General features: G+C 38.2%; 5 protein-coding genes across 6 annotated transcripts in view; 3 read left to right on the top strand and 2 right to left on the bottom strand.

Moving 5' to 3' along the window:
* poc1a (POC1 centriolar protein A) overlaps positions 1 to 26,167 on the bottom strand; it is a 40,614-nt gene extending 14,447 nt beyond the window's left edge. The window contains exons 1-9 of one of the 2 annotated variants that reach the window (XM_044171650.1): positions 25,938 to 26,167; positions 21,325 to 21,409; positions 20,992 to 21,163; positions 20,561 to 20,740; positions 20,192 to 20,299; positions 19,784 to 19,899; positions 17,851 to 17,984; positions 13,209 to 13,277; positions 12,808 to 12,957 (exon numbers count right to left, since the gene is read on the bottom strand). In XM_044171650.1, the coding sequence (XP_044027585.1) occupies positions 12,808 to 12,957; positions 13,209 to 13,277; positions 17,851 to 17,984; positions 19,784 to 19,899; positions 20,192 to 20,299; positions 20,561 to 20,740; positions 20,992 to 21,163; positions 21,325 to 21,409; positions 25,938 to 25,952 (1,029 nt within the window). In that variant the 5' untranslated portion in view covers positions 25,953 to 26,167. The remainder of the gene's footprint in view (positions 1 to 12,807; positions 12,958 to 13,208; positions 13,278 to 17,850; positions 17,985 to 19,783; positions 19,900 to 20,191; positions 20,300 to 20,560; positions 20,741 to 20,991; positions 21,164 to 21,324; positions 21,410 to 25,937) is intronic. The other variant, XM_044171641.1, reaches the window with a different exon arrangement.
* On the top strand, positions 21,938 to 24,753 carry b9d2 (B9 domain containing 2). Its single transcript, XM_044171663.1, has one exon. It carries the CDS (start codon positions 24,061 to 24,063, stop codon positions 24,586 to 24,588), a length of 528 nt encoding a protein of 175 aa, XP_044027598.1. The 5' UTR covers positions 21,938 to 24,060; the 3' UTR covers positions 24,589 to 24,753.
* Positions 26,168 to 41,023: 14,856 nt separating the features above from the next.
* On the bottom strand, positions 41,024 to 47,933 carry alas1 (aminolevulinate, delta-, synthase 1). Its single transcript, XM_044171735.1, has 11 exons — positions 47,731 to 47,933; positions 45,869 to 46,124; positions 45,549 to 45,731; positions 45,277 to 45,423; positions 44,794 to 45,013; positions 44,066 to 44,250; positions 43,723 to 43,902; positions 43,370 to 43,534; positions 42,497 to 42,765; positions 41,740 to 41,902; positions 41,024 to 41,355 (listed from the first exon to the last, which is right to left on the bottom strand). Exons 2-11 carry the CDS (start codon positions 46,089 to 46,091, stop codon positions 41,195 to 41,197), a joined length of 1,896 nt encoding a protein of 631 aa, XP_044027670.1. The 5' UTR covers positions 46,092 to 46,124; positions 47,731 to 47,933; the 3' UTR covers positions 41,024 to 41,194.
* Positions 47,934 to 52,318: 4,385 nt separating this feature from the next.
* Positions 52,319 to 64,899, top strand: LOC122883232 (protein shisa-5-like). Its single transcript, XM_044211612.1, has 5 exons — positions 52,319 to 52,504; positions 53,712 to 53,865; positions 54,453 to 54,595; positions 61,044 to 61,298; positions 62,858 to 64,899. The coding sequence occupies exons 1-5, from the start codon at positions 52,438 to 52,440 to the stop codon at positions 63,037 to 63,039; spliced, it is 801 nt and encodes a 266-aa protein (XP_044067547.1). The 5' UTR covers positions 52,319 to 52,437; the 3' UTR covers positions 63,040 to 64,899.
* Positions 64,900 to 67,473: 2,574 nt separating this feature from the next.
* LOC122883228 (protein shisa-5-like) lies at positions 67,474 to 71,530 on the top strand. The gene is made up of 5 exons (XM_044211602.1): positions 67,474 to 67,595; positions 67,910 to 68,060; positions 68,190 to 68,350; positions 69,237 to 69,395; positions 70,753 to 71,530. Exons 1-5 carry the CDS (start codon positions 67,529 to 67,531, stop codon positions 70,890 to 70,892), a joined length of 678 nt encoding a protein of 225 aa, XP_044067537.1. The 5' UTR covers positions 67,474 to 67,528; the 3' UTR covers positions 70,893 to 71,530.
* Positions 71,531 to 72,089: the final 559 nt, after the last annotated feature.

Below are 72,089 nucleotides of genomic sequence, written 5' to 3'. Positions count from 1 at the left end.
CATCACGCTACACGCATGCACACACGCATTCACATACAGAGTAGGTTGCCCACCTGAATTTGAAGTGAATACAGGTAAAACATGCATTTGAAGAGACAGACAGTGTTCTGTGTAAAACTCACAACTCACAAATGAATGTCTTCTGTCTTCTGCCTCAGCAGCTGGTTCCTTAATCAATTGTAGTCTTAATTAGGAGTGGGCTATATGGCCCTAAAATAATATCACAATATTTCAGGGTATTTCTGCCATGATATTCTTGACGTTATGACAAAATACTGAAAAATATTTTTGGTTTAGAACTCACAGTAGCTGTTGAGCTCTCCTCGCAGGATTTTTGGCTCTCCTCGTACTCAACGGGGTGCTTCTGCTTGAGGTGGTGAAATTTGTTGTATTGTCCTCTTTTGTCTTCTTGCACTTCTTACATATTACCGTGGTTTGTAGTACACCTGATTTTTTGTAACCAAACCACTTCCACACTACTGAAGTCGCGCCACTTTTTGGGACTAATTCCTCCACCGTGGAGACAGTAGGAATGTTACTTTCGCTTTCAGCCATGCTTGTTGTTGCAGTGTGTAACGTTATGACGTCATTACGTCAACAAATTGGAATACAGCTAATCACTAGGTAGCTACAATTTTTTCACTTTCTGTTGGCACAAAATTAATAAAATTAAGCTTGGTTGGTTTTGGAGCAGTGACAGCAGAGAGACAGTTTTAACAGTTAACAGTCAGACTGTTAAATGTCTTTAGGGTGTCAATTAAGACTGATCTTCGCTGAGGACACTGAAACTTACCTGAAAATACCTGAACGCTAAACTCTCACAATACAGGGGCAGCAGGGTGATGTACTGACAAATGGGCCAAGTTTATTACCATGCTTACATTTAAAGTCGTAGAGGGTCAGATATGCAACAGCATCCCTTGTTGCATATCTGACCCTCTACGACTTTAGACTTGTATTCAGCTGGGTTTCATGTGTGAACAACAGCGATGACTACAATAGTAACAGTAAGAGTTTCCATTTGAGAAAGAGAACGAGTCATGGCGTTTACTCAACATGTACTATGTATTCAGCTGGATTACGGATCACAGACCTTTCTCAGAGTGGACAATTTGACTTGTCAAACACAGTTGTAACTAATAACACTAATCATGGCTACATTTCATGTACTTGCACCAGTGCCAGAGCTCTGGTATTATGCACGCTGGCTCACTGGCACGTCTTACAGGCACGTCGAACAGAACCATCATTAATGTTATTAGTTACACCTGTGCTTGACAAGTCAAAACGTCATTAGAAATGTCTATTGAGGATAGTGAAATTACAATCTCCTACACTTTTACAGGATTTTCTCTTGTGATTTCAACATTGGTACAAAACGCTAGGAAGAGGAACTTACACTAAACACCGAAAAGTGATTTTATGTGTGTTTTATTATTAGTGACAATGTTCCCCTTAGAGCTGAACAGTTAATCATTTTTATATAGAAATTCCAATTTGAAAGAGTGTGCTTTTGGAACTGCATGAGCAGTGCTTTTGATTACAACTTACATAAAAGTGCCTTAAGCTAAAGCAAGTGAAAGTTTAAGCTAGCGACTGTTGATTTCACTGGCTATAATGACAATCGTCACCGGTATATTTACTCATTGTAAACTTCAGACAGGTAGTTTGGCAGTTGTCAAATGTAAAAGATAGACAGCTGGTGAACAGAGTTGTTGGAAACTCCCAGTAAACTTCTAGTCACACAGCATCAGCATCACTGGAAATGTTTCATCAGCATCACTGGAAATGTTTCAATGTAATGTCGCACCCACTTATCTATAGGAAAAAGACAAATACCACAAGTAACAACTCAGGAGTGCAATGTGTATTGGCACCAGTTGTTGCTATTTTTTAATTGACTGTTCATGGATAATGTCTGTGTTTTACTTTAAATTCATGCCGATCACCCAGGCCCGCCCTTTTCCTTTACATTATTCCCAGCACAGATGGTATAGCTGGCAATAAGAGATCTGGTTCTGCAACAGAAGAAGTCTTCTTCTGATGTACATTTTTGTACAGTGTGAAAACCATCCTCCACAGACCTAAATATTTTGAAAGCAAAGACAGTCCATCATACTTGCCTTCTGAGGTAATTATAAATTAAACATAAAATAAACAATATCTCTCTCTTTGATTGAATAGATAAGGCTGGAGGGTGTGTGTGTCATAATTTAACCATAAGATGTAGACAAATCTTTTCACCAACTGACATCTCAGTTAATTACAGTGGAGCAAACATTTTATGACAAACTGCTAGTGATGTTTTTTGATGAATGAAGCCAGTGATGTGACTCAGCTCTGACTTATGCCTCTGGACTTCTAGCTTACAGAGCAGACAAGGGAGGGTGTTTCTCACTAAATCCTTTTATTAATGCTACTTAGTCAACTTCTCATTTTCCATTTCCCTCTGACTGCTTCTCTCACGCTTTCTTCCTCCACTGTTTTTTCCTAACCTCTTTCTCTCTCTGCTACTCTTTTGTCTTCCTCCATTTTTCTCTCTTTCTTCCCATTATCTCTTTTAATCTCTCTCTCTCTGTCTTTAGTGGAACAAGGATGAACAGGTGTCTAATGGCACACAAATTTTCATTTTTCTCATCCTTCTGCTTTCCATCTCAACCTTGTTTCTTTGTCTCCAGTGCGCTAATATTGTCTAGCTCGCTCACATGCTCGCCCGGTTTTCCTACCTTTCCCTCTCCCTCTCCCTCTCCGATGTTCTCTCGCTCCACTAGACCATTAGACTCTCTTTAACTCCATTGCTATCTTGTCTTCTACACTCCCTTGTCACACCCCTGCTTTTCCCTCTCTTGCTTGCTCTCTATCCCCTGCTGTCAAATGCATTCAACTCCCGCTGTCAGAACAATACCACCTGTCTTTCCTTACCAGCAACTTAAAGATGCACACACGCAATCACAAACACTGTATCAGAAACTGCAGTCTACAGTGCAATGCTCTGAGGTTTTAAATATATCTGTGCCTCATGGATTCTTTCATTGTTGTTGAGTCTTTAATTAAGGAGAGTGGCAGTAAAGTTTGGTCTGCTATTGCATAGTTATAGCAGCCTATTAGCTCTTGTAAATTAATAAAATAATGGTGAAGGAGATAGAAGTTCATACAGTTACTGCAGTCTCAGAACCCCCTCCCTGCTCTCTAATCCACATCCTAAAGCTGAGCCGAGCGATGCAGTGGTGTGTGTGTGTGTGTGTGTTGAGCTGGGAAGCCTGCTGTGAGTGTGCAGCTCGTCTGTCTGCACACGTGAGTGGGAGAAAGACCCAGATGTGAAGCTAGAGACAGGAAGGGGGGAGGGCGTGAGGGGGGATGGATGGAGGGATTAGGGCGGATGTGATCAGAGAGAGATGATCTGCCTGTCAGCAGTGGTTGGCACTCACGCACACACACATGCACACACTGATGCATCTATTCTCACACACTGAAACAGCAGCACAAAGATTTGCTCAGCTGTGTTTAGCTGGAGAGACCTCATTTTAAAGCTGGCTTACTGTGTTTAACAAATAGGCCTACATGTTCCTGGTATAGTGCTTCACATCCAAGTACATTAAAGGATCAGCATATCAAATTAGCTACTTAAGAAATTCCTGTGGATTTGATTCTAAGAGGGCAGCGGCCATGGGTGGCCTTTGTCTCTGTATGAATAAACACAGCATTACTGTCTCATTAGTCAATTTCTTCTTTGTGAAATAAATTTTAGCAAAAGGCAGCTGTGTTTAATACTGGATGTTCGGCATAGTAAGTACGGTTTTAACACCTAGGTTACATTAGACACTAGATTTAAACACAGACTAGAGGGCTGTAGTCCTGCCCACTTTCCAAGCCAGCCTCTGTACCACCAGCCTCAGCCGACAATTATCTCATAGAGAGATTCTTTGATTTGTCTTTCTGAAAATCTTGACCTGTGGTTTTCTATTAATATTATAAATGTGTCATTTTAATGATAAAACAATCATTTTTTTCATACAAATACAATATATCCCATGAGTCTTAGACACAATTGCACTGCTAAAGCCTCGTGGGCACTGTAGTTGTTAAATGCAGTTCTAGATAAATGGGAAAATATTTTTTCAATGTTGAAGGTTGCCAGTTTAGGTACAAACTAAGCTTCAACAAAACTCAGCTGCAGGACTGTTGCATTAGTTTTAGCTAGGTGGAGCTAATAAACTGCCAACTGTGTGTATAATAACGTGCAACTTACTGCTTAGTGCTTGATTGAGTTCATGTCCTACAAAACTCTTTATCAATTTTGTTTTGATCAGCTTTCTAAAAACATAAGACACACTAGTCATTTAATCTGAAATGCCTAAATCCCATTGGTCAAATATGCATAGACAAGCTCTACTGATACTGATGTACTGCATGGTTATTCATGCTTAATTAGTTTCTAGTAATTCCTTTCTGCTTTTGTGCCTACCATTTTGAGGAATGTTCCCTTACAGTGCACATGCTGCCGACTGGTTATAAAAGTTATTACAAACAAGTGAACATATGTTACTATGATGACAGTGACTTTGGTGGTGCTAGTGACACACAGCTGTGCCTTCCATCTAGCCTAAACACTGTTATTGTACCCATAACAGCCATACAAAATATGAGTATATTACTGCGAAACTTGCAGGTACTGTACAATATTAGCTATTTTGGTTGCTACTTCCATAAAAGCCCGCACTTTATTTGTTTTGCTTAGAGTGGTTAGTCTTAGTTTTACTTCATTAACATTTGTCATAAAAAGAATAATATTTTATACATTTCTGGAATCTAATGCATTTTGGCAGGGTTTTTTCCATGGTATATGGGGTTTTGGACATACAACCCTCAATTTCTAATTATAAGATTCCAATTTTTGCAAATGAAGTGTAATCTTGACAGGCTAATATTCACAATTTGTGCTTCTCTTTAATTAGTTTTCAGTCTGACTTTTGGACGTATGAGTGGCAGTAGTGTTTCACAACTCCTTTCATGGCTGCTTTCAAAAAGAACATCCTGTTTACTATATTCTGCCTCTCTGAAAATAAGCCAATTTAAAACAGCACATTAGATCCACTTTTCCTACATTAGAGTACCTCTCTCTGTTTTATACTCTCCTTTTCAACTCATAAAGCCTTTGAATAGTCTTTCCAAGAGAGAAGAAAACGAAAACATTTGCGAGCTGGTGACATTTTTCTCCTCTCTGCTTCCTCTTAGGCAACATGTGTCTGAGACTTGCAGCAGTTTATGAGAGATGAAAGGGCCTGTATTAATAATAAATTATGAATGGGTAAATTAAGAAGAAGAAAGAAAGGGAAGATCTAGGAAGCTGGCACTTCCAGGTGCTACCATTACTTTAACTGGCAAGATGACAATTAATACAGGAAATGTCATTGCCAGGAACTAACTCAGGTTAATGTAGATAGGGAGGGCTAAGCTAGCTAGCAAGAGTTAAGTGTATGTGTAACTGTAAATAAATATTATCAGAACATGATTTGAATAATAATAGTAGCAGTCAAAATATGTATTTGGTATTAGCATTATTAACTAGTGTGTGAAGTCAAATACCAAAGCAGCACCTATTATTATTGTTTCATTATTTTTTCATGCATTTTGTTATGACTTTATGTTTCAGTTAAAGCTAAGGGATCCCTGTGACTGCCATTGAATAAGAAGCTTTCATTGTAACAGCAACATTACTAACATGTTAAACACACAGCTGTCAACAAAAGCCAAAAAACTAAAAGGTCAAACTCCACCAGGGCTGGTTCTGACATATTTCACTCCATCAGTCAAATGTAATATGTAGCTAATCATTACAACAAGCCACACTTGTTGCCTTTGCAGAAAGTTGATGAATCTCAGTTGGAAATGCTGGGTTTTGCATTAATTCTCATTCTACATCATGCATTCATAGCTCTGTATTTTGAATCTACCCAGCCATTGAACTACTTTGCTTGCACTTTATCCACATGTTAAAAAACGGCATCATTACCATCATAGGCATGAGATTGATTTTCATGTAGCTATTGTAATTACAGGTTTTGAAATGTCAATCAAGATTATGTAATTATGAAATGCCAGTGACTGTGCATATGCATGGTTTACAGTGCAATAAACATTACACTGCATACTACACTATACTCCCATGTTTAACCCTCACAGTGAAAGCAATATCCACAAAACAACTGTGCTCAAACACTGGGGTAGCTCGGTAGCTTAAACACTGCAAAAAGAATCCATCTTAACAAGTAATTTTATCTAAGATTCAGCTAAACTTAATTTACTTAAAAAGAAGAAAAAAATTCTGCCAATGGAGTTTAAAAAAAGGAGTGAAAAACTGGTATTTTTCAAACTGAGTCTTATTCTCATAATTGTCCAATTGGCCATTCGGACTCTGTCAGTTAAATGTACCAATATCGAATTTTAATACCAATATATCATATAATTTGCTACTTTGTGTGTTTTCTTTTGGCTGGACTCAGGGACAACCATCTGAAATGATTTATCTAAAATTTAAGTTGATTTGGAAGCCGGTGCTGCTTGACCCCAATATATGTTGTTTTGTGGGTGTCCTCGTTTCTGAAATGGCCACAATTATGTGAATAACACCCAGGTTCAAACATACCAGAATTTTGCTTTAATTTAAATTAATTAAAATTTTCCTTTTTACCTTTCCAGCTATGTTCTTGTTGATAGAGATTAGTAAAATGTTTAGTGGTTAGTGGACTTTTATAAAATACAGTACAAATACATGTACCATCATTTACAAATGTGTCGTGTCAATGCATGTTATTTAGATGATAAAGAGCCAAAAACAACAAAAAAACAAAACAGATTTGAACCGTCTTGCACCTCATTTCTTCAGTCAAGCAGATGTGAAACCTTTCTTTTCCAATGAATGGTTCAGTGGGGTTTTACAAGAACAGTAGTTCTCAGAAGAAGAGAATACATTTCATACATTGCACTAATCATCTCTCTCTACGTGGTCCAACTGCCCATTTTCTAATCACCCTTTGAGGCATGTCTGTAATAATGGCTGTCCAGTGAAAGAGCTATTAAAATCCATTTACAATCCTGTATCACAACAGTGAGAGAGAAAGACAGAGTCAGACAGAGAAGAAGAAAAACAGCCCTGAAGTGTCCATGGATGGCATGAAGAAAACTGGTGTTTAAAAGGACATTAAAAGCTTTGAACTTACACTGTAAGATCTGCTTAAACACTTGCTTCAAAATGCTATTCGCCAAAACTGGGCATAAGTTGACTGTTGAAGCTTTCTGATAAATAAGATTTTGGTTTAACTACTAGTTTGACTAAGGTAAACAAAAAAATAATCTATAGAGAAACATCTGATTCTGTTGTTTACTGAGCTGCTGAGGGAACATTTTTTGGAAATTTTCCCAGATCTTTTGGAATTAAGTTTCAATGTAACATATTATTGCTGGCACACAGCTTCAACAAAAACAAAAACTGAAAAAGTCCATGTGTTTGCCATTCAAGGTAGACAACACACTTAACTTAACAGTAGATTATAAGTTTATACATTTGTTCTTTGCCATTGTATTTTATCCATATCAATCAATTAATCAATCAAAGTATTCTATGCTGTATGTGCTATGGTCTTTAAGATTTGCAAGTTAGTCATAAGTTTTGCCTTTCAAAACATTAACTAACTTAGTATTTATACTACTGATTTAATATTACACCATGTCTATTTGTTTTACCCGTTACATACATCATTAATTATGGTATTCTGGATTTCCAATAAAGTGTAAAGGCAGGGCAACATCACTGTGGGTGGATCTAAACTTCTAGCAGAGCAAACAATAGGAGAAAGCAAAGAAAGGGTGTGTGTGTGTGTGTGTGTGTGTGTGTGTGTGTGTGTGTGTGTGTGTGTGTGTGTGTGTGTGTGTGTGTGTGAGTGAGTGAGTGAGTGAGTGAGTGAGAGAGAGAGAGAGAGAGAATGTGAGTGAGTGAGTGAGTGAGTGAGTGAGAGAGGACCTTGGCTGTGCCCTTGTTGATGTGTAAGTAACACTGTAGCAGTTAAAGGGGTTGAAATCCAAACCATTCCCTGAGGTTCCCCAGCCAGCCTGTGCCACACTGTCCCCTTTGAGTGTGTGTGTGTGTGTCTGTGTGTGTGTGTGTGTGTGTGTGTGTGTGTGAGTGACATCTGACAACGTCTTTTAATATTTAAACATTGCTAATGGCTGCACAACTCTCTCACTTTATTTGTTCTAATCATTTATCTTTTGATTTATTGTTTGATCTTTTCTGTCACCTCCATGTTTTTTTTAAACTTTTTTTGCACACAGACACAAAACTATTTTAATAAAAGAGTAATCGTTTAAGTCATTATCAAGTGAACATGCAAAAGATTTTCTGGTTCCAGACTGTCTAATGTGTGGATTTGCTGCTTTTTTCTGTTTTATCTCATTGTAAACTGAATATTTTGTTGTTTTGGACTAATGGTCGGAAAAAATTGACAATGTCACCTTGGGCTCATGGGAACTGTGTTTGAGTAAATTTTTTAATCAGAATCAAAATCAGAATGAGAAATACTTTATTGATCCCCGAGGGGAACCTGAAGCTCACTATCACGTCAGTGCACACAGGAATATAAGTACTAAGCAAACAATATAATACACTATAATACAGGTCATAAAATAAATTAAGTACCAAGTGGGTATAAGTATACAATAAAATAAGTGTGAAGTACAAAGTGGGTTTACCGGTTGACGATAATAATACGGTATAAGGTAATAGTGCATGAACTGTCAAGTTAAATGTAGCTTATTAAGAATATAATGAAGGAGGATATTGCACAGCAGTAATAGAGGTATGAATAAATATCAATATCAATAAATAGGGAATTTTAAACTGAAAAGAGTAGATTGCAGTAATGAATAAATCACTAAATGATTAATTGAAAAAAAAAAATCAACAAATTAACTGATAATGAAAACAGCTGTTAGTTGCAGCTATAGTTTGAACTGTGAACAGCACAGATTTAGTATCATTACCATATGGACCATATGGAGCACGCTCCTCATGTGCTGTGACAGCAATGAGTTTAAAACAACTAAGTTCAGACGACTTGTTGATAAAACCAAGTGTCCCTCTTTTTCTGTGACCAAGCAAGCAACAAACATATCAGATGCAGATTTTAACACTACTCAAAGAAAAAAAAATGCATCATGCCTTTAATAATAATAATAATAATAATAATAATAATAATAATAATAATGTACTGTAAGTTTTAAAGATAGGTGAGCTTATACAGTACACCTCTAACAGGCTGTCCCATAGAACTATAGAAAGTCACTAGATTCAACTTTATTGTCATTACACATGTACAAGCACAAGGCAACGAAATGCAGTTTAGGTCTAACCAGAAGTGCAATAAGCAAGTGCAGGATATAAAGTGTGTGCATAAATGCAGGATAGAGCAGTATAATGAAAATATTGGTACTATGGACATTATATACAGATGGCATTACTATAAACAGAAGTATACTGATGGATATGTACAATAATGAATTGGACTGGGCAGAACATTATTGTACATATCCATCAGTATACTTCTGTTTATATAACCAGATACTTCAACTAAGTAAAGCACTTTAATAATCAGTTTTAATACAGACAAGGAAGAAACTGAAAGTCTCATCACTAATCTATCTGCTCCCATTGTTTGTGTTTATCGTTAATACATCAGCCTGAACTCTCACAACAGCTAACTAGCTACCTACCGTAGCTAGAGCCTGTAATAACCTTGCACCCCAAATCAGTCTGAAGATACCTCAAGTAAACCCACACTTAAAACTGAATACTAGGTTTCATGAAGTGTTCAAGCTTTGAGTAGGCAAAAAAGTTTGCTACCCACGTTTTTGAAACTGTAGGATCGCTCTTAACTACACTTTCTTCTTGGACAGATTTATACCACAGTCAGAAAGGGTGTGGTGGAATCAGTGCAAGTACAGACTCCTACTGACACACAGAGAGCGATGTTCTATTAAATTACTGTCATGAAAATGGAGGAGATGCTGCCACAAAATGGGCTTTGGAGTCTGGAAGGCTTGATTTCCATCTGAATGTTTTTTATAGTATAACTGACTTTGGCATTTATTGACTCATAATATTGTCCAAACCTGTTAGTGTCAATTAAAATAAAAACGGTATGAATCAGGATTGTGTCACATGTACTGCAATGAAATTAAGAATAAAAGCATTAATGTGTTCTTAAGTTACAAATGTCTAATATAAAAATACACTAAAATGACTGTATAGGACAGGAAATAACAAACATAACCACAAGCCATTTTGAGGAGCCAAATAAGGAGTAACTTAGCATAACATGCACTTGAAGGAATAACATTTTCATTGACATCTGTCCTTTTAGTTTGTCAGTGCCTCATTTCAGCACTTACACACAGTAAGTTGTTGCAAGGACATTAATAATATCTGAACACAATCATACTTCATTACTTCTTTTTGCTGTTTTCAATTTTGATAATTTGTCATCCACATTTTCAAAACTCACCTGTAGTATAGTAAAATATCTCTATATTCTTTGCATTAGACAATGTAGTCATAAGCTAAGCACAGATCTATTTCATGTGGTCAGAAATGTCTAATATACACACACATGCAAAAACAGCTGAGCTAGCAGCGGTGAAGCTAACATCTGCTATGGAAAGCATCACACGGTGGCTTGATCAATCATGTCTTAGCTTGAACATTGGCAAGACAAAAGGTATGTTCTTTTCCCAAACCAATGTACAGTCTCCTAATGTTGACATTCTCATTAAGGGTGAAAAGATTGATGTAGTTACTGAGTTTAGATATTCTGGCGTAATAATGGATCTATCTCGTAGTTTTAAGAAACATGTCATTAAAAATGACAAAAACCATTAAATACAATTTGGCAAATTTTAGACACATTAGAAACTGTCTTTCCATGCATGCAGCCAAGATATTTATGCATGCTATGATCCTGTCCCACATCTTATTGTATTACATGTTTGGGGCAAACTGGAGAAACAGTCATTAAACCACTAACGTCCTTGTACAAACAAGCCTTAAAAATCAGTATCAAATCAGCCAAATCAGTATCATCACTATAGAATATTGGAGAAACATCATCTTCTGAGCTTTGAGAATTTTAGAATATTTTCAAATTTGTGACTTGTGTATACAATTAAATGGCTTGGATCCTCTTCCACTACATGACTCTGTTTACTTTCGTCCTGAGAACTCTATAAAATCCACAAGAAAATCTTCCATAAGAGTTTGTACTGCACCCTTTCGACACACTGCCTTTGGGTAGTCGGCTTTCTTTGTGAAAGCCACAACTCAGTGGAAAGTCCTACCAAACAACATAAAGAGTTGCAGTTCTATCAGTAGCTTTAAAGTCAAATTGAAAAATCTGCAAAGAAAATTGCTAAAATGTGTCTGTGTGTGTGTGATGTACTACTCTGTGTAACTTTATATTATGTGCCTTGGATTTGGATGTTTTAATTGTGACCTGCCAAGATTGCAGATGCAGATGAAAATTAGCTTTAAGCTAGCTCTGGTACAATATATCAAATGGTAACATTTACGTTTAATATTGTAGTTTTCCAAAAAATTTATAAATAAATAAAAATAAAGATGGAAAAAAAACTTCCTCTGTATCAAAGTGTATTTGCGGGAATGAGTAGGTATTTCTTGCCCTGCATGTGAGATATGAATGTAGCTTTGGGCCACACTGCAGACTTCAAAGGAAGGATATGCAGAGAGGAAATAAGTGAGCCGCACTGGCAGCATGAAATACTGAAGGGCATCTGTGCATGTGCATGTGTTTCTTTATGTATATTTTTGAGCCAGTCAGCAAACATGCATGTAAATGTGTGTGCAAACTTGTTTCAATTAGTCTTTTTTGTGCTAATGTGAGCACTTATGTACATAGACATACCTGTGTGTACATTTGTGTGTACATACCCTATTGACCAAACTATAAGATGACCCCGCTTTTACATCATTTTGAAGTCGTCGTGAGAGTTTTGCTTGAGCAAGCCTTAGGACATATTTGATATATTAGCTGCACACACTGGTAAAGCTCTAAGAATATCAAAATCATCAGTATCTTGTTCAATACTTCCAAACCTTTTCTTACTTGTAGACATATACTGTAGCCTCTGGCGCCAACAAGTTTTGGAATTGATATGGTTATGGAAATCCTTAAAATCAGAAAGTTCCAGATGATCACATAGTGCTATAAAAAACATTTTGAAACAGCAAAATCAACTGAAATATGGGGCATAGCCTGGTGGCTTAGGAGGTTGTTGCAGTTATTTGTTATGCATCTTAACTTTCTGTCTGTATCTTCACTGTCAAAGTATCCAATAAAACAGAAAATGCCAAATATAAATAAATAAATAAATAAAAATCTATTGAAATACGAGCAATGCTGCTCTACAAAAGTTTAACCGGACAAAACTAATTTTTACATAGCTTCACAATCAAAACCGAGCTTGCCGAAAATCTGCCACATGATGTAAAAAATTTCATGGTGAAGTCTAAACAGTGTGCAGGTGCTTATTCATTAACTGAGGACAACAGTAATGTGTGTATGTAAGGGTTAGGTGTGTTAGGCAAAGGAGAGGATATGTGGTATGTGACTGCCGTGTCTAGGATAAGTCATTTGTGTAAAGGAGCAGAGGGGATGCATAAACTGCTGGATTTAAACAGGACATCAAAGCAGATTTGCAGTCAGTTCGCTGTGGTTGTCTCCAGCTGTCTGAACTTACCTGGCTATGGAGCACAGATGGATGCGAGTTAAAGGGCGGGTGAGCCGTGGAGTTGGCTGGTGATGCCTGCAAGCTGGAAGTAGTTTTATGCTGCAGCCTGACACCATCGCTGTATTCAGCACAGTCAAAGTTGCTCTTCCACACCATTACCTGTAAGGTGAATATGAACTGTTGCTTATTCTAAAATAATACACAAAAGACAAATTACCAAGAATCTTTTCTATAAAGATTGAAATGCGCTGCATAAATACAGTTTTGCTTTCTCTTTTACAAGTTTGTTGTCTCAGTATTATGAGGAAGGAAAATGATATGGACCTTTGGCTACCAAGACACCAGCAAGAGAATCAACATGCTATATCTGGTTCAATGTTTTAGGACCAGTTAGAAGAACAAGTCATCACCTGTTCATCAGAACCTCCAGAGGCAAAGTACTCTCCTGTCCTGGAGAAGGCCACACAGGTCACTGGACCCTGGAGTGAGGGAAAGAGTAACAGAGATGGAGAATGGATGTGATAATACAGTAAAATCATATAGAGAAGCTTCCTGAAACTCTTAGCTGCAAATTGTTTGCTCAAGTCGACAAATCCTGATGAATAGATATATACAACAAGCATAGGCAGATCTATGCTTTGCAACTCTAGTTCAAATCTCATGAAGCGGGCTAAAACAAGTGGCCAAATAACTGATTGATCTCATGTGATAATAAACTGAATATCTGTACGTTGGTCAGAAAAAACAAGTAATTTAAAGACGTAACCTAGAGCTGTAGAATTTATAGACATAACGATTAATTGAGAAGTTAGTTGCAGCCTTTAAAAAAAAAGAAATAATCCCTGTGAAAATAGTGCAGCTATAGTCTATGTGTTGTATTCAGCCCATTCATTAATTTTCAAACTGTACACATAGTAACTTTGAATAATATGAATGATTAAATATTCTTCTTCTACCACGCAATATAGCTGCAGTGAAAGTGTAGGTGTTAATGTACACTGTAATAATAATAATAATAATAATAAACACTACATAATTTAACAAAATACAGAATACAAAAATAGAAATATGTATTCTAAACACACTTGCTTCAAAAGTTATATATAACTTATGTAGGTGGGGGGTTTTGTGTCTATAGATCATCAGCATTTAGGAAACTCTTCTTTAAACCATCGGAGGAAACAAAATTCTGCTCAGAACAGAAGCGCCTGCATGTGTGTGTGTTTGGGTGTGTGGAGGAGGGAGTGGGCAAGGGGGGGCCGTAGCAGAGCAATCAATAACAGAAAGCAGAGATTCAGGTGGGGTGAGGTCACACATGGTCAGAGCCAAAAAGGATCACCTGGGGATGTCAGGACTGTGGCATGCCGTGTGTGTGTGTTTGTATATGAACCTGGAGCGCAGACTCCAGCTTCAAAAACCGAGGAGTCAGACTCTCTCTTGGTTTATTCTTTTCTCTACCTCACAACACAAAAAGAACGGGGTCAACAATTACCGCCTGAGCCCTCTGACTGTGTTCAAAGAGAGGAAAAAGGGAAAAGAAACAGACAGTGAGGCTGCTGGGAGGAAAAAAAAAGAGCTGTGTCCTGTGGCTGGCACCCAGACAGGCTGGTTTGGGTGAGGAATGGTTTCCCAGAAGCACCTGAGAGAAGCAGACAATGTTGCTATGGCAACGCGACGGCCTGACAGACAGCATGTTCTGTCTCTGCTCTGACTAATGCCTGCTGCCAGGCTGGCACTTGCCATGGCCAGACACACACACACACACACACACACACACACACACACACACACACACACACACACACACACACACACACACACACACACACACACACACACACACACACACACACAGAATCTGAAGGGGCAATGAACCTGGCACATTTTATGTACTGATAAATGAACAGGGGTTGCAGAAACCAGACAGGCCCCACATGGTGCTCTCCATAAAGTTATGACTAACAAAAACAATTACATGCTTGTACTGGCTATATTTTGCACACTGTTATTTCTTTAAAATGCAATGTAAATTCACTACATTTATGTATCACTCATCTACACGAGATACTGTAACTGTTTCTTAGTGTTGCTATAAAACTGTAAAGATTGCAATGCTTCTAAAAGAATAATTAAAATTTCCACAAGCGTAAAAAAAAAAAAAGAATATCAGGAGTATGAATGTCTCCAATTACAATTAGGAAAGGAGATATACAGACATTTAATTGAAAAAGATCAAAGAGCACTAGTATCAGATCAGTATTCAGTATCAACTAATATGTTAAATAGCAGAATTGATATTGGGGGGAAAATGGGATAAGTGCATCACTACACATCTGGTCTTAGGACATCTAAATATGCATTTCGGTTAAAAATTCTGCCCTTTCCTCCTCCTGTAAACTGAATTATGTACTGAAAGTACAGTGTGGCTAATTAACCCCAGCAGGAGTTTGCTAACTTAAGATTAGAAATCATCAAACTCCAGGATTTCTTGCATTGTAATGAGAAGGAATCCATCATTCAACAAAAAACCTAAACACATGATACTGTAAAAGTTGAATTTACATAATACCAAGCAACAGAGATCGGCGGTGTAGTGGCTCATCATCAACCATGTAGGCAGACCACTCTGTATTTAGTCCCTGGTTGGTCCTCTGTCCGCAAGCTGCACAAAATTTAATCGAAACATGCAGTTTTATTAATAATGGAGATTTGGTAAGTAGATTTCACGGAGCACAGGCTTGTGGCTTTTACTTTCTCTTTTTTTCGAAGTCTTAGTTTGTTGTAGGAGCAGCTCTGCATACATGACAGCACAGAACAGAAAAGACGTCTAGCCCTCTGTTAAACGACTCGACTAAATTCAGTTGAAAAGTTTTTGTAGATTATAACCGTTGTTTTAATGTCATCTGATGGGTATAATTTCAACATAAAACCAGTTTTACAGGATCTCCTGGACAAATCTCTTGGCAAACGCGCTTAAACAGCAAAATCATGTTTATCCTCTCTTCACCCTCCTCCAACTCCTCTTTAATAGGGGCGATTGAGGTGATTAACTAGTGGCCACAGTTGAAATCACAGGTCAAGAGATGCGTTCTGGCCAAGGACTATTTCCCCATACTCAACCATTACAAAATAAACAGCTGTTAAAAACAACAAACAACAACAAAGTTATGTCTACACCACAACACACTGTGTGTATCATTACGGCCAAATAAATATGTTGAATGCATTCCCTTCCTAATAAAATATTGAATGTCATCTCCTCTCTCTCTCCTGCCTTTCCTGTCTATCTCTGCAGCTCTCAACATCAAATAAAGGAAAAAATGCCCCAAAAAAATCTTAAAAAAGAAAAAGATGATTTTTGGAAAAATACAAAACCTACATTGTTAACAACCATGTTTGCTTGCTAGCAGTCTACTTCTTTCTTGCCTTTGTTGGTGCATTGCTACATTTCTTACCACGTTACCACCACCACCTGTTGATCAGTGGAATAGCATGAAACCATCGGCAGGACTGTGTATCACATCGCTCGTATGCATACATGTGCGTCCTAGGGCACGTGCACGAGATACAAACAAAACAGGGACCCACTCTTAAAAACATTGCTCCATAGCACTCCTATTGGCCAAAAACTTCACAGGGTACCTTTAATAGAACAGCATGTCTATTTTTTGTCTTTGCCATACCTACTTTTCAAACTCTAAAATCAAGTCTCACCTGACCCACCCTATAACCAGCAGGAAAAACACTAGCATTTCAACTCTTTCATGGGGTCTTTAAAAGCTAAAGTGTACTTATGTTGAAGACTTTCTTCATAAAAAGTGGTGGATCACACTGTGAAAGTCAGTTGTCAGACAGAGGAGCAGAAAGACAAATGAACCTAAATTAGGCTGATTCAACCCAGCCAGGTAAGGTTCCCCTGAGGCGAGGTAAACAACACGTTTGTCAGATCCAACAGGAAAAAAAACACTCCCTCAGAGCCCTCATGTGTTTTCACATACAGTACATGCACATAGGTCTACACACATACGCAGAAGAACACATGTAAGCAGACACATAAACCTACACACCCACACCGAACAGGTGGGGTCTCTCCCATCTCAAGCTATTCGACTGGAGAGACAATTAACACCTTGAGCGCTCCCAGCACCAACAGATTGGCGGAGTCACCACTGAGCCAAACAGAAGAACAACAGAAACAGAGACAGAGTGCAGGAGATGACAAATTTGGAGGTGTGAAGAGAGAAGGGGAAAAAGTGCTTTTTTTATCTTGACAAAGAGAAGAGTCTTGGCAAGCGGTTGAGGAGAAGCACAGGTGACACAGACCGAATGAGAGACAGGCAACGTGGACAGAGGGATGGATAAACAGATGGACCACATGTGGTACTGGCAAGTCACTAATTTCCACAACTAGCCAGCAAGCCAGTCCATCAGCTGTTCAAACAAACAGATACAGTCAGTGAGCCGTCCGGCCAACTAGTCCAGCCAGCCAAAATGTGAGTACATGAGAGGAGAAAGGGAGGAGGTAGGAGCAAATAGAGAAGGACAAGGAGGAAAATGAGGATGCTAATGATGGTGGCAATGCTAAAACATCCACAGAACACACGGGAGAGGAGTGTTACATTCGGAGAAAAAGGACGGGATGGAAACAGAGAGGAGGAGGAAGAGAAGAAGATGAGAGGAGGAGAGGATCCAGAGGAACGGAGGCAGAAACACAGTTCTGTTTCCTTCCAACAACCATGAGATGAGTCATCATGAGTGGGCTGCCCGCTCGCCTGGCAAGTACTAAAATACACCAAATATAAAAAAGGAATAATACGCACACACATACACGCTTCAGACAATCAAACATGCACAGAGGAGATGTCAAACACACTCACACATAACTGTCCACACCAAACCACACACACAGTGGTACTCACACTCAGGAACAGCAGAGCAGATTAAAGACATGACCTATCATGATCATGACTGGGTAAACTGCACAGTTAGGCCTGTAGGATATTTAAACAGTATACGTGTGTCAAAAGTGTGTGTGTGCGCGTGTGTATCTACCTGGTGTCCGTGCAGTGTATACAGTAGCTTGCCCTCTACAAGGTCCAGTATCTTCATTGTGGAATCGCTGGACGCAGTAATGAGGAAATTACCACCCGGGTGGAAAGACAAGCTGTTCACCACACCACTATGGACTGGAAAACACACACACACACACACACACACACACACACACACACACACACACACACACACACTTTATAAAAGGACTAGAACAGACATTTTGTTACTCTAATTCAAACTGAAGTGTATCCTTGAGCAATTGGTTGTTCATCAGGCTTGTATTTTGCAGCTTTACATATTCACCTTTTCTGCCTGTTAAATAACATTGAATGATCATGAAAATCATGATGACAATAACAATGACTATGGCACAATTTAAAGACATTCTTATCAAGGCGATACTGCCACAAGTTTTTGAGACAGAGACAAAATACTATACATTATAAATATCAAATAAAAAGAAAATCAACAATATTGCTGGTTAATCCTAAGAAATTCCATACATTATTGATACTCTCAGAATGAGTCAGAGATGCCATGGGATCAGGTCAGTTATATACCAGCACATAAACGGTGGTTAGAAGTTCAGTGTCTTGCTCAAGGACACTTCAGCAGGCCAGATGCTTGCTAACATGGTTGCCTGGAGTCCACTGAAGTGCACTGCTGCTGTACATCACAATGCCTCAGTTGCTGTGTAACTTGAGAATGGCTTAACATCAGGTTTACATTAGTATAGTAGCCTATAGCTACTAATCAAAACTTCCACAGACCTGAATTATTCTACCATGTGATGACTGGGTTCTCGACTGAAACAAAATGAGGACAGCAGACATTTGACGAGCAACATGGTCCCTCTGCTGGCTGCAAGATGCTATGACACATAGAAGGTATATTGATACCATAGCTGCAAAGAGATGCTGAAAAGCTGCATCCAACTATACTGAGAGCAAAAGGAATGTATTCTTTGGATATGACTTAGGTTCAGATAGTGAGAAAGATAAAAAAATCCAATAAACACAAAAACAGGTGAATTAACAACCCAACTGCAAGCTAAGATGACTAAAAGACAACTAAACATACTACCAATTACAAATAATTCCCATGGGTATCTAACAGTAACCACACCACATTTTAACCACCATTTTACACTTTAGCTGGCACAATTGGTAATTAACTGCATTAAGTAAATGAAACACAGTGGAAAGGAGAAGAAACGAGAGAAGAGGAAAAGCTTTTATCTTCATGCCCCATCTCCTCAGACAGATGTGATTATCCATTATTAGATCTCACAACTCAAATCCATTTAAGAGAGCTGATTAGAACAATCAGACTCACTGGCAGACTGATAAGGGGCATCTACATTTGGTTTATTGAATATGCAAGAAATCATGAATCTTGATTACCACTTTAATCGTGATGCTTTTAAAGCTTAATTTTATCTTGGTGTTATTTCAGTAATTTCTCATAACCTCAGCTGTATTTTTCACTGTGTTTAAATGTGAGGCTTTACTTTAACTGTATTGCAGAGTCTTTGCCATATAAGCCTAAAACATTTTTCTCCCAAACACAAATATTGGGCTGTGGTCTTGCCTTTATTGTGTTAGGGATCCAGCATATTATAAAAGCCTGTAAAAGTCACCTGTGTTGTTTAAGCATAAAACTTCCAATAATGTAACAGCTATAAGGCATCATGAGTGGCTAAACTGAGAGTCTTGCAGCATGTAGTAAATGCTTCTATGAATGCTGAAGTATGTCTTTAGGGTTGATGCGGTTGTCATTTATTCATGCAAATAACAGCTTTGCATTAAAGCTACGAATATGCAGTGATTGAATGCAATTTGTGGTTTTGCTGTAGCAACTGACCGTGCTCTTCAAATGACTTCATTGTTAAATAAATACTTCCTTTATACTGTTTTTGAGGTGTCTTTACCTTGGTAGTGCTGTAGCATCTTATGGGATCTGGTGTCCCACACCTTGACAGAGTTGTCAGTACTGGCCGCAGCGATGCATGTTCCACTGGGATGGAAATCCACATGGTTTGCATAACTTGGGAAAAAGAAAACATGACATTTAATGAAATTAGGTCTTTGGACAAGCTTTTACAGTACTTAAAATTCATTACTCGCAGGTTAATACAACTAACACAAAACCTTTGTTCTAAAATATTACTTGGAAACACCCACCAGAGAAAATGTTTGACTTGGAATATTTTTACACGACACACACAGTAGATAATGCTCTAAATCCTCAACATTTACAAAAATACCATAGGAAACACTGACAAAAAAATATGGATTCTGCTTGTTGTCTCACTGCAATTCTGGTTTCAAGTGCTCACCCAGCATGTTCATAGAAAGAATGAATACACTCTCTGCTATTCTTGTCCCATAGCTTTATAGTCTTATCATCACTGGACGACAAAATCAAACGATCGTCTGGAGAAAACCTGCAAGAAATGTATAAATGTATTTATATGAAATTCTACATCAAAAACTGGCCATAATCTGAGTCTTCAGCTTCAGTTTTACTATTGACATGTATTCATTAAAGTTGTAAAACAATTCAGAAAGAGAAGTAGTATAGAATCTTTGTATATATAAATATAAATAACACAAATAACACAAATGCAACTAACAATAGAAGTAGAAATATCTGAAGCAGCTAATGATATAAATCTGCGAAAACTGTATGTGTGTGTGCATCGTACTTGGCACAGCGGACCCAGTTGATGTGCTGGTTGAGAGAGAAGAGAAACTTTTGCCTGTGGATAGTCCAGACTTTGATAGTCTTGTCGTCAGAGGCTGTGACCAGAGTCTGTCCGTCACCAGAAAAGTTAACGCTGCGCACGGTGGCAGTGTGAGCCCTGAAAGCTGTTGACTCAGCCTTCCTGTACACACACAAACACCAAGACAACACTAAAGTTTAAAACAAACAATCAAAAACCAGTGGGTGTTCAGAAATGCGTGCCTTCTTCTGTGCTGGCAGAACTGTCTTGTTTTGCTGCTTTTATGAGTCAGCGTCATTGTCCTTTGTGGTAGCTTTCTAGTGGAATACAATAATAATAACAATAATAATAATAATGATGAGAGATGATAAGAGATGTACTAAAAAACAAAGGTGAAATACTTCAAAACTCACATGCTGGGCACCCAAAGACGTACAGTCTTGTCTCTGGAGGCGGAGGCCACCAGGTGGCCAGAGGGAGAAAACTGAACAGAAATGACAGCATCTTTGTGTCCATCAAAACGATACGCTCGCATCTGAGGTTTCATGTTCCAGATCATCACACAGGAGTCCATAGAGCCTGTGGCTGGGAGAGGAGGGAGCACAGGTGAGTGAACTGAACACATTGTGTATGACTGCAGAAAACATACCACACAGAACATAAAATAAAAAGACAACAGCAAACAGCTGCAGCAAATTATCTGGCCACAGACAGACAAACACAGAGAAAAAAGAAGTAGCAGTTACCAATCTGCTTCGTGTTGCAGCTGAAGTCCACACTTGTCACAGTGTCCCTGTGACCCTTGAAATGTCTCTCTAGAATTGGATCACACTGTATGGAGAAAGTAAGTAAGTAAGTAAGTAGGTGGAGGCGGCTAAGCAATCATAGAGGGAGGACAGTTGATTCAGGTTATTGGGTTTGGCAGAGAAACTGATCTGTATATCATTGGCATAACAGTGATATGACATGACATGAAAGCGGCTGAACAAATGACCCAGAGGAAGCATGTACAATGAGAAGAGTATTGATCCAAGGGCCGACCCCTGAGGGACTCCACACAGCAGGGGAGCTGAGGACGACACATGATTATTAATACAAACATTAAAATATCTATTAGTCAAATAAGAATTAAACTAGTTTAGAGCTGTACCAGAAATGCCAACCCAGTGATGTAACCTATCAAGTAAAATGGCATGATCGATAATATCAAAGGCAGCAGTCAAATCCAGTAGAATGAGGATTGAGTATTCACTTTTGTCTTCATGCATAAGAATGTCATTTGTCACCCTTAGTAATGCGGTTTCAGTACTATGATTGTGACCTTCAATCAATTTCAGGAGTTGGTCTGTAATGATTTTTTTAAATTTGATTTTGGATATGAAGGGTAGCTTGGAAATCGGTCTATAGTTTTATAACTGGGATGGGTCGAAAGAAGGTTCTTTAAGAAGTAGCTGGACACTGGTAATTTTAAAATAGTCAGGTACAGACCCGGATGTGAGAGAGTTGTGGATGATAGCGAGCAGGCTGGGACCTAAGACAGGAAGGATGGATTTTAGGAATTTCGTGGGAACTTTATCACAGGGACTGGAGGAGGGACGCATATGCGCTACAGTGTCAAAAAGGATCTGCAGGGAGATAGGGGCAAATTCAGACAGTAAAATAGGACAGCTGAATGGTGCGGAGGGTAAAACAGTAAAATTGGACCTCAGATCTTGCCAATAAAAAATGATAAGAAGTTTTCACAGTCCATAGAAGATGAGGCAGGAATGACAGGAAGAAAAGGATTTACAAACTGATTAATAGTACTAAACAGAAATCTTGGATTGTGTTTGTTGCTAGTAATCAAGTCAGAGAAGTAGCCAGCTCGCGCATCTTTTCTGGTTCAGTGTTAACAAAAGCTCTGTCATATGGAGGTGGTGAACTTCGAGTTTGGATTTTTTCCATCTACGTTCAGCTTTTCTATATTCCCTTCTTTGTTGTCTGATGTTATCATTGATCCAAGGGGTTGTATTAATAACTGGGACAGCCCTGGAGGTGAATGGAGCGGAAGAGTCAAGGGCAGATGTACACAAGTCATTAAACCAACTTACTTGGTCATTAAGATTAGCAAAGTGAGGAGGGCAATTAACCAGACCAGAAAAGTAGCTGGAAAAGTTGGCAACATGAGCAAACAACCCCATAATTGTCATATTTGCTAAAAACTGGTGACATTCTCTGAAATGAGTTAAAGCGTTTGTGCAGCTACCTGTATTCTGTTTTCAAGACAGCTTGTAGGCAAGTAAAGCAAGGTAAACTTTTTGCCTGTAAAATACAACAATTGTCATAAAAATGCTACTGAGAATCCAGCTACATACATTATGTAGCCAGAAGCATTAGGACAGCAGAACAAGGTGTGTGTTCACTAAAACACAGGTCTTTTTCACTCTAGAAGACATGTTACGGTAGGAAAAGCACAGGTGTTAATAATAACATTAATGATGGCTGAATTCCATTTAGCTGCTTCAGTTTCAGGGTCCTGGTGTTGCGCATGCTGGCTCACTGTCATGGCTTACTGGGACACTTGAATAGAACAGAGCCATCATTAATGTTATTAGTAACACCTGTGCCTTCCCTACTATGACAAGTAAAAATGTCTGCTGTGAAAAAGGCCTATTATATGCATATATGATTGTTAAAAATCTCCTTCCTAAACCATGGGGATTAATGTACAACCATAACAGCCTCCACTCGTCTGGGAAAACAGTCCACAAGACTTTGAACTAATTCATGAAAAACAACCACACACCAAAACGTACATAAAAAATGTGGACCAGTTTTGACCACATAGTGCATTTTCTACTACAAAAAAAATATTGGTTTGAGTAGTTGGAAGCACTGCTGCCATGGAGTGGCGCTGTTTCACAGTGTACTTGTTCCTAGACTCTGAAGCCTGTTTAAATCCAGACAGACCAACCAATTAACACTCGTTTTGAGGATAGAAGTAATGCTGAATTCAGTCGTCGTCACTGGCTGATCATGAGAAACTAACATTTGGTGGTGTCTTATTTTGTCTCCAGTCCACAGATGTTATCTTATAAACGATGCCAAACAAGGTAACACGTCAAAAGCAGCGATACCGTAGGTCTATTCCCCTGTGCTTAGCCTGCCAGGTAGCAGTTCCTAATTTGTGCCACCACCAACAATCTCTACCAGTCAAATTACCTATTTTTCAAGTATTGTGTTGTAAAAACTAACACGAATTTTGCCGTTGTCATGCTTTTGGTCTCTAAATCCTATTCAAGAATGCATGATCAGTACGCATCGTGACCGGAAGTGCTGCCTGGAAAACTCTTTTCAGGGTGCAATGCTGCCGTTAGAACGGCAGGCTGAGTTACCAAGGAGACGCGAGCTGTGGTGCTAGTCACTGCTAGCCGTTAAACTCGGAGGGAGAGTAGAGAGGACTTTCGGTGCCGCATGTTTTTGTGTAAGGGGGCATTTGTAACATGGCAGAGCTGCACATTATAGGCCAGATCGTTGGGGCCAGTGGTTTCCCGCAAAACAGCCTATTTTGCAAATGGGGAATTCATACGGGAGGAGCATGGCGTCTTCTGGCTGGGCTAAAGGAGGGTCAGACCCAGGTGGATATCCCCCAAACAGGAGACATGGCGTACTGGAGTCACCCGATTGATCTGCACTACGCGACTAAGGGACTCCAAGGCTGGCCAAAGCTTCACCTCCAAGTGTGGCACCATGACTCTTTCGGACGCTGCCAGCTGTACGGTTACGGGTACTGCCATGTCCCCTCTAGCCCCGGACATCACCGGATAAGCTGTGCAACCTGGAGGCCGCTCGGCACCTGGCAAGAGCAGTTGGCGCAAATGTTTGTCGGCGGAGGTCCCCAGCTCCGCACCCCGGACCTCGTATACAGTGGGGCGGACAGATACAGACTGCACACTGAAGCCATGGGAACAGTGGAGCTGGAGCTAGGCATTATCGTGAGACACTTCGACAAATATGGCGTCGAGAGTTAACACGGTGAAATGAAAAGGACTTTAGGATATTGTGATGGATTATATATTATACAGGCGGAGGTCTGACTTGTTTTTAGTAAAGTTTTGTACTTTTTTTCTAAATTGCGTTTGTGTTTGTATGTATCACTTAGTAAGTGTATGTAAATAAACTATCGTCCTAACGAAGTTGGTTCCATGTTGATATGCGCCCCCCACCCAGATCCCTGCAACACATTACACTGCCCATAAGTCATATTTTACTAGCTTTTTTTTTAAATACATAGAATTGTATTTTGTGTATTTTTCTGAACTTGGATGACATTCATAATATTTGCTTATGAGACAAAGTTGGTGTAGCAGCAGGTTGAGTATTTTTCCAAAGTATTTTTCCAAATCTAAAACACTCATAAACATGTGAATAGATGAAGTAAATTGTGGCCAGCTATGGAGATACAAGCAAGATACGAATCAGTGTGCTATAAGAAAAAAAAACTGCACTATAGTTGTTTAATTGGTCCAAAGCTTGATAAACTGATTCAAACTGCTGAAAGTATTTAAAAAGTTCTACAAAGACCATCTACACAAAACAACTATGCTTTCAGGATATAACAACTCCCACTCCTACTTTATTCAGCACCATGCCAGTTTTCAATGATTTCACTCCATCCTCCATACACAACCTAACTACAACCTAAATATGACACTTAAGCAGCGTACACGAAATTATACAATACAAACTCTTAATAGCACAATTTACTGCAGTGAGACAATGTAGTTACTTTTAAACTATTTAACATACAGACAACATCAATTTCATGACTACATCGCCTATGTTTATTACACAAGTGTAAATGTAGACAGATTGCAGTAAAAGCATGGCAGACAGAATAGTAATCCACTTTGACATTGTGTGACCCCCCATACACACACACAAAAGTATAGTTTTTTTATTCATTTTATAGCGGGTTGATTTCTATTTCTGAGGTTTTAGTTGCTCATAAGCTTTGAAATTAGTTGTGCTGTATACTTAGCCTGTACTGACTTAAAACGTACTGTAGACATTTCCTGACATACACTTCCATTTTGTGACATGATTACCAATTTGTCCCAATCTGGCACTTTCCGTCATAGACACCTGTTTCAATTACAGATCCTCCCTTCTAACTCAAAAACATGCCTGAAATAACTTTACGCGACATTTAGCCTCGAAGATTAAGCCTTGGGTAAATTGAGACAGTTCCCATATCATTTAAAAGTAATTCTGTGTTGCTACTATCTAGCTACTTTTACTTGTAGGTAGCGACAGTGAAGCTACAAACGAGGAACGAACTTCAGGCTCAAGTGCCACCCAGCTGCTAACGTACACTCACCAGTGCAGAAGTCATCTTTCTTGATATCGGAGACAAACGGCCGGTGAGAGCGACTGTTTTAACCGTTACAACCGTTACTGTACTCCAATTCTTTATTAGCTTGAATGAGACAAGCGATATTGTGCTGTTAGCTCACCGGCTAGCACTAGCTTACAACTAGCTGTTAGTTGCTGACAACAACAAAGTTCAGTTTACGCGCCGCGATTGGGCGCTGAGCGTCTGGTCAGACTTCTTAAAGGGAAAGTTGCACCGTTAATAACGTTTCTGTGTAAACCGCGATGTCACAGAAATACTATTGTACACGTGTGATAAAATAAAATGCGACACAGCTGATTAATCAAGACTAAATGTATGATATGATATTCTAGATATTCAAGTGAATTTTTTCATTTTAAAGAGTAGTGACGCAGCGTTACCGCCAGGTGTCAGCAGTGTACCACCGCTAAAAGTCTCTGCCATTATGGCTGTACTGTAGTGGTTTTATCAAGGATTTTTATACCAAACTGATGCACTAAGTCCTTGAGAAATATAGAAGGCTTTTAAACGTGGCATTTTCTGTAGTAGCCTACATCTATAAACATAGTCTTCACTGTAAACAGGGGTCATTTTTCATAATAAGCATAAGAATAAGCAAGAAGAAAATATGTGATGGGTTTTGCTTTCAGCCAGTGGTGGAAAAAAGTGCATTTTTACTCAAGGACCTATAAGTACAAATCTGAGGTACTTGTACTTTGCTTGAGTATTTCCATTTTATGCTACAGCTGTTGCTAGTTGTTTATAACATATGATGCATTGTTATAGATTCCTTACAAAGCATTTATAATTTGGATCCACCTGGCCAAGCTACAGCATTAAGATACAGCTTACGTGTCAATGCATCATTGATAACAATCAAATAACATAATAATATAACACTGACCTCCGTGCTTCATAATGTGTACTATTTTGATACTATTAGTACATGTTGCTAATCTGTATTTTTACTCTAAAATTGGGTCTTTTACTTGTAGTGGAATAATTTAAAGTCCTATGTAAATGATGAGTAAATAATCTGACTCCTTCTTCCACCACTGCTTTTAGCACATGCTACACTGAACTATTTTACTAATAGTTTGCATGACAATGGCTGCATTTCCCTGAGGGTCCCTGGGGCAAAAATGAGCTGCTGGGCCCCTTTTAAAATCCTGCTCCTCACACTCTCTGTGCAGTATGTAGTTTTCCTAGGGGAGAATACTACTAGGTCCATATGTGCTGTGTTGTAATTTCATTAAACACATACATTTAGGAATATGGAACATATACTGTAAGTAAAAAAGTGAAATAATGAAGATCTTAAAACTATTTTTCGCACAGGTTCTGTCCTCAAGACAGTGATTCAAGATCAGGTAGTAAAGCAGGACCCACCTTAAGGCCCTTATCATGCCAGTTAATATTGTGTTTTAGTGGTACATATTCCCAAATTTTCAGTAAACTAGCACAAACCACTTGAAACACCTTTTAAGTCTGGAGCTTTCAGGCCTCGAGGCACTTCTCTGGTAGGTAATCCAGCTTTGTGTATCACCTATGCAAATGTTCAGTATGTTGTCACCATATTAAACACATAGGTCACCTAACTGAATAAACTGTTTATTAAATTAAATATTGTTTGTTTTACACAATATCACCTGGCATACTGCCAATAAGAGAAGTCTAAAAAAACATTTATTCAGAACACAATATGTATGCCGTTCGCTTGGCTACGAAAATGTAAACAGGTGTAAAGAGTAAACAGAAACTAAATACACAAATGCTGATTTAAGTATTCAAGTGTGGTATTTCAAGGGCAATTCACTCAAGAAATAACCCATTGTGCTGACCTATTCAGTGTCAACAAAAACCCTTTCTTTAACCAAATCCCCTGTGGCCGTTTCAGCTGGAAGGTTGCTATGTCACATAGCCAGCAATTCACACCACAAATACTATCATAAGTTCCCTTCCTTACCCCATACTTAGTATGACAGGCTGTAATTATATTGTTTTCACATCATTTTCACACCATGTAGTCATGTTTTGGTTTTAGGATGTATTCGCAAAAAGAAAGAAGTTAAGAAAATACTCAAAGAAGTTCAATATTTGCTTGTAAGGCCTTTTGCAGAGTATTCAAAGTCATTTACAAAACCTACTAAACAGATGTGAGTTCAGATAAGGCTTTTGTTAAGCTGCTTAACTCCTTTTTAAAGATATTTACTTCCTTTTAAAAACTATGTTGCGTGTGAGTCAAGGATCGCATTCCCTGAAGGTGCTAATTCCTGTTCAACCCAAGAGAGTTGTCAGGAATTTCCTACATATTGTACATACTATAATAAAAGCAGGTAGTCGTTTTGAATTTAATTGCTTTAATGGAAGAAACAAAACATGAAACAAATTTCCCCTTCTGCCAGCCTCACACTAATTACAGTAAAGCAGACAGCTAACTCCATATCAGAAATCAGAAATACTTTGTTGATCCCCAAGGGGAAACTCTTTCTCAGTATGACACACACACATACGTTTATATTGTCTTATGAATAGTACAATACTGTACACTACACACTTTCTATGCACAGCAGTGTAAAGCAAGACCATGCAATGCAACCTATCAACATGGTATTGATCACGTGATGGGACCAGTTCGTACTTCTTGATACTTGTAAAAGCACTTGTTTCCAGTCAATGATAAATACGAGGAGAAGGAAAGAGGAAGAGAAACAAATGAATAAACTGGAATCCTTGTAACCACAACTAACGATTCATATTCATTAGCTGTAAAAGGAGTGAAGGGTTGTGATTAACAAATCTAAGTGTTTTACACACACACACACACACACACACAAACAAACAATGAATCATTCAGGAACAGAGGATGTTTTTAATGTTATTTGCTTTATCTGTTGGAGATATTTATTTATTATTCTTTGAGTCTTTTATGACCCTGCAAAGGGCTCTAATCTTATCTCCCTTACTGTCAACTTTCACCAGACTCCACGTGATTTTTGGTAGCTAAGAAGTGTCATTGTGTAGTTCTTTTGTTTGCCATAGTGCATAAAGAATACTCCGACATTTTTGGAAATTTGCGTATTTATGTACTTAATAAGTTAATTTATTTTTTGACTGTGGCTAGTTGTTTCCCTGTGCTTCCAGTCTAGCTAGGCTTAGCTCTTGCTAAGCTAGGCTAAGCTAGGTCATGCACCGAGGGACAGTATCGCTGTATTGAACATACAGAAATTAAACTGATATTTATCTTTAATCTAACTCTCCATAAGACAGCAAATAAGCACTTTCCCAAAAATTTCAGAGCCGTCCTTTAACAGTCTTGCTGCTTGTTGGCAGACTAGTTAATTATATCTTAACTGTACAGTTCCACATAATTAAATATATTATTTAGTTAATTATCTGCATTGGTGAGTATAGGGTCTACCTGACCTGTAAGGGGGAACCAAGTTTCAGAATGCTCTAAAATACAGTTACAGATAAAATGTGCTGTTGTCATTTTAAAATAATACAGTGGGATTTTAGTTTAAAGTGACCCAAAAGTAATTAAAATCACTACCTACATATAATAAACTTATATGACTAAGTTAAAGGAATCTGCTATTTGTAAAAGCTGTAATTCTTTCCTTAATTTATGTTCCTCTCTGTCCCTGGGATTTACAGATTTAAAAAACATGACATCAACCAAAACACTGCAATTATTAAAGCCCTGTGAGGGCTGAGCTAATGTTTTTGACTGGCAATAGAAAATTATCTCACAACAACTCATCTTCCTTTGAAATAATTAGTCTGAAACCATGTTTGTCATGTGAATGGCTACTGATGACAGCACAATCTGTCATCAGTAGACAGATCTGAGTCACACAAACAAGATCTGAGTCACACAAACAAACAGTTTCTTGGTTTTTACCGTTCCTGAACATTTATTATTTGAAAAGCAACTTGGTTCCTTTTGGAAGAAAGCAACAGATCCATTATGTTTGATAGCTTTTGTAACTCACAATAGATTTTTATAGAATGAATTAGTTTTGTGAGAGAAACATTCCACAACATCCTTCTTCCTCAGGTTTTTAAAGACACGCCTTTGCTCTGTCAACTCATTCAGAGCCAAACAACCTCAGAGAGGGAATTTTTGCTCCGTTGTTCCTTAACTTTAAGGCGTAACTGTCAGGCAAGGCTACAATCACGACAATGCTAGCCTAGACAAAAATGAAACTATGTAGCTCATGAATGAGGAAATGTGATTTGCAGATCCACTGAACTGTTTATGATTGCGTACGCGGATCTGCATCATTGCATTGTTGTCTGTTACAACATGGTATGGCTTAACAGTTGTCCAATATAAAAGAAGAGGAACTTTTTGAAAATATATAGGCTACATGTCCCATATAGACACACGGTAGACAACACAAAGAAAGAGTAGTATTTGCTCAGTGCATGGTCTTTGAAGACCTTTTGTACTACTAATGCAGTTAAAACAGAGCTATTTGTCTGAAGGGTGTGTATAAAGGATTTATTAATTTAGGTGTATACTGCATGTGCAATTTACTTGTACTGAGGAAAATTCCTAAAGGCAACAAAGGCAATAAGGTTGACATGAAATGTAATATTTTCCAAATTCATGAAAATGTCACCATTATTTATGACTGCTATTCAAACCTGCAAAGGGCTCTAATCTTATCTCCCTTACTGTCAACTGTTATTAGTAATTTCTTTACACTGTCTTATAAAGAGGAAAGGACAATATCCAAAAATCAAAGCACTTTTCAATGTTTGAACCATACCCGTGATTAATGTAAGTGTCACATGCAGCCTCAGAATTCACAGTTCAATTATTAACAAGGCTAATTAACATTACACAACAAAATACTGTGTGAAACCCTCTGACTTGTTAACACAAATCTTATTTTTGCATTAATCAAACCCTGTGGATAAAAAGAATTGGAAATCTGACAGGAGAAACCCATAGTGGTGATTGATCCTGTTTTAGGACTATAAACAGTAACAATTCCATACAGAAGCTAGAAACAACAAAACAATGCCAAACAACCATTAAACTGGGATTTATTTTTCTCCAAAACCTATTAGCTGCAGATATTAACCATCATGCTGAATTTCACATCACAGTCAGGACTGGTCTTTCTTCAGCTAAAAGTATAATAATCAAATATGTGCTTTAACTAGATTCTGATTTCTACTTTATGATAGTAACTCTAGACTTTGATGGTACATGTACATGTGTTTCATCTGTGTATTAAAGCTATTTGAGGTCAATGGCAATATTCTTAATTTAGTAAATAATCAAGTAGATTTTTGATATCCATTTGCAAAATATGAGTTTTGGCTTCAGCAGTGACTCATTCCCACAACCGGAGCTGATCAATGAAACAAGTACTGACAGATATTGACAGCAGTTTAATTAATTTGGAGCACACATGCTGTACTATGCAGCTGTACTGTGCTCTTGCTGCTGCAGCCAGGAAGGATGTATTCTTATCTTTGTGATGACTTCTGTGAAGGAATGGAGGAAAAACTATTTCCAACTGTTTTTGTGCCTGAACACCTAACAGTGCAATGTGAACTGAACAATACTAATCAAGATAACTGCCCACACAGATACAACACTCTATTAGGAAATTCAGTAATTCATTCACACTTGGATAAATTGTCAAATGAAGTCATTACGCAAAAACATTGTAATGTTACTTTTACCCTTGTTTATCAGGGTAAAGGTTCAGTGTCTTTTTCACTTATTTGCCTGATACCCTTTTACCTGCATGGAGAAGCACACCCAATCATAAGAGCAAAATCATAATGCTACTGAAGTTTGTGATACCTTCTCACCCAGAATGATATCAAAGGACTCAGAAAGCACCGTTTATCCTACCACAAACATTTAGCACACAGTGCACTAAAACAAGACTTCTGAAAAAGAACTACAAGGTTTTTTATTGATTGTGAAATCAAATTCATACATGAATGACAATGTTCCACTCTTATTTTCCTGGGCTATTAGGGTGTTAGTATTGCGTGACAGGCAAATTTATTTTTATCAGCAGGCTTACTGTAAAAAAAAGAAAAGAATAATGGTGTGTTGCTTGGCCTGCAGGGAGGAAAAGGAGGACTGCTGCTGTGGCTGTTGTCTTTTTATCAGCCTTTGGTGTCACGCACATGTATTTACACTGTAAACACAACAATGCTCTCTCTCTCACACACTGAAAACATGCAATCAAACACACAGCACAATATAATACTACTTTATTGCTTATGTGCAACAGAAACTATCAAAACATAGATCTTTACAGAAACACAGAAAGACCTACAGCTAAGATGGCCAGCTGCTCTTGGTTTACTGGTGTTTTTAATTGTGGGATTGAAATGTCTTGACTTTAAAAATGACCCACGTTTTGTAAAAATCAGTTAAGGTTAGTTTAAGAGTTAAGAGTGTAATGAAAAGTTGAATGGCTTTTTCCTAAAACTCCAAATTCCATTGACTTTGTTTTTGGTTCTTAGGGTTGGAACTTGTTTTGGTAATTACTATACTCTCTCTATATATTTGACTGGAAATGAACAGGGAAGTTTGACAAGGACTAACTACTGTAAAGTTACCAGCAATCCGATACGACAACCTCAGAGAGTGACATTTATTAACAGTATGTTACCTTTACACATACTTATTCCTGGTGTGGCTCCAGGTGGGTGTGGGCAAAATCTGACTCCGGTTTTAGAGGTTGCAACAGGCAACACATGGAAGATACTGACCATTCTTGACCAAGAATACTACTACCACTGCTAGCATAAGAAAAATAATAAGGACCATGATCAACTAAAACATCCAAGGTCACTTTGACAGAAAGTCAGGGTAAACATAAACATGTATTTCCTCGACCTATTATACTTAAATAATAAATAATAGGTTACTTTGACAAATAGAGATCAAATTCAGTTCAAATACAAGAAATTAAAACGTGTTCTCCTTTTCAGGGTTGTCACTGTTTTGTTACCTAATCTGTAATGTCCTTGTAGGTGTTTCTAACTAAGAACAGGGGGACATGAAAGGCCATGAAGGGAGGGGAATATCCAGCTGGTGAGCCTGGACGCTGGCCAGTCATGTCTATGTCCGTGAGAGTGTAGCAAGGCCAATGTGATCCAACAAACTCCTCATGCACTGCAATCAGTATTCAGATCCACCGGTTTACATACATGGAACTGTCAAAATAATTGGTAATGCTTTATTTTATGGAAGGGAAAATAGAGACAATGTTGAACTGGTGCACTTCCAACTAAATAATTACAATTGCTACTATAACCCGAGTCTTTAGTTAGTTCACATAAGGATCATGTCAAATGTCTGAACATGGAAAAAATGTGAAATTTGTCAACATGCAAGCGTAAAATTCAACATTTACGGAGATTTAAGTTTCGAATAATAAATGCATAATGAGTGAATATTTACTTTGGTTTAAATTAAGCTTTTTTTATAAGGGGATTTGTAATTTCCCTATAATTAGTACCAAATTACAGTTAAGTTCCTTTCAGGATACTTCCTAGGAAATTAATAGGTAATTGTGGACTTGTTAAATAAAGCGTTACCAAATAGTATTAAATATCTTATTTATTCTGCTTCATGCTGCAGGCTCTGGAGATGGCTTTCAAAACGGAGCAGCTATTTTAACTGTTATTGTTTGCAGCCTTTGAGCTCTGAAAAAGCTGAACACATAATGCTAGCCATCACCTAACACAGTAAACTGTGGAGTGTGTGTGTGTGTGTGTGTGTGGTGTGTGTGTGTGTGTGTGTGTCTGTGTGTGTGTGTGTGTGTGTGTGTGTGTGTTTGTGAGGCAGATAATTGCCCCTCATTCCTTTCTGTTTTGTAGCCTCTTAGCTTCCAGAGTTTCATTCCTGTCCATGTTCCAGTAAGCCAAAGAGGAAACTTCTATAAAGACTCACAATAAATAAACAAAGCTTGTGAATGTAGTTCCCTGTATGTTGCACCCAATGAAGACTGCAATTAGCTAGTAGTATTCCCTTAAAAAGAGTAGTCAGCATCAGTTGTGTAATAGGTGATTAGTGACCAAACAAAACGAAGATTAAACAAAGAATATAAGACGAGAATAGATGGATAGATTAGTTTATTAGATTAGTCATTCTCTGCTGCTGTGCTACAAGAACAGATGTGTCTCTAGTGATCTTTTTCACCACAAGAGAAGTTTGAATTGTGCAATAGCCAGTGCAATAACCGCTTGTTCTTGGTGGTCAATGTCAATACATTTATACAGGGAGGAATCCTCCAGTGCTTCAGCATGACTCGACGCTGCCTGTGTTGACTGTATGACCCAAAGGAGTCAATAACACCCATTAATAAATTCAATAAAGTTACAGAGTTTACTGCCTTCTTATTTTTGATTTATTTTATTGATTATTTGGTACTGGTTTGTACTGTATACAGGAGGTGAGTTATATATACAATGGGACTGAATGGGCCTTCATAGTCTTTAATGCATTATATTACTCATAATAACTCATAGACTGTAATGATTACTATAATGATCTTATGTACACTTAATCATTATGCAATACTGAGTATTTTGAAGTATAAATGGAGTTCTTACTGTAAATTGACTGAATGGGCCTCCAGAAACTTTAATGCAATATATAGTATAACAACTGCTGCACAACTCCACTATCTCTGTCCCAGCAATGACATAGCACAGACCTCACAAGTCCTTAAGGATCTTTCTATACACATGTGATTGCACACAATTCATGCAGACACATACACTCTTCACCTTTTAGACCAGCTGGAACAGTGAAACAGTCACATGGTAACAATGCTGCAGTTATCTGGACCCGGATGGAAGCAGCAAGGCAGATAATGAGGTCTGTGTGAAAGACAACCAAAACATAAAACACCTATTCTTATTTAAATAACTATTTTCATTAAGCCTTTAGCTAGTGTTACATTAAGACAGAAGCCACAGCCATTTTGACAATATCATTTCAAAGTCTTTCTTTCAATCGTGGAAAGCAGAAATGATACCTCGGTCTCAGCTTGTGCATCACTTGAATTTACATTGTTTGGGACTATCTGCCTCCCTGCAGCTATCTTTAAACTATGTTGAGCAAAGGACACTGACCCCACTAAAGTAACACCTCTATCTATTCTAAATCTTTGAAAGCCAGAGAAGGACAGAGGGATGAAATGATCATGTTTCATTTCAAAGAAAATTAATACTGGAAGATGACACTGCAGTCTTAATAAGGGATGTATTGTTTTCAAAACCCAGCTGCAACAAGGGAATCTCCCTGAGGAATGTTTAAAACTTTGAAATATAATGCTGTTTTAATCAGTTTCATACCAGACAGCCACAAAGACACATGATGACAAGGTTATAGATAGAGATTTCATAAGAACAAAACAGTGAGTTGTGTGTTCATGTGTGTGTATGCAGGGGCATAGCACAAAATTCTGGACCCTGTACATAGGCATCTCTATGGGCCCCTCCCCGCATCCACAGCTATTCATTCTAGTATCTTTGTGGGCCGCCTCACATGAGGGCCCTGCATGCTTGTTCCCCTTTGTCCCCCCAGTCCTACACTCCTGTGTGTATGTGTTAAAAACATATCTGCAGAACATACTGTAGGCTCCAGCTGTTTGTCATTTGTTTGTCTCTATGCACCTTGCTCTCTAACGTAATGAGGAAGTGACCTTTCTGAAAAAAGATAAAGCTCTAACAGACAACAGCCTTCAATCAGTTGAGCTGTCTGGTTGATTTCTTAGTAGCCAGGGGGCTGATCACTACTGTAACTGAAAACAATTACTGGGGCAAGCACAGACTTCCTTTTAAAATGTTGTTTTTGTCTCTTGCATGACCAGAGCATGACAAGCTTTTTACTTGATTTCTTTTAGCTGTATTTTCATTTTTTTTGCTGTCATGTAGGAATAAAACACACTAAGCCATTGTTCAGCTTTATTAATTTCTGTCTTTTTGAATGATATAAATTGGCATCAATTTAGAACAACAATCTTGCTGCAGGTGGCAACCAGAGGAAAAACTACATTAGTTTCCAGAATTGGGCTAAACTATTCATATATCCACTGTTATGTTTGTATGTAGCTAGCCAGTTTCAAACTGGGGATTAACTAAAGCGTGTCACACCATTAAAACTTAAATGTCTTAGTGGGTAAAGACCTTAATAATCTGTAAATCGGTAGCTAGCAAATATTTGTAGTGTTTTTCAATCAAAAGCAATCAATTCTGTAGTCACTGTAGCATCACTAGCTAACATAACTTCCAAAAATTTTTGGAGGTCAAACGATATATTAAACAGCCAATTCTTTAAATTTGAATATAGGTATGACTTTGTTTTATTTATATCTCCATATATAAAGAAATATGTGTATTTCAGAGTTAGTAACATTAGTATTCATGCAGATTAGTTGGAAATATCTGCTTAGGCTAACCTAATTTCTGAAAACGTCAGCAAACTCAAAACACAACTCTGAGCTTTCAGAAAATTTCCGCTTCTGAGCATCATTAATAGCCCAAGAGGGGGGCATTCATATGGACTCTTCTCGTGAACATGGGAAACACGACCCCATTTGCAACAACTGGTGCAACCGGCTCCTGCTGCGTTCTTTTCCTACCCTGGTGTCAATACAATTAAACAGAGTCACTGAAACCTCTGATAACTCTACAAAAATGTTGACTGAATTGATTTAGCTTGGTAACAGATCCTTAATATTTTCTATAACCATGACAACTGGGTGAATAACTGTCTGGTTTTCCATTGTGGGGTTTCCAAAGTGTTGTCACCATCCAGATAAGCTGAATCATTCAATATGAGACGTAAGACTCTTTTAACCTCAGCTGTGAGACTGCTGTAGCTCCTTGCTTTTGTCTGGACCCTGAGAGTTTGGCAGCCATGCAGGAATCAGTAGTCATGGAAATGGTGGATAAGGGTGAAGCACATGTAGCTAGCTAGTGGGATCAGGGAGATCACACACAAAGCAAACAACTCTCTCTTTCTCTCACTCACACACACACACAAACACACACACACACACACACACACACACACACACACACACACACACACACACTTGCAAACAATGTTCTCACTAAAACTAAAAGTTAGTTTACTTTATTCTGCGCCTCAGAATTAATCATCACACCAAAACACATAAGGACTACAAAGTGCATGTTGCACTTTAACACCAACAATCAAGAGCAACGTACACACACACACACCTGGGCTTAGCTATGATATTTCACATTTTGATTTAGTAATGCGAGGGTATGGAATATAACAAATGTGCATTCTGCATTTTAGCTGTGAAAAGCTGATGCTCTATGAATGTGCTTGGACTCTTTCAAATAGGTCGCAAATTAAAAGAAAAAACTGAATAAATGAGTGGAGAAACATAATGAATGCAGATATTTCCTTGATACTCCCTTTTCTCAGATTGGGCTTCCCTCTTCAGCCTGTCACATCTCTATTTTGTGCATGTAATGCCGTACTGCATTTTTGTCACAGCACATTTACATATTTGCATTTGAGCCTGTACAAAATTTCATGGTATAGTTTTTCTTGCAACTGTGGCATATACACATTTTACATTTTTAAATACTGAAAAATTGCACAGTCCACCTTCACACCAGACCAATAAACTTTAGCATTTTAATATTTATATAACATATATTCTTTACTTTATCCTTTATATTTCTTATTATTTTTACTCTCATTTTAAGAGAATCATCCTGCTTTTTACTGCGCAGACTGTATGAGCATGTGACAACTAACCTTTGATTCTTTAAATGCGGGCATTTGTACACGTTTATTTTTGTTAATGCATAAGTGCGTGTGTGTGTGTGTGTGTGTGTGTGTGTGTGTGTGTGTGGGGGGTACTTATGTGAGTCGCATAGTTGAGGGTATAAAAATAGCTAAGTCAATTAGCCAAAAGATACTGTTAGATGTGGCTGAGCTATCTACTCTACCCTACACGCTCCTAACAGTTCTCACTGCTCAAATTCAAATTTACTTTACTAGCATGACTGAATCTGCTATAATATTGACAAATTGCCAGTAGTGGAAGAAGTATTCTGATCCATTACTTAAGTGAAAGTACCAGTAAAACAATGCAAAAATACTCCAAACTTGCACTTTACTTGGATAGTCTGCCCACAGATAGGTTATAGAGTATTTATAACATTTCACCAGCTTATTAGTAGAGATTTAACAATTCAACTGTTTCACAAATAAAGGTTTGCTAAACATCTACAGACAACAGCAAAACAGTTGAAATGTTACAAATACTCTATAACCTATCTGTAGGCGGACTATCCAAGTAAAGTGTTACCCAGGTAAAAGTCCTGCATTTTAAATCCTACTTAAGTAAAAGTACAAAAGTATCATCTGCAAGATGTAGTTAAAGTATCAAAAGTAAAAGTATGCATTCTGCAGTAAAATGTCTCCTGTGACTGATATCTGATGAATCTGACATTATTAGATTGTTAATACTGATGCATCAACGTGTAAGCAGAATTTTACAGTTGCAGCTCGAGGTGGAGCTAGTTTTAAGTACTTTATATACAGTTAGCTTGTTTAATGCAGCGGTTCACCAGGGTCACCAGATAAATCTGAGGGGTCGTGAAAAAAATTCTGATACACAAATCTGTATTTATGTTTTGGACTTTTCTATAATCTTTGCTTTGTTGTGAAATATTGGATAATTTGGAAAACAATCATTTAAATGAATCAACTCAGACATCTGAAACATGACAAGGAGACACAACTACACACTGATTTCATGTGAGAGGTCACAAGCCGAAAAGGTTGGGAAACACTGGTTTAATCTTTAATGATGTGTTTTTTTATGTAAGCTTCTCATATGTGTTTCATGTCAAATATTAATCTGAAAAGTAACAAGTAACAATAGCTGTAAAATAAATGTAGTGAAGTAAAAAGTACAATATTTGGCTATGAAATGTGGAGATTTGTTCAGTTTTGATGACAGTGCTGTTGGTTGTCTTTTTGAATGGCTCCAATTGGATAATCTCAATATATTTATATATTTTTTCCCAGGATAAATCATTTTGGTAGATTACAAGTGTCCATACATATATATAAGGTAAACTGTGAGTCTAACAATAGGACAAATGTAAAAGCAATGCTGTGCTTGTTGTTATAATACACACTTACATTGTAGTAAAAAACAACAACATAATCATTATAAACACATTCTCAAGTGTAATTTGGAATTTCACATTTTTCAAGTGTTTCTTTCAAACATACTACATTACTTTTTTCTGCAATATTTATATCATATAATCATATCATGTAAAGCTGCACAAAATTCCATGTAGTGAACCAGAATGCGCTTTGTACTTCTGAATTCAAAATCATGCTCTTGTGTCTGACTACACTCCAAACTGAATTGGCCATTTTAAACACCATTTTTCTCCTCCTGGTCCCAGATAAACGCTCCTCTAAATTTAGTGTACCAAACTGTTTATTACGCCACTGTATGTCTTCAGATGTTGTTAGGTAGACGGTGATGAAGGGCACAAGTATCTGGCATCTTTAAACATAATGAGCATTTGAGACGTAATCGTTTTTGTCCTTATGTAGTGTTTCAAATTGCCTTAAACACGTTTGTTTGTGAGATGTTACTGAGGGATCATGTATGGTGTAAAGTCAACTCAAAAGTGGAAGTATCTTTATTTACACAAACAAGCGGCATAATCAATTCTTTGTAACAGCTAAAAATATTTCTCACTTCCCTTGTCAGAGTAGCCCTGCCTCTTATGAGGCAACAGTGGCTTTTACAACACCTGAACACTTGAGAAACAGTTAAAATGTATAAACTGTCTATGCAAGATTGTGATTAGAGCCATGGATTAAAGTAACTTTGAATAAATATAAAGTGATAAAAGATGATCCAAATAATTTTACAAGTCCAGTCTGTGTGCGTGAGGCTGAAGCGGTTTCGTGTCAGCAGCGGACAGTGAACCTGAGCCGTCTGTGGTAGGTGAGATAGAGTCTGAGGCTTATGTGGATCTTAAAGTGTTGTTGTTGTGACCTCTTTTATTTTGTGAATCTGAGTCACCTCAAGTCTCACAGCAACATTTATGTAATCGCCATCTGAATTTACAGGACAGTGGGTTAGTAGGTCCCCCTCAGACACACAAAGTACAAGATTTCACGTGATAAAATGGCACAATGTGCAATCTGTTACATTAAATTATACTATTATGTGTTACGTACTTGTAAAATCCACAAAACTGTATCTAACCTGGATTCATATTTTATTTTCCAAACATGTCTCTCTGAGACGCATGTAAGCAGCAAGTAAAAACAGGACTTCATGTGTATAATATTCATTTGTTCAAACAGGGACCACACAATTGATCAAATAAAACAAACTAATTCCATTATGATACCTGAATATATTTAAGCAACTTGAATACCAAATGGATTCTTTGCTAACTTGTTACAAATTGCTGTTATAGTAATGTCTCTTCCAGGTGTTAATCAGCACCAAACAGTAAAACAATCTTTTTCATGTCCTATATTTCTCACAAGCACAAGTAGGCCACTGGATCAAAATAATTAGGTTACTCACAGTCTCCAGTAGTACAAAGATTTTGCCTTTTCATTTACTGATCCAGACCAATTGTTGTGGCCATTGTGTTCTGTGACCCATTTTTGTAGCCTTGCAAGAGCATTCAGTAAACATTCTACCTCTGAGCTTCAGAAGCAGGATGAAATGTCACTTCTTGTGACAGCAAAATAACGTGGTGTCAGTTAACCTAGGTCACTCAATGATTACGATTTGCTTGGTTATAGCATCGCTATCTAATTTCAGATAATGTAGTTATGTCACCAGTACAACAAATTGAACACATTTTAAAATGAGTTTTATTTATGTTTCCTTTAATGGACAACTGATGCACACACAAAGTGTGCTGAATAAAAGTCAGTCAAAGGTTTTATGTGTTATTTTCCCCTTCTTATTAATGGTACCAGCAGATTCAGTATTTGCTTTATAAAACTCAAGAAACAAACACAAACTTTCTTTCTTTTTCTCATATTTTATTTTGACCATATAACATCTGAACATAGAATATTTTTAATAATATGTGTATAGGAGGACTTATCAAAGATAATTAATACATTCTATGACAGTGACAGAGGAATGGGTGGTGAGCGTTTATGTGCCGTCTCTAGCCAGCAGTAGTGAGTAGTGTTATGCGCAGGCTGAGATAGGGTGGCTGAGGCCACTGAAGTAAGACTTTTCTCGCTCGCTCATCAGCTCAAAGTGCAGTGGTTGCTGGCAGAAGGTACACTCTCCTGATGAGTGGGGCTTCAGCTCCAGGCCCGACTCCTTCCATGTGTGCACCAGCCTCTCTGTAGAGCGAAAACAGAAAAAAGTGGAGGTCCAGTTAACTTTTATTAATGAAAGAAAGCTACAGTCGGTTACAGTTTCCATGAAGTTGCTAAAGCTGCTTTGATGAAGTCTCATTGAATGCAAATTGTATGAGCCACTATAGAATTTTGACTTTAATCCTTTCAAAAGTGGTGAAAGCATGAGGAAATGCACCTGTGTATACTATTTAAATTAAGATGGAAGTTTAACAACCATCTCGATCTATTTGATTAAAACAAATTATACATTTAAGATGATCTGTGAAAATGAAAATCTCCAATACAAATAAGGGAATGTTTTATGTCCTACAGGGTGAATTTACATTTTAACTGAAACACATTAACAAGACTAATAGATCTTCTTACCAACAAAGTATTTCATCATCTCAGGGGTGTGGTGAGGTGTTGGGGCAATACGCAGAAGCTCGTCTCCCCTGGCAACGGTGGGATAGTTGATGGCTTGCACATAGATGTTGTGGCGACTCATCATGAGGTCACACACCTCTGTGTTTTTCTCTGCGTCTGACACCTAAAAATAATAAAAGAGACACACACGGCCATTAGAATGGAGGCACTGGGGAGAGGGACTAAGGTAGGCAAGTAGCTAACAAGTGAGCCATCTCGCTTCTATAAAAACCAGACCTGCCGTCTAATTGAGACCTGCATTTATTTGTCAAAACGTGTTGCCACACCCGGCCAGTAAAAGGGACTCAGCGTTTAATTGGGGCTTGGCTTTTAATTGAAATTTTACAGTATGTTTCCATCAACCCTGAAAAGGAAAATTTAACCCTGAGTTTAACCCTGCCTGGACTAGCAAGTACTTTGGTTTATTTTACCGCCATCTCCAAATGCCAAAACAATGTGTTTCATTTGTGCGTTGTGGTGGTTAAGGAATATCATTTTCCGGGGCAACACACAGCTAAAAAAAGGTTTTAAATAAGCTGCTGAAAATGTCTGGCCCATCTACATTTCCTGGTTTTAAAATCTGGCCCTATTGAATTTGTAATTGAATAGCCCTGAACTAAGAACTATTTAGTATGTTTGCAATTGTAATGTGGCTGGGTATACCATTGGCGTGCATCAAATTTCATGCCGTTAGGCAATAAATTAAATAATAAATTACCCGGACTGGGATGATGTGGCTAGGGCAGTGCACCACGGGCAGCCCTGAGTCCATCAGCATTTGTCTGAGCAGCTTGACATTGCGCTGGTGTTTACGTCTCAGTGCGCGACCCTCTTCCCCTTTAAGAACCTGGATCGACTGCCTGGCTCCGGCTAACAGCATTGGTGGCAGAGAGGTGGTGAAGATGAAACCAGCAGCGTAGGAACGCACCGTGTCCACCAGAGCAGCTGTACTTGCGATGTAGCCACCCACACAGCCGAAGGCCTTGCCTGGAAGAGGACGTGACACATAGGTGGTTATTCTTAAATCTAGGTTGTTGCTACACCTCCAGAGACATCATTTTGTATCCTTTAAACAAACATTCGTTTAAAAACAGTCACCACATTACGCTCAGCGGTCTATGCAAAATCCTCCCAGTGTAATCTCACAAACTAGATTATTCTGAAATGGCAGCTGCAGGAGTACAGGGGCTGTTGAGCTCTGAGTTAGAAATAATTGTCCCCTCAGCTTGACAGCTACACACAGACACAGAGAGTAACTCAATAAGAGCGCAACAAGAGCCCACAGTATCATAGCAACAACAGAGCTGCTCCATCTTCTTTAATATGCCCTCTGGCATATTGGGTGACACAAGTGAGGCCTCATCCTGAGTATATCAACAAAACAGAGAGCTAGGAGATCCCACTAGCTAGGAGTAGTTTCATAAAAATATACAAATGAAAAATACAGCAAACTATAAATGGAAAGAGATCCATTTATGAGAACTATAAATTGTTCACGTAATGGCTCAAAAACATTTTGGCATGGCTTCAAAGTGAAAATGCCTAGTAGAATATCATCAGTGATTTGTTTTAGTAGAGATTACATTCTGACCTAGTGTCCCTGAGATGATATCCATCTTGTGCATGACGCCATCTCTGTCTCCAATGCCCCCTCCTCTGGCGCCATACAGGCCCACAGCGTGAACCTCGTCTACGAAGGTGATGGCACCAAACTCATGGGCCACATCGCACATCTCCTCCAGCGGACATACAGCACCTGTGTTACAGAAAGAAACAAAAAGTTTAGCCGTTAGCCAAACTACAGGCACAAAAATAGGTCATTTTAGACTGACCCCACCTCCATAAACTCCTTTTCTAGACAATTAAATAACTTTATTTGAGCAACCATGTAATAAGCTAGTTTTTATATATGTTTTTAAAAAAGGGGGACCATCCCCAACTAACCATCCATGGAATGGACGGTCTCAAAGGCCACGATCTTCGGTTTTGTGGGATCTCCCTTCTGTAGAAGCTCTCGGAGATGGCCGACGTCATTGTGGCGGAAAATAAATTTCCTAGCACCACTGTTCCTGATACCCTGGATCATCGAGGCATGGTTGCCTGCATCAGAGTAGATCTCACAACCTAAAATAGTTCAGAAAAAATGAGGAAGTGAGAATAAGAGATGCTAAACAAAGTTTAAAAGTGACTTCATTTAATGTATAAATGTCAAACATTAATTAATGACCAACTATAAATGCACATAAATGTCAGATTTATTGTAAACGTATAGAATTTTTTTTTATACCAGGCAGCATCTTGGCGAGGGTGAAGAGGGTGGAGTCATTGGCGACAAAGCAGGAGGTGAAGAGCAGTGCAGCGTCCTTCTTGTGAAGGTCAGCCAGCTCGTGTTCCAGCTCCACATGGAATTTACTGGTGCCAGAGATATTTCTGGTGCCTCCTGCCCCTGAACCATGCTTTTGTAGAGTTTCCCTGGAAACAGAGGACAAGAAAGACAAACAAAACATTAGTTTTATCTCATCTGTTTTTTGAAGCTGCACAGCAGAAGTACTACACACTTGTATGCCAGATGCAAGCTGAAGGAAGGGTAAGAATACAAGAAATAGAAACATCTGAATAATTAAGAAGGATAGTTGCTTAGTGGTGAGTGGCACCTTGCTTCAAGGTGTTACTGCTGAGAGAGCTGGGCAAGCTCAAACAAGCAGAAAGGAAAAGAAAAACATCCCACCTCACTGGGGTCCATGAGGTTTAGGTGTAAACTATGGCCAATTAAAAATCTACACCCACACAAACAATGGACTGAATCACCAATGGGTGTCAGGTTGTATTCATGTGCTGTGTCTCAACTTTTCTCAGTTTCTTTCTCTCTCCAAACTCAACAGCGTCAACAGGAGACATGGACAGTCAAGAAAAATATTTGTCTCATTACATGTAAACACATCTAGACCCAAGGGACTGAATCAAGTGTGTGTGTGCCCCCCCCCCACACACTAAAACAATTCCTCCAATACTCACATTATGGACTGCACGACCCGTGGGTGTCGACTCATGCCCAGGTAGTCGTTGCTGCACCAAACGGACACCTCCCTCTTATCCTCTAAAGAGCCTGTGAAGTCGTCGGCCATGGGGAACTCGTTGGCCAGACGATTCACGGTCTTAAACACGCGGTATGTGTGGTCACTCTTCTTCTCTACTATCTTCTTCTCAAAAAAGTCATCATAATGGTAGCGGGACACTGTAACAGAACAGGAAGACAAAGCTTGCTTAATGTGGCTTGCGCTGTGACGGATGAAGCAATGCCTAACATGATGAAAGTCTCAGCTCACCTTACTCAAAAGGAACAACACATGCTGACTTCAAAATGACTATTAATAAAAAAAAGTGAAACTGTTGGTAGTATGATCACAGTCATGTCGTAGCTTAACAACTTGTTCAAACTAGTATGGCAGTTCTGTGTCAATACTTTTCCGTGTGAGTAAGCACCCAAATAAAACTTACTACTGCCTGGCAAGTTGTCCTGTAGCAAGTGGGAGACCCTTTTAGGTTGCTGTTTCAGGAGGGTCTTCATTAGATTAGTTTGCTCTCCTCCGCTTCCCTTAATGGCACTGGCCAAGGATGGCTTCTTCATCTGGGCAGAGGACACATCTTAAAAAAAAAAAAAAAAAAAAAAAAAAAAAAAAAAAGACGACAAAAATAAATTAGTATTAGATTGTGTACAAAATGATGGGCCAAAGCAGGGTAGTCTTAATATATTTCGAAACAACTCTTACCTTTCTTCACAGTGCGGACTTCCTGAACATCCTCTTGGAACTCCACACTGACCTGGCGGACCACACTGCTGTTCTTCTGGCCCATCTCAGCAGCCAGGAAAGGGCATTTGGAGGCCACCGCCTGGCCTGAGGGCAGCACAGGGTGGCCAGCAGGCTGCTTGGACTCCCTTTCCTGACAGGGGCCTGCAAGTGGACAAAAGAAGTTTTAGACTTTAGATATAGATAGTCATAACATTAACTGGGATGCTTCACTTGTTGTAATGTAGCTACAGTGTTAATTAGGTCAAAACATGTATCTACTCCTTCTTTGTCACCCTCACCTTCACTGGCAGACATGGTGTCCCCAGTCTTCTGGTGGTGGGGGGAGGAGGAGGAGGACGAGGAGCAGAGGGCCCGTGCCATTGATGGAGCCATAGGTTTAGAGGCCAGCTCCATCATGATGGGGCATCGCTGGGCGTACCCCACCATAGACTTTTTGGTCTGCTGGAAGAATGCCTGGGGCACACGAGCCAGGAAAGGACAGCGACGCACTATCACATCCATAGTCAGCAGTGGTGATGATGATTGTCCAGCGGTCTAAAGGAGACAGTTGAAACGTAATTGAAACTTGTGCCGGGGAAAGTTCAGATACTTGTTTCCATGTACTGCAAAAACCTGTTTTGCAGGGTATTTGCTTAAAGGCACAGTGCACCCAAAAACACAAAGGACATCATTTTCCTTGTTTTTCTCCTTTTTTTTTTTTTTTTTACCTGAAATGCAATCAATCCATCCAAAGAGTTTCAGTGTCATTTACACACAATAACTCAATAATAATGCACATATTTAAGTAAAGAGTTTCTTCTTTCTGTGCAGGGAAGACAGAGTACAGAGTAGAGAAAATTGTTTCCTATCAAACTATTCACAACAATGTTAGTGGACTTTTCGTAAAATTAATTTCATAGCTCTGGAGAGATGTTACTGTTGGTTATGGAAACATTTTTGGAGCGCAGAGCAAATGCCATTAGGCTCTAATGTGTCCAGACCAAAACTACCTGAAAAGGATAGCTTACATTCTTAGCACAAGGTCCATGTATTGGAAATTTTCATAGGCGGATGTAGTTTGCTCAGTGACGAAGGTCACAAGAGGTGGCTGAAAACTCAAGTGGACCTTATGTTAGGAATTTTTCATCAAACTGCTATTTTCAAAGTCAATAATGGACCTTCAAGCTATTTGTGGCTGTTTTATCACAGTGTGCTATCACCTGTGTTACTAAGGTTTTGTGAGAACCTCCCTGAAACATCTTTGTGAATATCAGTTTTACAAGTTTGTGTCACGCATCCTTTTCAAAGGAAACCATCACTTTACAAATACATATTTCTTTGACTGGATTAACTGCTTGGGTCATTGCAACAGGTGTGTCTGATCATGACATTGTAATAAACACGTTAAAAAGTCTCATTGCGTAAAAACGAAAATCACATAGCCTACATCTATCCGTGTGTTATACCCGTGCCCCTGTTGAAACCAGGTCTACACATTCCTCGATAAGAGTAACCACTCCCCTGGAAGTTCCAGGAAAGGGGATAAGAGCCAGTAGAAAACGGGTACACTTTTTGGTAACTATTTTCCCTTAAATAACAGCCAATAAGCTACCTAAACAGCTTGTCTTGATGATAGTTTTGATCACATTTCGTGTTTTTTTTTCTCTAATAAGTCAGCACGTGAGTGTAAAAACTGTACGTTATCCCGTCAGATTGTGTAACCCGATTAAAAACTCCGGTATCCTTACTTACACTGTATAATTTTACAGGATAAGAACAATGATATTGTCACAAAACTCTAGGTACAGTTACGTTACTGTTATTACAAGCTTGACCATTTTAGACACACTGAAGCGTTTGCAAGCGATCATAAGCCCTTTGAAGCGGTGTTAACGTTACGTGATGACTCGCAAAGCATTATTAAACATTAACAGAGCAAGAGTCACGACTTGTCTGTCTCTAACGTTAATACTGGATCGGTTACGGTAACAGCGTTATGGGAAACCCTAGTTAACGTAAGACAGGCTGAGTCTTAACGTTAGCCGGACCACTTGCCGGTGTCGACCGAGGTGAACGTTAGCTAGGCTGCTAACATTAGCTAAGAAGCTACAACCAGAAGTGGGGATGATAACTATGGATGATAATGAATTAAGAAATTTACCTCTTAAAAACTTCACACTTAATGGCGCGATCCTCTTCGGCAGTCGTGCAGTAGGCAGGATAATAGCAGCGACGCTAATTTAATGTTACACTCAAATTACTCGTTTTTTTAAAGAAGGTGAAGAAGGTGACTGCCTCGTTATCCTGCACTGAGGACGAACGAAAAGGACGAATACGCGCAAGTGCTTATAAGAGCTCACACCATGGCTGATGCCGAATGGAAGTCTCGCGAGATCTCATTCGTTTACGTCAGTCATTTCAGTCAATCAGCCTCGAGTGAGTCATGCACGTAATCAAACACTCGTCTCGACTAGGAAATTTTCTCTTGATATGTTTTGGCTTTTTATTACATACACTGCATATATATTAATGCAAGTTTATCGACATTATTAAACATTTTCTAGGGACTGCGAACTGACAGGGACATTGATGCATGTCTGTCAACTTTATGTCAAAAGTGGCATCTCAAACTGCTCCTTCAAGTGTTATTTGCCTTACTTTGATTACTTTGATACAAGGTAGTGTTTTTGAATTGATACAGTTCTTGACATACATTACATGAATTCTAACTTCAGCTCAAGACTTAATAGATTAATTGATGTGTTGGAGTAGAAAGATTTCCTGTGCACATGTGACCTCTGGTGTTGAAAAAGAGACATTGAACGTGAACTGCTTCTGCAAAACAGAAATTAGAAGTCTCCAAATTGTCTCCTGAAATAAGAAAGCCAAATAACTTCGGCTACATATTTGATCAATAAAATTAATTTCTGTGATATCTGTCTATGAAGTTTTTCATCTTGAAATCCATTTCTAATGTTAGCACCACAGCATGGACAGACATGGTGTATTGCTGCCCTCTACAGGTCTCGTTAGGCTTTGGCACTGTTTGCTGTAAGGTTTTGCCTGCAGGACTGGACTTTAGGCCTATTGTCTTTGTTATATATCTACCGAAATCGCTGACTTGGACTGAAAGCAGTTAATATGTGTGACATTCAGAATGGAGGGTCTATGCCCGGGTACAGCATGCTACTGTAGAACAGTTTTCAACGTAACAGTAATCCAGACATTATATATTTGCTCTATGTGTTTTTACAATTTAGTCTGGCAAAAGTCCAATAAGTTTTTGTTTTGAGAGTGGAGTAAAAGAGGGGCCTTACAAGACAATGTGAGACTATGCTTGTAACATTAATACAGACTTCTATTCATTATGCTATTTTATTTTATTGGTTTGCCTGCTTGCTAGTCAATTTTTTCTAGTTTTAATTTACTCTGAACAGAAATGTATAGAAAATAACGTCCAGTGTAAGTTTGCGTTTTAATTTGCTCCTGAGGGGAATGAGTGCCTGGTACCACATGTCTGGTTCGCCTTTGTGCCCTCCTTGTGTCTCTGCCTTTGGATAAAGTTTTTACAGCCCCAGAGCAGTGGTGAAATGTAATTATGCACATTTACTCATGTACTGTACTTAAGAACAGTTTTGTGTTACTTGTGCTTTTCTTGAGTATTCAAATTTTGTGATGCTTTATACTTCATTTCACTACATTTCAGAGGGAAATATTGTAGTTTTTACCCCATTATATTTGTCTGTCAGGCAGCTATAGCCCCTAGTTACTTTGCAGATTAAGATTTTACATACAAAACTGATGATCATGTTATAAAATATGATGCACTGATAATGCATGAGTTAAACTACTCAACAGTATATAAAATAGTCAAAATTATCTCCACTTTGACCAGCTACAATATTAAAATACTGTCTACACCTTAATGCATTAGTAATAATAATCAAATGATATAATAAATATTAATTAACACAACAATGACAGGAGGTGTTGTGCTCCATAATGGGTACTTTTATTTTTGATTCTTTGCTGATAATACTTTCACTCAATTAACCTTTTGAATGCAGGAATTTTACTTATATTTTCACATTGTGATATTGCTCTTAAAGTATGAGAATCTGTGAATCAGGCATAGCCCATATAGCATGTGAAACCCACAAAGTGATCTGTCATTTCCTCTCATGTCTTGGGGCCAAAACAATATTTCACCCACACATTTTCTGTAGGAGCCAAATATTAAAAAAGACAAGTTAAAATCCTTACTATAAAGGAGTATTCTGTTAGACTGTGTGGTTGGTATATGTGCCACATGTGGCCAGCTGTGTTATTGAATTACTGATAAATTTGTATCCGTTGATGGCGTCATGGTCATTAGTAGCCTACCAGCTGTACACAGTGCATGCAGCTTCAGGACGCCAAGAGCCGATATAGTTTTTCAACGGGTTTAAACTAAGTTACTTGTTCATTTGATTAAGTGAAGTTTATTTTCTTTTTTTGCTGAATGAATGCAACTTCAGTAACTCAAACCTTGTTGTTTCTTGGTGATAGAAATATGGCTTAATGGACTTATTCTTGGTCATAGTCTCTGAATTGTCCTTATCAAGTTAGTAGGTGAAACAGAAAATAGGCTATATGGGCGATTGAGCATAATAATCACCATTCAAATTAACTACAGTTATTTTTATGTTTGAAATAGAAGTGTTAGGGTAAGCTATATTAAAATCAGGAAGGTGTTTTCCACAAATACACAAGACCAGTCAGGCGCACTTCTGGTCTGTCTGTAGTTTGCATGCTGATTGCCAACCACACACGTCAGTGGGTACAACTCACAAGCAGGTGGGTGAGTCTATATGGAGTCTACTTGAGAGGGTGAAAAACTAAGATGTCTTGCTCTCACTATTTCCCATTACCACAAATGTCATTGTGCAATACGGTGCTTGCCTCATAATAAGACTGAAATGCCTTTTTGTTTTCACTTCATAATTCAATCGATGGAAAATTTATTGACAACAATTTTTTATAACCAATTAATTGTTTAAGTCATTTATCAAGCAAATGCCGAACATAGTTGGTTCTAATTTGTTAAATACAGTATGTTTGAGTTTTGAGCTGGTGGCCAGATAAAATCAGCAATTTGAAGAGATGTCACCTTGGCAAAGGCTGGATTAACCACTGGGAAAACTGGGCAACTGCCCCAGTGACACCTGCATTGTTACATAATCACGAGGCATCTTGTGGAGAAGCCTTGAGTTAAAATATTGTTTTAACGACTTTATTGTTTCAGTTTATCTTATGCTTACATGGTGCATAATCCTAAATACGTAAATACTTAATCAAGAAACCACAAACGTATTGCGAATTACTGACTAATATTTACACAGTGCACAAAAAGTGTGAGAAACAGGGGCCCACAGCTCATTTTTGCCCTGGACCCCCTAGAGGGTTCATATGGCCTTGTTGCAGGCTCTGATAAATTATGATGAGCATTTTTCACAATTTTCTCATATTTCATACAGGCTAAACAATTAGTTGAACAACTGAACTTTTTTTTTTAAATAAACAAAAGATTAATCTATAATGAAAACAATCTTTAGATGCAGGTCTAACCATAAAATATCCTTGGCACCTTTCAAAATGCTATATATACAATATATTATACTATTGGATAATAATAATTGGTTAATCAACATGTAAGGAGCATTTTAATGTTGTAGCTGGTTGAGCTGAAGCTATTTAAGTACTTGCTATACTGTTGAGTAGCTGAAACAATGCATCATATTTTATAAAATGATTATGATTTGTATGTGAAATCCGAATCCACAAATTAACTAGTAACTATAGTTGTCAGATAAATGTAGTGGAGTAAAAAGTAGTGGAGTAAAAGTATAAAGTATATGAAATGGAAATACTAAAGTAAAGTAGCCCACAAGTACCCACTAAAGGCTACTTAAGTGGGCCTACAGTACTTGAGTAAATGGAAGAAGTAATCAGATCTTTTACTTAAGTAAAAGTAGCAATACCGTAGTGTAGAAATACAGAAAGTAAAAGTTCTGTATTCAGATTTTGACTTAAGTAAAAGGACATCAAAATCTGCATAAAGTACCAAAAGTAAAAGTACTCATTATGCAGAATGGCCAAATACAGAATAATGTGTAGCCTATTATATTACTGGATTATAATTATTGATGAATTCATGTTTACATCTTTAATGTTGCTGCTGGTAAAGGTGGAGTTTCAAATGGAGTTTTTTAATTTAATCCCCCCTTGGGATTAATAAAGTCTTATTTTAACCTATAATAATACGTCATAATGTAATTGTTGATTATATTTTGTATTATTAATCTAAATCTGCAAAGTAACTAGTGATTAAAGTTATCAAATAAATGTAGTGGAATAAAAAGTACAATATTTTCCTCTGAGTTGTAGTGGAGTAGAAGTATAAAGTAACATAAACTATAAATACTCAAATAAAGTACAAGTACCTCAAAATTGTACAGTACTTTGAGTGCTTAGTTACTACACACTGCACAGAGAGTGGGAGGGCCTGGAGGTTGACAGCATAGACTGGGCCCCCCAACAGGCTAACATAGCCTGGCTTTATTAATTCTGATAAACTCCACTAAGATAACGTCAGTGGCGCAGTAATACATTCATTTACTTACTCTGTGGACAACATGCTTAGTATAACGTTTCAACTAAAAAAACCCAACAACAACAGTATAGACAGATGGGCGGAACTTCGAGTGGGTGAGGCGACTGTGTGGACGAGGTTCGCTGAGGGCGGTCTCTTCAGGTCAGAGCAGACCTGGTTCAACTGTCGGAGGAGAGTCCCAGTTTCCTGCTTCAATCCGGGAGTTTTGAAGTAGCCATGGCGTCGGGCCCGTCCAGTGTTGTTGTGTTGGCTCTGTGTGTGACCCTGGCCCCTTACGTTTCTGGTGAGTTAGATTTTTTTTTAAACTCGTTTCTTCCATGTCTGCCGCATTGTTGTCGGCGTTGTTTAACGGCAACGTTACTGCGTGTTTAACGTTAGCTAGCTCAGACCACCGGGGCTCAAACAGAGCTGGGCGAGCGTTAATTTGTCTCAGCTAGCTAATGGGGAGTCAACCGTAGCCAGTTCCGCTTTTTATAACTCCAAGGTCGACATTGCACCGACAAATTTAACGTTAAGTTAAGGGATTGACTCAGCTAGTCGTTGTCGGTGCGTTCAGTTCCACTTGCCACCCTGTAGCTATTGTGTAATAAAGTCTGATCACTTAAATGACTAGAAATAACGTTGTCTGATGAATCTTTGCATAAAATATATCCATAATCTATTGCATTATTTGTGAGGATGAACAGCTCTAGCTAAGTTATCCTCTTTGATATAAATAAAGGTGGACAAAATATTAAAAACACCTCTCAGTATAACGCAATACAATTACCATAACGTGGAATCAACACCTCTCGATACAGTTTCAACAAAAACTAAACATTATAACTTTAATAAATGTAGGATTTTTTGCCGGGCTGCTGTATTACACTGCATTACTTTCAGCTAGTAAATTGGCAATTGAGTGGATATTTTGATAGTTTCAGAGATTAGTGTTCTGGTGTCAGGGTGAGGCTGTTTTCATGTTTACAAATGTTGATTTAATTATAGAGCTGCAACTGAGGATTATCCTCATTTTCAATTAATCATTTTTTTCTATAAAATGTCAAAAAATGTGTTAAATGGCCATTACAGGGCCCAAGGCTACATATTCACATTGCTTTGTTTTTTTTTTTTTGTCGGACCAGCAGTCCAAAACCCCAGTGATATTCAGTTCACCCTCACGTTGGTGAAGATAGAAGTAGAGAATATGAAAATTACCAAAACAAATCTAAAATATAAAAATAGTCGGCAATACATTTTCTGTCCATTAACAAATTGCCTTGTTGTTTCAGCTTTATTGGATTGTTCTAGACCTAGACCGAAGCAAATATATAAACTGAATTAGCAGTGATGCTTGTTTTTAGTGGGATGAGGCAGTGTGTTTCATTAATCTCCTTTCGTGACTTACTCCTGTTTTACCCATCTCTGATCACCACTACAGCTTTGTCTTCAGAGGTAGCAAGGCTCACGTTTCCTGCACCTCTCTGCTTTCTGTCTCTGTTCTGTTACAGCAGGGGACAGGGGCTGTCAGGCCTACAGAGATTCATCCAATGTGTACCATCCATTCCAGTGGTGCTTTAATGAATTTTGCTGTGGTAGCTGCTCCAAACGATACTGCTGTAAGGATACTCTCTGGCGGTTTGATGAGGATGATCAAGATAATTGGTATACTATTTTATTCTGTAATAGATCATAAATTGCCTCTGCCTCTACAGTTGACATTTGTTGTGTTATTTTAAATTTCTGTGTTAGATGGTGAGACAGAAAAAGACTCAAGTTGGTTTCCTTTTTGAGACTCTCTCTTTGTCCCTCTGTAATCACAGTAGAGATGTTGCAGCATATTATGAAATGATTATGCAGCCAGGCATAAAGCAGCATGAAGCTAATGTGTGAATTAGTTGTAACTTGCAGCAGAGTCTCCTTTCACATAATAGATTCATAAAATATGTTAAAAAAATAGATTCATAAAATATGTTTAGCTTACATGCCTGATGTTCATTTCATTTTACAAACTGGGTAGTATTCTGTATTTATGATAGAGAATTGATGTATTTGTGTTTTCCAGTATTGATTATTACACAAGAGATAGTTGTTGTGACAAATATTGTGTATTAATTACATTTACTATCATTGGTGGTACAAGTGCTAAAGGATTGACATCCATCAGCTTTTCTTGTCTACTATGCTATACCAGTAAGATAATAGCAACCAAAATATTGTTTTGCATGATTTTTTCTTTGTTTCTTTTTTAGTGCAGACATTAATTTTGCCTCACATAGCAGACCATTGCCCATGATCATTGGTATTGGTGGCTCTGTTGTCATGTTGCTCATCGCCATCTGCTGCTGTGTGTGTCCCTGCTGCTGCCTGTACAAGGTGTGCCGCAAGCCAAGACGTAAGTAGCCCTCCACTAACAATGTAATACTGTCTATTGTTTTTGGTGATGCTTTTAGATTCAGAAGTGTCAGCTAGTTGTTTGGCCAAGAGTTCGACTGCCTTCATAGTTACAACAGCCAATGTTTCAGGAGCTCAAAACAGGCTGGTTTGATTTATTGAAGCAGTGAGGCACTGAAACTTCATTTTGTTTGGAATTTCTCTCAATAGTCTCCATATTTAAATGCCACATCTTCAGCAGAAAACTCCTTAAAATGACCACTTACGAGGAAACATATTGGTTTTCTTTCTACAATATATTGACTTCTGAAATCGGTAAAGCCTCATCTTCCTCTTCTGTAGAAGGATGTAAGAAAGATGTCATTTTGGTGCCACCTCACAGTATGTGGACAGTCCTACGCTGCTACTACAGGGTTCAACGTTAAGGAAATCTACTTGCCCGAATTAAATTTTTACTTGCCCCTATACAAATTGTTTAATTTATTAGCGGTTATCAAATAACAACAAAAACTAAAGTTAATTGTCATGTTTAATCTTTATGAATAAAGTAAATGAATCAGAACCAGGACACAGTGTGTCATAGATGCAAAGCAACAAACATTCTTACATATTGAAAGTGAGTGAGTGATAAATTATCTAAATAAACTTTGTTTTTACCCGCCGCCATTTTCTCATGATTAGGGATGGGTATCATTAGGATTTTATCGATACTACTATTCTTATCGATGCTCTTATTGGGTTTCTTTCATTACTAAATAATTGCTTTTATAAAAATATATAATTTTAAAAAAGAATAAATTCAGAGCAGGATTAGAATAGAATATTTTAAATATAACTAAATGTTGTTTCTAGAGCAGCAACAGTAAAGTTTACAACAGCAAAGTCCGTATATAAACTCTATAATATCTCACTGGAAACAAATCTAAAATGTCAATAAAATAAATCATATTCCTGACATCAAAATAGTGAGTGATGTCTGTGTTCTTCATTCTTTCTAAACATCAGTCAGTGTCAGGCCTTCCTCCTGTCCTCTGTCCTCCTCCCTCTGCTGCTGCTGCGATTCACTGCAGGTAAATTACTGCTGAGAGAGGAGGGGCTGGTTTGTCTGTCAGCAGTAAGGTTACAAGAATTTGCCAAATTTTAAGATATGTGGCAAACTAAGATAAACAGTTAGACTACATACAGACAGCTTTTGTTTTAGCTTGTCTGTAACAATTCACTATTAGCCGAGCTAGCTCGCTGTGCTTGTGTGAAACTTGAAAGACTACAGACAGAGCAGATTAAAATATAGCTTTCTACATGTTGACATGTTTATGCTTGTTGAACAGATGTATTGATAAACTATTGCTTTTTACTCACAGAGGTTTTATTGGACTTACATACAGTAAGAAGAGTAGCTGTTATCAACTCTTTTGTCTACTCATTTAGCTGTTTATACCGTATCTATCCCTCTGAGATATCTGGTTGTATTGTATATGAGTTCTACTGCCAAATCCTAATAAGATAAGCTTACATCCTGGTACTACCTGAACAGCAGGTTAACACAGAAGGGGTTGAATAGGCGTTTAAGATAAACAGAAACTTACAAAAGGAAAGTGAATACATCAATACCACAAAGTACCTTGATCTGTGAGGCATTTAATTCACTAGATGAGTCAAAAACAGATGCTCCCATCTGGGTATTTTAACCAGAAACAGTCTCTCAGTTGGTTTTTCAGAAAATCTATATATCTGTCTAAAATATTATATCATGATATCACATTATAAAATTACAGATACTGTAATAGAGGATTTTATCCATAGCGCCCACTCCTAAACTGGTAGTGATATGATGCACAGACATCGGTTCTGTCCTGTGGATGGATTCTCAGTTAGCCGGCACCTTGTCTGACAAACATGAGGGGAGCCAGTTGACAAAATGCTATAACCATCCACACATCATACTCAGGTGAACCTAACCCTGAAAACAGCTGTACACCTAAACTCAACCTTACCTGACTCTTTTCCTTAAGATTAACAACTTAAGACACTAAATAACTATACACGGTATTGTGAGAAGCACCTGAAACTCAGTTGATTTTTTTTGTTTGTATCAGCAGTGGACCATGCAAATGAAGTATGACCACAACCTTTCTCAAAAAGTGATGTCTTTAGAGTTAGTTATCAGTGGCAAACACAAATGATAACATTAACAGTATTGACAGCATCTTGGTGCTTCTGCAACATGTGGCTGTGGAGATTTCCTGCACACAACCAACAAGAAACACTCTGACTTGCTCACTTGCTGTTGACAGTTTCTCAGCCTACGTAAAATGCAGTGTCTGATTGTTTTTTGGGGGGGGTTTGTTTTAATGAAGAAGTCAGACTCTTAGTTTCTAGTGTGTTGGAGTTTTCGTCTGTCTAATTTTCAAAGCAGAACATCAGGGGACTCATTTGAGTTCTGTCGGCCCAGCCGCCACATGACTTTCATTACTGCAATGGCTTAGTCTTACTAATAAGACAGACATTGAGACACGGAGCACAAACTGGTTTAGCATTCCAAAAATCCCAATGATATGCAAAGGACATGTGACATCGACCGCAGTTACAAAGAGGTACTTTGAGTTCACTATTCAGTGAAGTAAACTCTGTCGAGAGCTGTGTAGTTCCTCATCAAATATATGTGTTTGTTATCATTCAGCATGCTGTGCAAGGTTTCACTTAATGATCTTCTGTGGCGAGCAGTGAATCCTGCAGGTTGATGACTCAGTATAGTCATCAGTGATAATTGCCGTTTTACTAGTCAAGGCCTGTTTATTTTCAGTGCTATGAAGTGGAGCATAGATATAATAAATTAAGTTTTCTGTACCTAAGTCTGGTGATATTCTATATCTTTGTTATTGTCAACAAAATCCCATGATAAGACCAAAAACCAAAACCAACAATGAATTGATCCTATTAAGTATTTTCTGTGTAGCCAGAGCCCCGACATTGCTGCCATAAATACTAACTAGTGCATCAAACCTGTGGCTGAAAATAGTCCCCAACAAATACACTATTTACACTAATGTTGACTAATGTTTGCTTAAAACTACAGTGCCTAGCTGTTATATAATAATGTCCTTTTTTTGATAATGAAACAATTTATTTGTTACCTGTTTTTAAAGATTTACATTTCAGTAGGCTTGCTGCAGAGGGCCACAGAGAAACTGGGATTTGTTGACCTTAAAGAAATACAGAATATTGCCAGCCTTATCCTTGAGATCATAAGATAATTTATATGAATTTGTCTCTTACATTTAAAACTAACTCTGTAAGCACTTCGTATAACTTTATTTACATCACTTACATTACAGTAACACTCATCTTTACATAATTTCCATTAAAACCAAAGTAAAGAATTAATATTACAGGTGTAAACATGTGCTGCGCTTTCCTGCTGTCTCTGGCATGGATACGTCACACACAGTCTCTATTTTCATGTTCCTGTCACAGAATTAAGGTCAGCACCCTTGTTGTCTTACAGTACATGCAGGTATGCCTCTGAGCAGCAGACACTAAGGTTTAACTGCTGCTGTTGTTTGGCTGTGACCACTCCCACTTTTGAGCAGTTGTCGTGTTCCCACAAGACTTTAAAGTTTTTGAGACAAGATGTCAGAATCAAACTCAGTCAGTCTTCATGTGCGAAACCCCCCTATCATTAAGTGTTACTACTCAAAAGTCTTCAGGAAGTAAACTTAGTTTTATGACCTTGGGAAACACTCCAACCTCTGTCTTTCATAGTTTCATCTACATCTCAGATTCAGATCATGACAAAATGTAATGAATTGCTCCTTGGCCTCCTCTGTCCACCAAATTTCAAACAAAGATAAATGGGCTTATTGCATGAATATTTTCGTATCTTAAACCTTTCTTACTTTTTTCTGTTGCTCGTACGAATGTTCCAGGTCGGATTCACTAAACTCTCTTAACTGGAAAAACTTGTCATAAATCACTTGCTTTAGACTGATGAATGCCACTTGTTCATGAGGAGGTATTTGTGAGATTTGATCATTAGCATAAACAATGCCCCTAAAATTGCCATATAAGGCTACCTGTTATGCTCGGTGTGTGAGGAAAGTTTGTGACAAAGTTACCAAAGAGTAAAAACAAGAATTTGACACCTCAGAGCTTCACGTCCTGCTGTAGGGAAATAAGCGGACAAAAAGGTAACAAGTTTAGCAGAGTCAGGAGAGGTGTTAAAGGACCCTGAAATAATTTATAAAATATTAACAGAACAGCTCTCAATGGTATGTCAGGCATAAAGAGGGAATTGTTTGACATGAAGTTAAATGCTAAAAAACGCCTTTTTAAACCAAAGTGGTTCATGACTAATATGAGAGGCGGCCAAGGCATATGTGACAGTCATGGAGATATAACGAGAGAACATTATAGCCTACAGTAGGTGATGTGGCAAGCCATGATGATGATGATATGGTGAACAGTATAATAATTTTGCATTAAATTTGTCTTCAGATTAAGGCATTATGATCTCAGGTCCAATCAGTGAAGAAAAGCACCTGAGTTGTGTGTGCATTTGTGTTGACACTCGAGCACTTACACCGCTGTAAATACTACACGCTCTTGCACTTCCTGTCAGTTAGCCAGCTTGTTCAGGTTTTGCCATGCAGCGACTCAGCTCTGGCAGAGATCAGTAGGCTAAAACAAAAGCAAGAATGTGGATTTCCTGACTTGGGCTGTTGCATGTCGGGATCACATCCAGGAATGTCAGAGCTCCACCTCATGTGACTCATTGTTTCCACGACAACCACAGTGGGGGGAAAACTCAAGACCATCCCACGTCATTTACAGGAAGTGGTCAGGATAACTCCCACTCTGTTAGAAAATATATCAAATATATCACATGCTGGGGGGAGTGACTGTCTCTCTCTCTCTCTCACACACACACACACACACACACACACACACACACACACACACACACACACACACACACACACACACACACCCCTTTCTTCTCTCAGTTTTTTTTAAAACAATGCTGTTTACACTTAAAGTGGAAACATTGAGTATTTATATATATTTATGTCAATCTAGCAAGTAACAAATCATGATGAACAGGGCTTGACACTAACTTTTTCCCCAAGGAAAACATCCTTGTTCCTAAGTTGAAAAATTTAGTAGCGCATAAAGAACTTTAGGGGCGCAATGTATCAAGTGATGTGTTTTTCCTTAATAAAGGGATACAAGGAGACATTTACAAGCAAAATGATTACATTTATTTGCATACAAAAAGTAAACTAGGTTTTTAATTATTTCTGCTTCAAACTGTATTTATTTAATAATGATGTAGTTATTTATACTTTAATCTGTATAAACGGTATGAACACGTCTGTAATAAATGCCGAAAAAAGTCTGCTCAGTCCGTTTAGACACAAAGGATATCACTGGTCCAGCAGCTTTTGTAAGCAGCCGGGGGCTTCAGCTAACGTTACTTCCTCGTCAATCTCCTCCTCACCATCGACTGTTTCAGACGATACTTCCGAAACCCCAGTATCTGTCGCACTCTGTCTTTTGAAATAATGACTAATAGGCTTCATACTTTGTGTATGTTGCTGTACTTTTTTCAGTCCTGTGTACTTCCTTTCAGCTGCATAAGGCCTCAACAACCTACACCAATTAGATAGGGCAGACAGTATGCAGTCTGAGAGGCAAAACCTGGGGCAGGGAAAGTCCAAAAAGCACACGCTGCTGCTTATAAAGCTTAATTTGTGTGACGAGGTAATAACTGAAGTTGACTCATATGAATGTATAGATAATGATTTTTATTAAATGAAACAGAAACTGTAAGTAAAGTGGAAAGTGGAAATTACACCCTTGAGTCCCTGTATCCACCTCCAGTGTAATACAATGAAGATAGGACAATTTGTAGAAGCTTGATGACTTAACAGGATTTTTTTCAGCTCAGTTTTCGTACTGTCACTGCCAGGTTTGATAAATGCATAAGTGATGGGCTGGTCTGAGTTCAGTCTTCTGCATATTTGTGGAACAAATGACATCTTTGCATGAAATCTGAACTTCTCTTTTGTTTTAATGTTGTAATGCTTTGCACCTCCTGTTGTGTAAGTATAATTCTTAATCTCTGCGTGGTGGTTAACGTGTGGAAATGCTTAGCGTGTATTTGGAAATTTTTTTATGCTGCGGTTAGTTGGTTGTCAGCTTCAGTGATCTCACTTACCACTTTAACTAGCATAAGATTATGTTTTCATGGTTCCCCAAACAATTAGCTCAGAACGGACTAGACTTTTGTTGGTCAAAGCTAGTTTTAGTTTAGTCCTTTATTTTTTCACTGTTCAGCAACTCCACCAATTGCTGTGCTCCCCCACTTCAACTGAATCTTTGATTGAACCCCCTACCTAGCTTACATTAGCCGTATTTCTCATCTGTTTCTGCGTTGCGTTTGCTTACAGCTGTGATAGCTACCACCACCCACACCACAGTTGTCACCACCGCTCCTCAGCAGTATCCCCAGCAGCCAACTGCAACACCAGGACCACCTCAGTCCTACCAGGGGGCCCAGTATCCACCCTACCAGCCCGTACCAGTGCAGCCGGGTTATGGAGCCCAGCCCATGCCCCAGGGCTACGGACCTCAGCCCATGCCAACATCATCCTACCACGGACAACCATTCAACGCATTACCGCCACCATCATATCAGGAAGCCAGTGAGTGTGGATTTTTTTTATAAGTTAGAGTTACAGGTCTGATTGTGACAACAGCCTGTTATCAAATCAAGGACAACTTCCATTTTTAAACACCCTACCAATATTAATTTCGTCAACAGAAACAATGACTAAATATTTGTTGACCAGACTAAAACTAAATAAAAAGTAGCCTTTGAAAATTACGAAATGTGTTACATTTTTCGTCAGTGAATAAAACTAGACAGTAATGCAAAAGATGGACGAATGGACAAATGAACCTGCATTCATCTGTGGAATTACACATTGAAACTCCTGATTGGTTAAAGGTATCCTCCGCCTCGCAAAAATGTCTCTTCTTCAGAGGGTGATTTGCATTCAGTAACAAAGTGTCTCTGCCTGTAATGTCATCTAACATAATCGGCTCTTGGAAGGAAAAAAAGTAACAGATTTATCGACTAAATTCACCTACAAAATTACAAGAAAATTAGACAAGAATTGGCAGCAAAACAGCTGAGACAAACCACAAAACCATGCAGGTTAGCACACAGACAATTTATAGCGAGGTAAGCTAATGGAACATTATCAAAGGCATTGGATGTGAATGTAACGTTAGCACTACCGTCAGTTGGCAATCTTTCGTGCTGCTGTTAGTAGGAATGAGTACAGGATTAATGTTGGCGGTCAACTGTCTAAATTTTCCTCCTGATGTTCGCTAAAGGAATATCACTGCGTTAATGTTATCTAATGTTTCAACTGCTCACCTCAAGATATACAGAGGCAGTGAACAGTGTTGAACAAGTGAGTGAATACAACTTCTCTGAATGATCACGCTGCTCTGCAGTGGAGAGTGCAGGTAGGTGCAATAATGCCAAGTGAGCGCGAACGACAGTGAGAGAGAGAGAGAGAAAACTAAACTGAAATGTTTTTAGTTTTTGTTGACTGAATTTGACTAAAACTAATTTTAACATTTTAAGCAACTAAACAACTAAAAATAAATCAAAATTAACACTGCACCCACCTTTGAAGACCATGCATAGTTTGAATTTGTTCTGACAGCCTTTACTCTCAGAAAGTCATCCAAATGCCTAAAATGAAAACGTAGATAGACTCAAGTTCTTAATTTCCCAACCTAGATTAAAACACACACACAGTTTTTTGTGTAATAGCTGTCCATGTACTTCACACAGTGCATTTCTCGAATGGATCTGCAAGGAATGGACAGAAATGAAGTTCTTGGGGTTTTTAAGATTAACATCATTACACAAAGTTGATGATTACATAGTGGGTTTTTTTTTTTTTTTTTTTTTTTTTTTAGAAACACCCAGCTTACTGTAGAAAAGCACCCTTTAACATGGGGTAATGACACATTACATAAAAGCAAACATGGAATTTTGGTGTTTCAGAAAAGCTGCAACCGGAAGTGGAGGTGAAATAACCTGCTGGTATAAAGTTGGGTCATGTCTGGATTTTGTAAAATAGGAAATGACACATTTATGGTTTGAAAGAACTGAAATTGTGGTTATTGTCTAAGCATTTGTCAGCCTTTTCATCCTCATGCCATGTTTTCTTTCTGTGTCCAGCCGGTCCTTACTACCCTCCCACCCCGATGCCTTACAGCCAGGCTGCATTCACTCCTGGCCAGCCAGCGTATCCTCTGCAGCCTCCTGTCCAGCCGCAGCCCAACGCTCCACCCGCACACTCAGACTACCTAGCCCAGCCAGCATACAACCCGGATTTTGTTGCACCACCCAAGACTGGATAGTAGACCACAGTGCCACGCTCTCTGCCACTTTAAACGTGCTGCAACATTTTCGAACTTGGCAGGACTGGAAATGTGTAATCTGAATCCAGATGAGAATTGTTTCTGAGCATCTTCATTCATGTGTTTTGGTGTTGGCCAAGTAAAAATGATACCTTGATACCTTTTTGGCTTGTAATGCATGGACTTACAATATACAAGTGGTGAGATTTTTTTTTTTTTATAAATTCTTGTGGCTCCATCTTAGTCATCTTGGTAAATTACACATAAAACCACAGAGTCAGATTTTTAAAGAGTAGATGAAGTGCTTTGACATTTTCCAGCCTTCTACACATGCCTCAAAGTCTCCCTACTAGTCCCTGTCTATGCTGTGCACCCCGAACCTGCCTGTTGTCTTAATTCACCATCTACGGCGACTGCAGTCAGACTCAGTGGTCAAACTTTGGAGGAGTTTTAGTGGTTGCGGCCATAATCTCATTGCTTTCTGCCAGTTTATTTCAGACCAATAAAAGTGCTTTCAACCTTTTTTTTTAAAGTCAGTGAATAGTGTGTGTTCAGAAAAAAGCCTCCAGCAAAAAGGGAACGTTCATCATGTCACTTCAACAAAATAAGCCTCGCACACAGGGGAAGAGCACTTTACATTTAAGTTTTGTGTGTTCATGTAAAACTTCACATTAAGGTTTGTTTTCTTTTTTTGCTCCAGTTGTTTTTCATTAATTGTTTTCATTTGCTCGTCTTTCAATATGTGTAACTGAGCTGAAATGCATCGGCAACTTTGAATCAAGTAACCAAAGGAGATTTTTTTTTTCTTTTCAATCATCCAAACATTCACATAGTCGAGTCCACAAAAAATACAAATGTTATACTTACAAAATGCAAGAAACAACTGTGCCTTCTTAGCCTATTATTTATTCCTTTTATCAAGCTAAAGTGTAAATGTAATTTAGTTCCTTTGGTTACAACCCAAACTGTGCAGTGAATCTTTAAAGGTCATCATTTTCAGTATTGTTATTTGCCTTGTCAAATCATAAGTTGTTGGTTTTTTTTTTGGAAATTGTCATCACCATTGCCTTTATTGGACTGTACCAGCACAACAGCCAGGTTTGAATAAGTAGTCTGTAGATTTTTTTTTTTAAAATCTAAAAACCAAACTAATATGCCTTCCTTGCTCTGCTGTGTCACTTGCGTTTTTCTGCAATTACTTGAATATAGTACAGTCACAGTTCATGTGACGAGCCAAACATAGATCTTTTGAGCCAATCTGTTTGAAATCCCTCACTTTTCAACTTTGTTTAGACTTTGGTTGTGGTCAAAGAACATAGTCCATAGTAACATTAAATGTAGGTATCACGGGTATAGGATTCAGAGTGATTTTCAGTCACACCTGTGGCTTATTTTATTTAACCAGCTGACATATGAGAAACCACATGTCAGCTAATGAAAGGGGCCTAATGTCCACACATATCTCTGTAATTTACAAAACAGTTGATTTGTGAGGAATGTACGTGCGTTTCTTATATTGAGCAAGCAATTTGTCTGTGTACTTCATTGTAGGCTTGCCTTTTGTCTGAAATTTGTCTTTCTAAATGTGTTCTGCCTGTGATTTCTGTCCTTTTGGTCAGTGTTGATTCTTCAAAGTTACTTTAGTTGGAGTGTTTTTATTTGTGTATGTGAACTATAGCCATTTGTATACTTTATGAAAGACATACCAGCAGAGATGTATTCTTGTTCCGTCTGTGTTTCTCGTCCAAGACTTATTGTCAACAATGCTACTTTGAGAATGTACATGACTTTTATTTTGTTAAAAACCCACCACTTTTTCTGCAGTGTTCAATAAAATACATATTTTCTGTTTCTCCCCAACTTTGGTTATTGAATTTTCAGAATAGAAGCTGATAACTCAAAGTGCGCTTGTGTCTACACTAGAAAACTCAAGGCAAAATTGACCCAACACAAACAAAGAAACACTATTGCACTCTAAGTGAATACATAACAAGACTACGAGAACATTAATCAATAATGAAAAGTGTCAAAACCAGGATAAAAGCATAAGGACACATACTGTCAGAGGTAACAAGACATTTAAAGAACGTGGTGGTCGGGTGGACTAGTGGACCATTAAATCACAGATTTAGTGGCTTTACAATTTGTACAATATATGACCTATGTTTAGACCCTTGATTCAGATTAGAACGAGTGAACAGCCATGCTAGCAGCTCTGTGAGGCTCTATTGAGGCACAACGGTGCTTTGATGTACATGCTAACATGCTCACGATGACTTGATGTTAACACGCTGATGTTTAGCTGGTGTAATGTTTGTTCACCATCTTAGTTTCAGTGGTGGAAGAAGTACTCATATCTTTTACTTAAGTAAAAGTAGCAATATAAAAATACTCTGTTACAAGTAAAAGTCCTACATTAAAGATTTCACTCAAGTAAAAGTCCAAAAGCATTAACAGCAAAATTCACTTAAAGCATTAAAGTACAAATAGCCTATACTTTTGGGACAGAATGCTCCCTTTCAGAGAGTTATGTTACTAAACAGTCTATCATATTTTTGGAATATTATTACTGATTTAATACATCTGGTGGAGGTGGAGCACATTTGCACTACTTTATATACCGTTGGATGGTTGAATATATAGCACAGTATCACATTTTATAAATTGATCATGTGTTTTGTTTGTAAACTTAATCTTAATCTGAAAGTAACTCCAGCTGATGAATGTGTAGTGAAGTAATAAGTATAATATTTCCCTCTGAAATGTAGTGGAGCAGAAGCATAAAGTAGCATAAAGTTGAAAGTACCTCAAAGTTGTACTTACGAGTAAATGCACTTAGTTACTTTCCACCACTGCTTAGTTTAGTGTGTTAGCATGCTAACATTTGCTAACTAGTGCTGGACACAACTGAGGCTCATGGGAATGTAATTAGTTTAAAGTATAATAATAATAATAATAATAATACATTTTATTCATATAATACCTTTCATACATAAAATGTGGCTCAAAGTGCTTTGATGCAAAGTCATTACGAGAGTCAACAAAAGAATAAGCTGAAAGACCCAAGACAATAAAAGGATACAACCAATGAATCAAGTCAGAATCAAATAGAACAGGGACATAAATAAGATGGGTAAAACAGTCTGAACAGTCTGAGGTTCTCGATCTAAGAGAAAGCCAGAGTGTGTTTTGAGCTGTTTCTTAAAGTCACTCAAAGAATCTGATTGTAGGATATTTTGTAGTAATGTGTTCCATAGTTTTTGGGCATAAGCGCTAAAGGTTGCTTCAGCAGGGTTTTTTGTGCGAGTCTGATGATCGTAGTGCCCGATATAGAGTGTAGTATATGTATATGTATATGACCATATCATTAAGATCTTTAAAAACCAATAAAAGAACTTTAAAATTGATCCTATAGGATATAGGCAGGCGGTGTAGAGAGGCGAGCACTGGAGTGATATGTTCTCTTCTTGTTGTTTTTTTTAGTACTCTAGCTGTTGCATTTTATACAAGTTGAAGTTTGATTAAGTCATAAACCAAAGTATTGGGACAAGTTCAAATTTTGACCTGATGATGGCGCTATGATGAAAAGTCAGGGGATCAGTACAATTAATTTTCATGAATTTCCTATCAATCCATCCAATAGTCTTTGAGCTACTTCAGTCAGGACTAACATGGCTAAAAAGAAAAGCTGAAGAAAGAGAAGTTAGAGAAGAGGGTGAATATAATTACTCCATAGATCCATGTAGTATAAGACATTAAGAATTAACTTCTCTTGGCCTAGAATAAGAACAGAACACCCCAATATCATTTTAGTTTTTCACAAATATTAATGAGCAGCATAACAGAAGCAGAAACAGAAGTGTGTGAAGTGGACTGGACTTTGGCTTCTTAGGCCTGTTGGTCCGTGTTGAGGTAACCACTAAATTTTTACATTTGCAAACATTTTACATTAAGTAAAAATTATATTTTGATAAACATTTATTGAGGGTGTATTGATAAATAGGGGATGTTATAAGTGCTAAAGTGTCCAAGGACAGTTCAAGAGAGAGTGGGTGGAGGCAGGTAACAATACTGGGTTTGGGTGGGGTTGACTGTATTACATCCAACAACGGTTGAAATTGAAATGTATCAATGCTAGACCCATCTGTGGTCTTAGTTTCTATATGAGTTGGTTTCAGTTTCAAGCGTTTCCTTTATTACCATACAGGCTGGATGATTAGTAAATAATGTTGCGGGGGGAAATTAATGTAAACCTTGCAAACAAAAAACACGGCATCATCAGTAGTTGGAGTCACAAGAAAACTACATTTGTTTGAATGCAGCGCTTTCTTACATAAAAGGTCTTTCACTGATCCAGTGGCAAGTCTTTCACATTAAGTGGGGAATGTTGTTGGGCTACTTGCTACAGGGTGGGACAGACAGACAGGTTGAAACAGTTGTCTCATTGCACAGTCAAGTCATTTCCTTATTACACTGCATCACAGTAGTTATGGTTTCAAGTGTCTTATCCAGTCTTGTGTGTGTTGTGTGTGTGATCTTGCTCCCGGCTGTATGTGGTGAGTTTTATTTTGGTGTTTTTTCAACAGGTTTTTGGATCTTCCCCATTTCATAAAGTGAACCCAGTATGATTCAGTGGAGTGAGATCAGTTCATAATCAGGTGCCACAGTTTCTTTGATTTTACTTCTTAGTGGGACCACCGACAATGACACTTGTTTTGACCTTATATGTACATGTACTGTCTGTTTAACTTACATCAAAGAAACAACTGAAAGTTTAGATTTTAATCTTATCAATTCATGTTATACTGTAACTCCTTAATCTCTCACCCTCGCTACTCTTCACCATGACCCTGTGCTTTATATGTTACAGCTGATTACTGTAGCAGCTACTGGGACACTGATGGTTTCTACCATGATACTCAGCAATGTGTCACTCAGGACTTCTGCTGTGGAAGCTGCGAAAAAAAGCACTGCTGCAGTTTAAAGAAATACAGTCTAAAACAAGAAGGCTGTGCTGGAAGGTCTGCCCCCAGTTTTAAACCTGTTTCATTCGTTTCAAAAAGACAGGATAAGAAACAATATCTGCATTTTAAGAAATGCAATTGTTTTAATCATTATACTTTTTAATAATTCTGTGTCTTTCCCCCCAGTCCTAGCGATAAGAAAAAACACTACATTGCTATGCTTCTGGGAAGCATCTTAGGGACTATTTTCCCCATTATCCTCTGTGTGGGTCTCATCGTCTGCTGTGTGGCTCCTTGCTGCTTGTTCTACAAGAAGTGTCGCAAAGGACGCAACCATAGGAACCAAAGTAGGACACATTTTTGGTTACAGTTTAATTTGTGCAGGCAACTACAGTCTAAAAAATGTTTATGTACTGTAAGTGCAAGCAATTGCAGCTACTGTTAAAGGAAAAGTCCAAAGTTCGGAAAACAGTCTTATTTGCTTTCTTGCCGAGAGTTACATGAAAAGACTGATACCACTCTCATGACTGTATGCTAAGCTAAATATGAAGTTACCACCAGGAGCCGGCTAACTTAGCTTAGCACAAAGACTGGAAACAGGGGGAAACAGCTCTCCTGGCTCTGTACAAAGGTTAAAAAAGTAAAACAAAACTGCGTACCTGCACCTCTGAAGCTCACCAATTAACACATTGTATCTTGTTTGTTTAATTCGTACAATGGTCAATTGTTAGTTTCAATTTCAATTCAATTTTATTTATATAACGTCAATTCATAACAGAAGTTATCTCATTGCACTTTTCCTATAAAGCAGGTCTAGACCGTACGCTTAATAATTTTAAAGAGTTTACGGGCGGTTATGTGCCAGATATTTGTTGGTCATGACCAGTTGCCAGGCAACCAACGGGACCAGTAACTTTCTTGAATCTCCATTGGTTACCTGGCAAATGAACCCGACCAAGAATTGTCGTTTTTACGCTTCGTTTTTTGTAGGGATTAAAAAACACATGATGCAATGTGTTAATTAGTGAGCTTTAGAGGTGCTGGTAGTTGGATTTTGTTACATTTGGACAGGGCCAGACTACTCTCGACAAGAGAGCGAATAGCAACAAACAAAAAACCTGATGAGATATACCAGTGGATTTAATGCTCATAATTTGTTTCAGTCAGCAAACAAATCACAGAGTATTAGTACCTTATTTTCAAACCAAACTCAGTCTATGACTTTACCTGTAGCTGTGCTATACACCACCGCTGTAGACAACGCACCCCAGCAGCCACTCTTCCCCTCCGGATATCAGCCTTCCTACCCAGGCTACCAGCCTGTACATGTCCTGCCTGGATATGGAGGCCCGGCCGTCCCTTCAGCACCACCACCCTCATACTTGGAAGCTAGTGAGTTATTTAATTTAATTTATTAACAGTTCTACTAAGCAGGGGCTGGTGCGTTTTAGACTGACTCTACCTGAGAGGAATATACAGGTGTAGCAGGCTTGGTTGATGTCACCCAGTTGTCCAAGCTAGTCCACCTGTCCAAAAAAAGAGGGTGCTATGTATCAGCTTGTACTGTGATTAACTATACAGTATATTTAAAGGGTTATCATCCGATTCCTATTAACAAGTCAGTGTTGTTTGTTAGCATTTACTGACATCAATAATCATCTTTAAAGAAGAAGTCTGGTGATATTCTATGTTTTTTATAGTCAACAAAGTCAACAAGTATTGCCCGTGTGCCTAAAGCCTCATATATCTTATTCCACTGTGCCATAGAGCTCCATTGTTGTACAAACCAATAAAGTTGCAAGTTGGAGTTACTTCAGGTGCCCCTGGTTCTGAAGGTTTAAGTCCCATTCATTTTTCCTATGGACAATGTTACGTGAATCAGAGTTGGAGCACTTCAATGGCTTGGATTGGTATGAAACTCTCCAGATTCATCAGTACAAAATATGAACAACTGAGTTACAAAATATCTGGTTCCTTAATAAAAAGTCAAAGGTACAAGTCTGTGTAAAGAGTTTGTGGTAGAAGTTAACTACGACTACCAAGGTGCATGTTAGCAAGAAACATCCACACAGAATGCATGGTGGGCCGGAGCTAAAGATTAGTGTTGAGAAAACAGATCTGCAGCGTAAATCACTTTTCATTTCTGGGTCAATTTTGGGTGAATTCAGCTACTATGGCACTGCGTTTTGTTTACAACTGCAACGCTGAAATGTATTGAATTCACTACCGCTCTGATTTGCACCTCTGATCGGCTTCTTCGCCACGGCAATGGTGACCTGTCTGCCATGCCAAACAGACGGACACAAGTCTTAATTCCTCAGAGAGTAAAGTGAAAATAATTTAAACTGGTGGTCAAAACATAAACCTATAGGCTCATTATATTATTGGGGAGAGTCCCATGTTTCTATGTTAAGTAACATTGAGGATAACATTTAAATAATTTTTTTTTAATGGTAATACAGAAAGAGGAGAAACACTTTAAAATAATGCCCCTCCCACTTAATTAGTGGGAGGGGCATTATTTAGACTATACTATATGGAACTATATATTTTTGACATAGGAAAAAATGGGCTTTGGGCTGAGAGCAACAGACACGATAGGGAAGTCTTGTCATTGTCATGTCAAAAAATAAAGAATACCACCAGCATTATCCTTTAATGATTATTGTTACAGGCCAACATCTTAGTTAGAAAAGCAACAACATTTTTTCAGTAACAACAAACCAAATATTTGTTTTTGTCTTTTTAGCCGATCCAGCTTACTCTCCAGTTGCATTCACTCCAGGGCTCCCGATGTATCCCTTCCCCGACCAGCCTTATGAACCGCAACCACATCCAGACAAACTTGCACAGCTGCCCTACAACCCCTCTTATTGCCCAAACCCCTAAACCTGATAGCTAACTAGACCAAAACACAGCAAGTTTTAAAACCCTGGTTGCACCACTATTCTCATGGGAAATGTGTGGATTACAGTGGAAACCCCCTTTGTAGGAATGAAATATATCTTTGGAAATCTACATTTATGCTAATGTGTCCCTCATTTGAACTAGCCTACGAAAAGTGATTTCTATATCTTGCTGCTGCGTTTTATGGGTAAACCTTTATGAATCAGTTATGGCCATTTGTTTAGCAGTATCCAATTTTGATTTCTGACCACTTTTTAATGTAAGTGTTGTAAAATGCTGAATTTCAGGCGATAAATACAAGTGCCAAACACACTTTTCAAGTTAGTAGAGAGAGAAAATATATATATGATAAAAAACTACAAACACATTAAGCATGGAGACAACAGTAAAGGCGATGTTTATTCTGCAAATAATTGTTCTGTATTTATTAACAATTCACATTCACATTCTCTCAACAAATACTACTTGAATTGTTGCGCTCAGTCTTGGTTTATTCTTGAACAACTGAGGAGTTTTGGGATTTCCCTCCTATAAGAGACCTGTGGTGCCAACGGTTGAAATTAAGATGCAACACTGTTAAAAATGCTTCTTTTTTAAAATAAACTCCAACTGCCACTAGAGGACGCCTCTGCTCCGCTTTTATTTTGTATAGAAAAGGGAAACAGTGGGATACTGTATGCTGCACACTGGTGCTACCAGGTCTTGTTATTGAGAATATTGTTTTACATGCAAGACAATAAACCTTTTGCTCTGTTTTGTCTCATTATGATTAAGCATAGGCTACTTCTCGCAGAGATCAAAGATTACAATCAGGTGCTGTATTTTAACCACTTGATGTACAGGATTTATGGTTGTCCTGTTTATTTCTAGGGATGAATGAAGAGGTGGTTAGACTCTGTAGAGGTCCACCTATGAAGTATAACCCTGATGGGTACAATAAAGAAACACTCTGTTCCTTTAATTATTGTAATACAACTTAAATTAATGACTAGAGTACTTGCACCGAGTGACTCTATGGTATCACAGCACTAAAATAAGCCACATACTGTAGGTCTGTTAACACTAACAACACTCTGTTGTGTTGTGTAACCTACAGCATCTCCAGAGATATTAAAGGTTTTTCAGTCCAAGAAAAACCAAGTCAAGTTAGTAGGCCCTACATTTGTAAACTTTATTAGG

The sequence above is a fragment of the Siniperca chuatsi genome, linkage group LG2 (genome assembly GCF_020085105.1).
Source record: "Siniperca chuatsi isolate FFG_IHB_CAS linkage group LG2, ASM2008510v1, whole genome shotgun sequence".
Lineage (NCBI taxonomy): Eukaryota > Metazoa > Chordata > Actinopteri > Centrarchiformes > Sinipercidae > Siniperca > Siniperca chuatsi.
The sequence above is the reverse complement of the archived record's forward strand: the minus strand, read 5'-3'. Positions and strand labels throughout refer to the sequence as shown.

What these genes read in the sequence shown, in the direction of transcription:
- b9d2 (XM_044171663.1), top strand. Translation starts at nt 24,061, where the DNA reads ATGGCAGAGCTGCACATTATAGGCCAGATCGTTGGGGCCAGTGGTTTC.
- alas1 (XM_044171735.1), bottom strand. Translation starts at nt 46,091, where the DNA reads ATGGATGTGATAGTGCGTCGCTGTCCTTTCCTGGCTCGTGTGCCCCAG. An exon ending in CGGGTCGTGCAGTCCATAAT is followed by an intron (nt 44,251 to 44,793) that starts GTGAGTATTGGA and finishes CTCTGTTTCCAG; the next exon opens with GGAAACTCTACAAAAGCATG. An exon ending in CCTCGCCAAGATGCTGCCTG is followed by an intron (nt 43,903 to 44,065) that starts GTATAAAAAAAA and finishes GAACTATTTTAG; the next exon opens with GTTGTGAGATCTACTCTGAT.
- LOC122883232 (XM_044211612.1), top strand. Translation starts at nt 52,438, where the DNA reads ATGGCGTCGGGCCCGTCCAGTGTTGTTGTGTTGGCTCTGTGTGTGACC. An exon ending in GAGGATGATCAAGATAATTG is followed by an intron (nt 53,866 to 54,452) that starts GTATACTATTTT and finishes TTTCTTTTTTAG; the next exon opens with TGCAGACATTAATTTTGCCT. An exon ending in ACCATCATATCAGGAAGCCA is followed by an intron (nt 61,299 to 62,857) that starts GTGAGTGTGGAT and finishes TTCTGTGTCCAG; the next exon opens with CCGGTCCTTACTACCCTCCC.
- LOC122883228 (XM_044211602.1), top strand. Translation starts at nt 67,529, where the DNA reads ATGGTTTCAAGTGTCTTATCCAGTCTTGTGTGTGTTGTGTGTGTGATC. An exon ending in CTTGCTCCCGGCTGTATGTG is followed by an intron (nt 67,596 to 67,909) that starts GTGAGTTTTATT and finishes TATATGTTACAG; the next exon opens with CTGATTACTGTAGCAGCTAC. An exon ending in ACCCTCATACTTGGAAGCTA is followed by an intron (nt 69,396 to 70,752) that starts GTGAGTTATTTA and finishes TTGTCTTTTTAG; the next exon opens with CCGATCCAGCTTACTCTCCA.